General features: G+C 39.3%; 5 pseudogenes; all 5 read left to right on the top strand.

Moving 5' to 3' along the window:
* Nucleotides 1–28,634: 28,634 nt before the first annotated feature.
* LOC149261967 (U-box domain-containing protein 7-like) lies at nt 28,635–30,564 on the top strand (annotated as a pseudogene).
* A 429-nt stretch (nt 30,565–30,993) lies between these two features.
* Nucleotides 30,994–32,496, top strand: LOC149261966 (L-aspartate oxidase 2-a, chloroplastic pseudogene; annotated as a pseudogene).
* Nucleotides 32,497–44,381: 11,885 nt separating this feature from the next.
* Nucleotides 44,382–45,299, top strand: LOC149261965 (U-box domain-containing protein 6 pseudogene; annotated as a pseudogene).
* A 36-nt stretch (nt 45,300–45,335) lies between these two features.
* Nucleotides 45,336–46,208, top strand: LOC149261964 (cytoplasmic 60S subunit biogenesis factor REI1 homolog 1 pseudogene; annotated as a pseudogene).
* A 334-nt stretch (nt 46,209–46,542) lies between these two features.
* LOC149261963 (L-aspartate oxidase 2-a, chloroplastic-like) lies at nt 46,543–48,225 on the top strand (annotated as a pseudogene).
* The last annotated feature ends 23,864 nt before the right edge of the window (nt 48,226–72,089 follow it).

The raw sequence follows: 72,089 nt of genomic DNA, 5'->3' as shown, positions 1-72,089 counted from the left end.
GTACTCTATTGAGTTGACAGGTCGAAACACCATTCCATACAAGGTTGAGACAGAATGAACATTCTAATAAAGATATGGGCTTCGTATTTTGGCCAAAGTCTTTCTTTCTAGAACAAATTGTATTTTCCATTCAAAAATCATTGAATTTAAATATATGTAAACCCAAAATAGAGAAGAGGTAACATATTAGCTTAGCATTTTTCATCATTGCAACTGCCCTTTTCAAGTTTTCCACATTTCCTTTTGAGCGAAAAGGAGATTATTTCATGGAAAGTATTATTAAACAAACACAAAAGAAAAGACCTAAAAAAACCAGAAAACAAGATCAAAAGAACAAAGAAAATATGGAACTAAAATGAAATAAACATATAGAACATAAAACAAAAAAACAGAAAAAATGGAGATACTAGATGGAGAGAAAGTGCAGGATGAATGTGCAAGGGAAACTAGCATGCAACTAGACCTACTCCTAACCTAACCAGCTAGAAAGTGAGAGCTAAGTATAATAATATTTCCAATATAGCTGTTGGGAATGGGTTCCCCCAAGAGATGTTTTGGGGCTAAAAACCCATATTTTGGGACAATTTTGTAGTAAAATTTTAAAGTCTTCGCATATTGTGGTCACGGAGTGAAAAGGTGTCAAGAGTCATAAAGGGTTGTCTGCCCTTATTTTATAAAGTGTCAAGTCAACTGTGAATATCTACCCATGGTCCGCAGACCATGTGATTGTATAAAAAAGAGCTAAGTAAGCTCGCTCTAGGCAAGTTAGTGAAGAAGAAAGAAGGCATTAGAGTTTTGGTAGAGAAGACTAAGTGTTTTCGAGTCTTAGCATAGGTAGAGGCTCTACAGTTGAGTGTGCTGAGGCCTAGGGTGGTAGTCCACAGCTGAGTGCGCGAACTCCTGCAACTATGTGCATGGGGTGGGTAGAGTATATATTGAACTAGAAGATATTAATAAATAGAAGTATTCTGCAATTACTTTGTATTTAGTCTCTGTTAATGCATCTAATTATATTGTGTTTTGGGTTTAATTTACAATATTTATTTGATGCGTGAATATATGTGATTATATCTGTTAATTGAATGTAAGTAAAGATATCAGTTTATGCGATGCTAACTGTGATTGATTAGTATGATAAGTAAAAAACTTGAGATAACTTGGGAACCTATACAATACATTGCCATAGCTGCACGAAAGTACTTGAACCCTGGGTTAGGGCTGCAAGAAGGTCAATCATACACCTTCGTAGAGGTACTGAAGGGTGGAATAAAGGATAGATTGATAGAGCCCTAAGGCTTAGCGACTCGCACGAAAGTAGGGGTAGAGGGTATAAACCAAAATCACGACCATCTCATAGTGTGGAAACTTGGTTCCAGCATCCCCCCATACTGCTTTGGGTTAGACTTCGATCCACGCTTCATGGGCTAATGCCGAAAGGGCCAATAGTGTAGGGATTTGTTTGGCTAACTAATGTTGAACTTGGGTTAGGGCCCACAAAGCCAACAAATGGTTCCGTTGTTGGGACCAGAATCTGCATGAGAGATGTGTGATGTCGTATCACTAGAATCCAACTAAAAAAGAGGTCAAATACTGTTTGGATAGGAAGATCCATGAATTCACGCCATGGGAGAATAGAAATCCACAACTGACAAAGGAACAGTGGCTAGACAGGTACCTGTATACAAAAATCCATCAGATCTTTTTCTGTTCCTTTCCATATGAGTTATACGAGTGGATTGCGAAGCTAGTGGATAGCCAAGGAAGGTGGAGGGTTGACGGTCCTATTGTCTAGACCTCGGAGTTAGTATAGAGACTGAAAGCCTTTGAGGATAAGATCACCCACGCTATCGATCATTGGCTTGATCGTATCTTAGGGGGGTTTGTCACATAATTCACGGTAGATACCTCAGTCAGTTACAACAAGGCAGAGCAACACTTTTCAAAGGTTTGCAAGGTAAGTACTTGAAGTCTTTAAACACTTGGATTAAGATGTTATTGTGTGAAAAATGGGTTGTGCAGCTACCTTGATGTTCATAGCCACGTGAAGTGGAAATACTTATAGGAACGAAGAGAGAAAGTGTCATGAATATAGCCCACTGATTTCACCTCGTTTAAGTGACGAAGAGGGAGTAGCACAGGCTTCTCTGCGGAGTGCAGTTCAATTGATAAAACAAGGGTTCCCACGACTACCACCTCCACCTTCACCACCATTGCCACCTGTGGTTTCGCCCACACCACCACCACCTCCACCGTAGTTCAACATGGCGAATTCAGTGAAGTTTCCTTTGATTAAAGGCTTCGAAAATGAAGACCCGAACTAGTTCTGGTTCGTTGTAAAGGTTGTATGGGAAGCTCAGGGAATTACAGAGGATCACATGAAGAAAGCAACATTGGTTAGTGCTTTATAGGATCGCACACTAATTTGGAACATCAAGTACTCTAATGATAACCCAAACATTGGGTTGGCAGAGATCCAGACCACGATGAATAAAGAGTTTAGTAGGCCTAAATCCGAGGCATAGTCGATTTTGGGGTTCAAGGAAATCGCGATGAAACTAGGTGAGACACGTTGAGAATTGGATCAGAGATTGAAGTGTAAAATCTATGAAGCTAATATGAACTTAATAGATGGATAGCACTACGAGTGGTTCATGGCTTCATTCATGCCTCACCAAAGGGTTACACTGTCACAATAGAATATTACGACTCAAGAAGAAGTTAGAAATTATATATTATGGAGAAATGGAACACATAAAATATTGTAGAAATATAAACACAGAAGATGCATAAAACAAGAGAGACACAGATATACGTGGTTCACCCAGTTTGGGCTACGTCCACCGCGAACAGCTAGTCCTTCCTTTCTATTATCCAGCAAAATGAAGAGACACAACCTACAACAGATCCACTGTAATATCCTTTGTTTTCTCTCACAGTCTCACCTCTCTATTTCCCGCTCACAGAATACACATCTATCACACAGCCTCAAATACAATACCCTCATACAAAGAGAGGGGTTACCTTCTAGGGGAAAAAAAACCCTAAACTATACATAAGTTCTACCGTCAAATCATCCGCCTAATGAACGGCCTAGATTGACTAGAAATTACTGTACTTTTACAAGGCAATTTTACAGCTGTTTTTAGCTTCGGGGGCGCAGCCGCCCCCCCCCCCCTGGACCCCCCCCCCCGTAGCTAATATTTTATGGGCGGCGTTGCCGCCCCCATTTTGAATTGTGGTCCAATGTGGCGATACCTTTGAATATAGAAGATAATCAAGCCCCACACCCAACAATCTCCCACTTGGAGACTGATTGTAGCAACTCCATCGCTTCTCCATTTGCTAGACAATGACTCCTCTTTGGACCTGGCTGTTTCTCATCTTCATCGTCATCCTTGAAGACCAACTGAAACTGAGCATATTCTCAGTTTCTCCCTGGTTACAACTTTTTTTAGCATATCTGCAGGATTCTGGCTAGTGTGTATCTTTTCCAGCTTCAACTCTCCATCTTCCAACACTGATCGTATGAAATGGTACTTGAGTTGTATGTGTTTAGTCCTGGAATGAAATGCTGAGTTCTTTGCAAGATGAATGGCACTTTGGCTATCACTATATAACGTGCCCATATCATGCTCCTTACCCAATTCACCCATAAACCTTTGTAACCAAATTATTTCTTTACTAGCCTCTATAGCAACAACATACTCTGCTTCTGTTGTTGAAAGTGCAACAACACTTTGGATTTTTGAAACCCAACTGACAGCTGTTCCTCCAACAGTAAATACATATCCTGTAGTTCTCCTCCTGTTATCTCTGTCACCTGCCATATCTGCATCAACATATCCTTGTAGGGAGATGTTTGAACCACCAAAGCATAATGCTTGATTTGTGGTACCTTTCAAATATCTGAGAATCCATTTCACTGCCATCCAATGTTCCTTTCCTAGATTGTTCATGTACCTTCTTACAACTCCCACTGCATGTGCAATATCAGGCCTTGTGCAGACCATTGCATACATTAAGCTTCCAACTGCTGATGGATATGGAACTTTAGACATATAATCCATGTCTTCTTGGGTCTTTGGGCACATTTCCTTGCTAAGTTTGAAATGGCTAGCAAAAGGTGTACTAACTGGTTTTGCATTGTGCATGTTAAATCTTTTCAACACCTTTTGTATGTACTCATTCTGAGACAATGTTAATTTACGATTTTTCCGGTCTCTAGTTATTCTCATACCAAGGATTTGTTTTGCAGCTCCCAAATCCTTCATTGCAAATGAATTTTCCAATTTTCTTTTGAGCAAATTTATTTCCTGCATGTTAGATCCTGCAACAAGCATGTCATCTACGTACAATAACACTATAATATAGCTGCCATCATTTTGCTTTTTCAAATAAACACAATGATCAGAGTGACATCTAGTATAACCTTGTTCAGGCATAAACTTGTCAAATTTTAGATACCACTGCCTTGGAGCCTGTTTTAAGCCATACAATCTTTTCTTCAACTTGCACACTAGTTTCTCCTTCCCTTTCACCTCATATCCTTGTGGCTGCTGCATATATATCTCTTCCTCCAAATCCCCATGGAGAAAGGTTGTCTTTACATCTAACTGCTCAAGATGCAAATATTCAGCTGCTACAAGACTTAAAATAGTTTTGATTGAAGTCATTTTAACAACAGGAGAAAATATTTCATCAAAATCAATACCTTTCTTCTGTGCAAACCGCTTCACCACAAGTCTATCTTTATACCTCTGTTTTCCTCCATCTTCTTCCTTCAGCCTGTAAACCCATTTATTCTTCAATGTAGTTTTTCCTACAGGCAACCTGACTAAATCCCATGTCTGGTTATGCACTAAGGAGTCCATCTCTTCTTCCATGGCTACCTCCCACTTCTTCCTGCTTTCAACCTGCATTGCTTCTTCATAACATTCAGGTTCACCGGAATCAGTCAACAATAAATAATATAATGAAGGAGAGTATCGTTCAGGGGGTCTACTTATCCTGGTAGATCTTCTAACACCACTTTCAGGTGTTTGGGGTGCCTGTTGTTGTTGTGGTGGTTGCTGTTGTTGTGGTTGTTGATTATTATTATTTTCAGTCACCTTTACTTTTTCAGTGATTTCATCAAGAACTGCGTATTCCTTGTTTTCCTTTTCCTGTTTCTTTTCCTACAACTGATTCTTATACAAGACCTTTCCATTGAATATTACATCTCTGCTCCTAATGATTTTGTGATTTTCGTAATCATATAAGCGATAACCAAAATCATTAACACCATATCCAATAAAGGTACATTTCTTTGACTTTGCCTCAAGCTTTGTTCTATTTTCTTTATCAATATGGACAAAGGTCTCACAACCAAAAGACTTTAAAATAGAGTAGTTTACCTTTTTACCTGTCCATGCTTCCTCTGGAACACCACCATCCAAGGAACTTGAAGGCCCTCTGTTTCTTAGATAAACAGCAGTATCTACAGCATCTGCCCAAAACTGTAAAGGCAATCCTGCATGCAATCTCATGCATCTTGCACGCTCCATGATTGTTTTATTCATCCTTTATGACACACCATTTTCTTGTGGTGTTCTTGGAACTGTCTTCTCTCTGTGAATTCCATGCTCTGAACAGTACCTATCAAACTCTTTGCTGCAATATTCACCTCCATTGTCTGATCTAAGACACTTCAATTTCTTTCCTGTCTCAATCTCAACCAAAGCTTTCCATTTCTTGAAAGTATCAAATACATTAGATTTATTCTTAATACAATAAATACAAGTTTTTCTAGTTGCATCATCAATAAAAGTAACATAATAATGAGAGCCACCGAGAGATGATACCTGAGCAGGTCCCCATACATCTGTATGCACAAGCTCTAACTTTTCATTCTTCTTTTCTTTCCCAACTCTAAGAAATCTAACTCTCTTTTGTTTTCCATAAATGCAATTCTCACAGAAGTCCAAATCAACATTCTTCAAACCCAGCAACAAATTCCTTGAGTGAAGAATCTTCATCCCCTTTTCACTCATGTGTCCAAACCTATGATGCCATAATGCTGCATATGCTCCTTTGGAAGTTAAAGCATTAACAGAGTTAGAAATACCATTGCATAAATACAATGTACCAACCTTTTCGCCTTTTGCTATTACCAGGGCTCCTTTGGTGACCTTCCAAGCTTTATCTGTGAAAGTTTTCACACAACCTTCACCGCCTAACTGCCTTGTTGAAATCAGATTTTTCTTTAGATCTGGAACATGCCTTACCTCCTTTAATAGCCATTGGTTTCCATTCTGTTGTTTTACAAGAACCTTACCCATTCCAACGATTTTACAGGGTTTATCATCACCCAGACGAACTTGTCCAAAATCTCCTTGAACATAGTCATGAAAGTATTTCTTATCAGGTGTGGCATGGAATGAAGCCCCTGAATCTACCACCCAGGAATTAGTAATATTTTTGAAAGAAAGAATCAAAGCATCTTGTAACACCTCACCTGTCACATTTGCTTCATGATTGTTTTCTTGCTATGCATATCCTTCTTTTCCCTTCCGAGATCTACAGTCTTTCTTTAGGTGTCCTTTCTTTCTGCATTTCCAGCACACTATCCCCGATCTGGACTTGGATCTGCCTTTCCTTGATTTATTGCAATATCCTGAGCTCTTTCCTCTTTCCATTTTTCTTCCTCTAGACTCTGCACTCAAAGCATTTCCCGATGTCTCACCGGAGCTTTTCCATCGCATTTCCTCGCTAAGGATAGCACTGACAACATCATCAAACTTTAAAGTACTAGATCCAGAAATAGAGTTACTAATGGCCATTACCAAACCATTCCAACTTTTTGGTAATGAGCACAAGAATAACAGAGCTCTAACTTCATCATCAAAGTTCACCCCTACAGAACTTAGCTGACTTGTAACTGTATTAAAATCATTTAAATGGTCTGCAACAGATCCACCTTCCGACATCTTCACATTAAATAACCGTTTCATAAGAAATACCTTATTTGAGGCTGAGGGTTTTTCATATAGTTTCGACAACGCCTGAATCAAACCCTCTGTCATGGTTTCCTTCGAAATGTTGAAGGCGACTGATGCAGCAAGACACAACCATATTGTTCTGAGTGCCTTCCTATCGAGAAGGTTCCATTCTTCGTCTGTCATACCCGTCGGCATCTGTGATTTTCCGCCCAATGGTAGGTATAGATCTTTCTGATACAGATAATCTTCCATCTGCATCTTCCACAGTGAGAAGTTTTGGCCGTTAAATTTCTCGACCCTAAACTTACCATCTTCCGCCATTGCTCCCACTCGAACCAGGAACCCTTCTTTCCTGCGAGTTTATCAACCAAATAGACCTTCGGCTCTGATACCAGTTGTTAGAAATTATATATTATGGAGCAATTGAACACATAAAATATTGCAGAAATATAAACACAGAAAACGCATAAAAAAAGAGAGACAAAAATATACGTGTTTCACCCAGTTTGGGCTACGTCCACCCCAAACAGCCAGTCCTTCCTTTCTATTATCCAGCAAAATGAAGAGACACAACCTACAACAGATCCGCTGTAATATCCTTTGTTTTCTCTCACAGTCTCACCTCTCTATTTCCCGCTCACAGAATACACATCTATCGCATAGCCTCAAATACAATACCCTCTTACAAAGAGAGGGGTTGCCTTCTAGGGCAAAAAAAGAAAAAAAAAAACCAAAACTAAACATAAGTTCTACCATCAGATCATCTGCCTAATGAACGGCCCAGATTGACTAGAAATTACTATACTTTTACAAGGCAATTTTAGAGTTGTTTTTAGCTTCGGGGGCGCTGCCCCCGAAACCCCTCGCCAGGGGGGGGCTCCCAAAGGTTGCAGCCGCCCCCCCTGGACCCCCCTGCAGTGAATATTTTACGGGCGGCATTGCCGCCCCCATTTCGAACTGGGGTCCAATGTGGCGATACCTTTGAATATAGAAGATAATCAGGCTCTACACCCAACAGAAGAGGCTTTGGAGATTGCAATAAGACTTCATGAACCACTAATGCAAGATCTGAATCTGGGGGTTCAACAAATCCATTCGTAGTTGCAAAATATTTTCCTTGAAATGCAAAGTTTGAAGTAGGACAGAACAGTTCAATCGGAGGTGCGCGAAGAGATATGGTGCCTGAAATGTAAAGGTCAAGGTCATGACAAAGACCACTGTCTAGTCTTTGCGAACTATATTGTAGGAGGAGGATCGATACCTTTGAGGCCGAAAGCCCAAGCAGAACCGAGTGCGGGGCCTGTGTTGTGGTGCGTTATATGTTAGGTAGCAGGGAAACATATGCTGGATAACTGTCATTTGCTACAGAAGTTTGCGCAAACACCGCAACAACTGTTCTGCAACTTCTGCATGTTAGTAGAGCATGATGAGTGCAACTGCCAAAGTTATGAATTGATGATGGACAGAACACCTGCCTATAGAGTTTAGGCAGAAACGTGGCCTCCTGACTAGAGTGTTGGGATGGCATGAACAAGCTTTCAGGGGTGCGGATGAAGCCGAGGTGGACGAGGACTTGGCAAAGGTCGAGGACAACGGATTTGTTATAATTGTGGAGGACCAAGACACTATGCCCGTGAATGCACTAACCCAACACGTCTGTCATGCAAATATTTTACTCAGTTTGATCATGAGATGAAGGACTGTCTTACACTGATAGTGAGGATATGCGACAAAGGGGTGAACCATCACAGTCAACTCAGAACCTATAGATGATGAGGGCTGAGCCTCGAGAAGAGGATTTGAGTGTGAATATAGTGCTCCGAAGTGGAATTGCAATGAGTGATGATAAGGGGAAACAACCCAAAGACAACACATGGGTTCACAAAGCTATGGTGAAAGAGGCTGAATTTGATTTGGAGCGCGCACGTGAAACATTCATGGAAACAAAGAAGAGCTTCACTGAGGCCTCTACCTTAGGGAGCTGGGATAATTCTGCTTAGGAAATGGACCCTTTTATGGTTACGACCTTTCTAGAGACCTACATTAAGCTGCTACGCAATAGAAAGGTTGTGAAGGGGTTACAGAAACTTATAAATAGATGCGCTGGAAACACTCTAGGTGAACCCCGTGTGGTACGGAAGATTGGTAAGCATAAGGTAAGGATAGGATGTGAGATGAGACTGACCGTGTAGATACGAGAATATGAAATGCATCAAGTTATTCTAGATCTGGGGTTAGAAACGAGTGTTTTTCCAAAGCAGACTTGGGAGCAGATGGGGAGACCCACGCTATAGTGGTCTCTGATTCAGTTAAGGATGGAAAATCAGCAGAAGATCATCCTGATGAGACGGCTACAAGGAGTAACTATAGATATTGAAGGCACGAGTGCATTGGCTGACTTTGAATTAAGAGAAATTGTGGATGACAACAACCCCTACCCTGTGCTCCTTAGCATTGATTGGGCTACTGACATGAATGGGGTAATCAACCTAAAGAAGCAAAAGATGATATTTGAAAAGAAATTGCTTTCCGTAATAACACCCCTAGATCTTGCTAAAGAATCACGCTATATTGAACCAATCTGTCACTATGAAACCGATGATGATTTGGACTGCATATATAAAATAAAAGCACGAGAACAAGATTGTGTGAATCCGACAGTGGATGGAAAAATTACATGGGATCATGAGAGTTCCTGCAACCCAGACTCAGACGAAGAATTAGAGCACTGGCAGAATCGACTACATGAATGTTGGGCATGGAATCCCCCCAAGACATGTTTTGGGGCTCAAAGCCTAAGTTTTGATCTAATATTGTTGTAAAGCTCCATGAATTGCAGGCACAAAAGTATGTTAGAGCCATAGGGTTGTCTTCCCTAGTTTTGAATGTAATGTCGGCCTACCCATGGTCTGAGGACCATGGGATTGTATAAATAGAGTGAGGCTCTAAATTGTAAAGAGACATTGGATCGGATGGGAGATAAAGGTAGAAGAAAAGAGCAAGATTCTAAGTGTGTCATAGAATAGGAAAAGACTCTATAGTTGAGTGTGCAGAGGCCCAATAGAGTCCGTAGCTGAGTGCGCAGACCCCTGCAACTGAGTGCACAGGGCAAAGTCGAGTCTATAACTGAAGGAAGATAGTAATAAAGAGAAGTTTTATCTTAATTATGTGTATCTGTTCTTGGGTTATTGTCTATTTGTATGAATTGCAATTATACTATTTATTTACTGTGCGCACTTGTATGAATGAATTATATTGCTAAGAATGCTTTACACCTAAAAATAAGCTAAGTTAATCAACTAATAATAGAATACTAATACGATATTGGGTAATAATAACGTTCGGCCCCCAAGTAGGGTGGCGCAAAGGAAACATCTCAGGCTGTGAGGTACGGGTAAGTTCACGTTGTGACGTGCGCACAAGTTCAAACAATAGACCACCTGAATTCATCAGACATCCCCAGGGTGTGGAAACCTGGTTCTAGCACTGTCCCATACTACTTCGGGTGAGACCTCATTTCGCACTTCGCGGAATATCGTTGAAGGGGCCAATAGTATCGGGATTTGTTTTGCTAAATCATCTCCGAACCTGGGTCAGGCCCATACAAGCCAAGAAATGGTTCTGTTGCTGGAACCGTGATCTGCATAAGGGATGTCTGATGTCGTGTCATTGGAATCCGACAAAGAAAGAAATTGAAGAGTGGCAGGACAGAAATATTCACGAGTTTGTGAAGGAGGAAAATAGGAATCCATGAGTATCGAATGAACAATGGTTAGAGCGCTACTTATATAAGGAAATCCATGAGTTTGTTTTTTTGCATCCTTCCCCTTTGAGTTGTATGAGTGGATCACGAAGCTAGCAGATAGTCAGGATAGGTGTAGGCTCGGCAAACCTATTGTGTGGACTCTAGAGTTGGTGTGCAGACTAGGAGTATCAAAGGATAAGATCGCATGTGTTGTCGACCACTGGCTCGACCGAATTATAGGAGGGTTTATCACTGAGTTTATGGTAGACACGTCACTCAGCTACAGTGAGGCGGAGCGACGCTTCCTCAAAGGACCGCGAGGTAAGTACATTAAATCTTTGAGCACTTAGATTAAAATGCTATTGTGTGAAAATCAAGTTATGCGAATAAATTGATGTTTGGATCTATGCGAAGTGGGAGGATCTACAGAAATGGAAGTAATGAAGAATTAGAAACTAGTCCCTTGATTTCACCTCTATGAGAAAGCGAGGAAGAACTCGCAAAATTTTCACCGAGAAAAGTGATCAGTCTGATAAGACAGCGAATTCCGTGCATACCACCCCCACCTACACCACCACCAGTTTCACCATCTTCACCCCCATATCCACCCACACCACCTCCGCCACCACCACAGTTCAATATGGCGAGCGCAATAAAATTGCCGGTGTTCAAAGAAGTAGGGAACAAAGATCCAGACCAATTTTGGTTCATAGTAAAAGTTGTAAGGGAATCACAAGGAGCCGTGGATGACAATATAAAGAAGGCAATGCTAGTAAGTGCATTGTAGGATCGTGCATTGACATGGTACATTAAGCATTCTAATAACCATCCAAACGTGGGGATCAAAAATATCGAGGCTGCACTAAATAGGGAATTTAGCAGGCCAAAATCGGAGACACAGTCAATTATAGGGTTTAAGGAAATCGTGACGCTTCCAGGTGAGAACCCCTAGGAGCTAGATCAGAGACTGAAGAGTATGACTCATGAAGCTAACATGAACTTGACAGATGGACAACACCACGCATGGTTTGTAGTGTCGCCAATGTGGCATCTAAGGACCACGTTGTCATAGTAGAAGTTATCCACCCAGGCCAAAGCCTTGGAGATTGCAATGAGACTACATGAGACCCTGATATAAGATCCTGGCTTGGGAGTCCAAAAAATCCACGTGCAACTGAAAATTCTATGTATGGAAATGCAGATTTTGAAACAGGACAGGACAACTTGCCTAGAGGCGTGCAAGGAGGTATGGTGCATAAAGTGCAAGGGGCAGGGACATGACAAGAATCATTGTCCAGTCTTCGCGAACTACTTCACGGGAGAATGGTCGATGCCATTAAGACCAGAGGCACAAGCAGTACCGAGTGAAGTGCCTTCATTATGGTGCACAATTTCTCAAATAGGAGGAAAACATGCTACGAATAATTGTCATCTCTACTACAGAAATATACGCAAACGTCCCAACAATTGTTCTATAATTTTTGTAGATTAGTAGGTCATGATGAACGCACCTGTAGAAGTTTTGAACTGATGATGGATAGAACTCATGCCTACAGAGTTCAGACTGAAACACAAGCCCTCGATCAAAATATAGGGATGGCGCGTGCTGGATTTCAGGCGTGCGAACAAGGTCGAGGTGGAATGGGACCAGGAAGGGGTCGCAAACAGCTAATTTGCTACAATTGCGGAGGGCAATGGCATTATGCCCACGATTGTACAAATCCAACACAAGCATCATGTTTATATTGTACCCAGTTTGATCATGAGATGGAGGACTACCCTACACTAATGAGGTTGCGCGATAAAGGAATACTTTAGCCTCCCCTCACTCAAAACCTACAAATGATGAGGTTTGAGCTGCAGGAAGAGGACCCAAATGTAAACATCATGCTCCGAAGTAGTATCAAAATAGGGGATGACAAAGGTAAGTAGCCAGAAGAGAGCACGTGGGTTTGCAAGGCTCCAACAAAGGAACCTGAGTTCGATTTGGAGCACGTGAAGGAGACATTCATGGAAGCTAAGAAGAGCTTCACGGAGGCCTCCACTTCAGGTAGTAAGGATCAACTAGAACCGAAGATGGATCCTTCAATGCTTACTACCTTTCTAGAGACACGCATGAATCTATTGCATGATAGCAAGGCTGTGAAGGAACTCCAGGAACTCATCACTAGGTGCGTTGGGTCAGGAGAACCGCACGTAGTCCGGAAGCTCGAGAAGCACACAACATGAACATGAAGGGAGATGAGATTGACTACACAAATCGGGGAATATGAAATGGATCAAGTGATTCTAGATTCAGGATCGGATGCAAATGTATTGCCAAAGTAGACATGGGAGCACATGGGCAGGCCCGCGTTGCAATGGTCTCCTATTCAATTGCGAATGGCGAACCAGCAGAAGATCCTACTGATAGGAAGATTGTAGGGAATAACAGTAGATATCAAAGGTGCGAGTGCACTTGCAAATTTCGAAGTGATAGAGATTGTCGATGACAACAATCCTTGTCCTTCTCTACTGGGAATAGATTGGGCCACTAACATGAACAAAGTGATAAATCTAAAGAAGCGCAAGATGATCTTCGAGAAAAAGTCACTGCGCATAGTGGTACCTTTAGACCCTGTAGAAGGATTGCACTACATAGAGCCAGTGTACGATGATGAGAGAAATGACGATCTAGACTATATCTACAAGATAACTGCACAAGAGAAGGATTGGGTGAATCCAATAGCAGATGGTAGGATTTCGTGGGAGCATGAAATCTCCTGCACTTCGGATTCAGATGAAGAAATAGAATGATGGTAGAATCGGTTACACGAGGTAACCATGCTCAATTGCAATATGATGATAGGACCACTGTGCTACGTAGCAACAAAGGCAAGGGATCTACCTATGTATGATGGACTGACCACGATAGATGATTTCCTAAATAGGTTTGAAAAAGAAGTACTAGAATAGCAGCGTTTCAACGCTATGAAATGGGAACTACGCGCTACGCTCGCAAGATGGTGGGATACGCATCAAAGGAGTTTTGAGAATTGGCGCGACTGTAAAAGAATGATGCTTACATGGTTTGGAAAGCCTCAGTTGTCTATGGAAGCCGGGTATGATGAACAAAACATCTTGTGCATCCACCTCTCCAGATGGGTACAAGCGTATGGTGCGCAATCTGCACGAATGGACACCATCCTCACGATAGGAAATAGGAACAACCAGCAGGAGTAGGCTAGACGAGGGCATGAACAATGAAGTATGCGAAGACCAATTGCGTTGAAGGTTATACACGGAGAATCCTTTGACAAGGTGTGTGAAGTACTGAACACGGTCCACCATGTGAGACACACTGACTAGGACCTGTACGTACCAGTAGTTCATTGTGCTTATAGGACCATGTACAAAACCCTGACCGCACAAGCACATCTGAAGCTAAAGTATGAAGCTGGGGCTGTAATCCCTATGGAGCATATGAAGCCTAGTCCATGAATAAAATCACCCATTGATATGACAGTTTGTGAAGCCTGGAACGAAGGGATCACATAGCTACAAGAAACATAACACATAAGAATTGAGGAAGAAATTTGATAGGGAAACCTTAGACTTCACGAACTTGAAAAGGACTGGGTATGGCTAAGGGAGAAAGCACTTTGATGGATGTAGAGGTCAAGAAGCTGGAAGATGAAATAAAGGAAGCATTTCTCGTCAAAAAACTGAGGATGGTAATGCCAAGTGTGTACAATCACACTGACAAATGGGAGAACTATCGCCGTGAATTGGTTACTCTATTCCCTTGGCTTGGATTTCATATCTCCAAACGTAGTGACTAGGGTAGCATGTTGCAGGTAGTAAAGTACACAATGCCAATCACAACAATAGAAGGTGTGGATTATCCGTGAACCATGATGAAGGATGGGAGGGAGCCCCACATGGGTGGTGCGACCACTTCACTAGCCGCAAGAAGAAAAATCTTAGTGCTCCAGGTAGTTGAAAGGAAGCACGGGACTATAAACTACTCTGCCCGGAAGCTGTGCCGTATTGAGAATGCGTGCAGAAGCAGAGTGTCACAGGGTCCGTGACCATGCACAAAGGGCTGCACTGCCATGTGGATTGGCCAGAAAGTGACCATTGGTGTCACTATTCATGATGGGATGTTCGATTTGAGGCCAAATGGAGTGGGCGACGGGCATTTAAGACGCGATTTATGGGCAATATTTGGGAAAATCTACCGCAAAGATTGCATTAATGGCCTGAAATTGGCGGGAACGGTCAATTTCAAATTCTTAAGATGCTATAAAACACAAAGGGCTTGCCAGCGAACAACATTTGGTCATTTGAGAATTGTGCACTTGAGAAAAGTATTGAGTAGTAAAAGCCAAGCAATAGTTGAGCCCCTGAATTCACGAGTGATAGACTGCAACCTAGATATGATGATAGCCACTAAGGATGGTTTGGGAATTGTAGAGGTAACTGCCGGTGAGGCCGCATAGACCCTAATGGTGGAGGATGTTCCAGAAGGTGCTGGGCTTGTGACTCCGTGCCAAAATCAAAATTGGAGGAACTCTGTGCCAAGATCGCCGTGCTAATAGAGTGACTCGAGGGCAACTCATGATGTTTGTGTTGGGGGCCTGTTGGGCATGGAATCCCCCCATGGCATGTTTTGGGGCTCAAAGCCCAAGTTTTGATCTAATATTATTGTAAATCTCCAAGAATTGGGGGCACGGAAGTATGTTAGAGTCATAGGGTTGTCCGACCTAGTTTTAAATGTAATGTCAGCTATATAAATAGAGTGAGGCTCTAAGTTGTAAAGAGACATCGGATTGGACAGGATAGAGAAAAAATTATAAGAATAAAGCAAGAGTCTAAGTGTGTCGTAGAGTAGGAAAAGGCTCTGCAGCTGAGTGCGCAGAGGCCTAGTAGAGTTCGCAACTGAGTGCGCGGACCCCTGCAGTTGAGTGCACAGGGAAAAGTCAAGTCTGTAACTGAAGGAGGATAATAATAAAGAGAAGTTTTATCTTAATTTCATATATCTATTCTTGGGTTATTGTCTGTTGATATGAATTGAAATTATATTATTATTTACTGTGCGCACTTGTATGAATGAATTATATTTCTAAGAATGCTTTACACCTACAAATAAGCTAAGTTAATCAACTAATTTCGGAATACTAGTATGACATTGGGTAGCGTTCGGCCCCCAAGTAGGGTGGTGAAAAGACAGCATCTCAGGCTACGGGGTACGAGTAAGTGTGCGTAGCGAGGTACGTGCAAGGTCAAACCGCGGACCACCTGAACTCATCAAACATTCCCAGGGTGCAGAAACCTGGTTCTAACACCCTCCCATACTACTTCGTGTGAGACCCCATTTCGCGCCCCACGAATTGTTACCGAAAGGGCCAATAGTACCGGGATTTGTTTGGCTAAATCACCTCTAAACCTAGGTCAAGACCATACAAGCCAACAATGAATTAACCACACTGAGCTATAACATTATGACCTAGTCGTTGCATTGTGTGTCGTTAGAGGTAAGAAATTTTCCCACTTATGATGGCTTCAATGATGTGGATGTGTTTTTGGATGAATTTGAGAGGGAAGTACCAGAGAAGCAACACTTCCAAGCTTTGGACTAGGCACTGCGTGCTACGCCCGTGAGATGGTGGGGTACGCACGAGGGTGGTTTGACGATTGGTGCGAGTGTAGGAGGATGATGAGAACATGCTTTAGGAAGCCGAGGGTACAAGTGATAGACAAGTATGACAGGAAGCACAATGCACGTGCACACTTGGCCAAATGGGCTAAGGCCTATGGAGTGAAGCCCCGACCTGAATGGGTGCACTTGTTTTGTCACACCTTGGATGTCATCCCGATGAACTGGTACTTGGAAATAGAGCTTCACCATGGCATGGGCGAATGGGATATTCTGTGTGAAGGGTTCATAATGACATTCAACTTCAAAAACAGGTTTGACTATATTGACGAAGTGCTACAAGAAGTTAAAGAAAAAATCTTTAGGATACCACAAGATCCTTTGGATTTGATTCAACTCGATTGGACTATTGAGCTAAGCCATGCCTGAAATGCTATAACATCATTGCTAAAGAAGAAGACGGGACCCATGAAAGATTAATATCCCTGAAACCGAGGGTCACTGCGAGGTCGAGGGACCACAGATTAAGAATCGTGATATAACCACGCCACTAAAAACGAAACAGGTAAATATTGGTACAAAGGCAGAGCCCAAATTCACGAAGATTGGAGACTAATCAGATGGCACGATAGTAGATAAGGTCATTGAATTGCTCCATGAATACCAAGATTTGTTCCCTACCAAGTTTTCAGAGTTAAAGGGGATAATAGGGGACCTAGGCATTATGAAGATCATGTTAAAACCCGACGCAAAGCCGGTTAAGCAAAGACCTTACCATCTCAACCCGAAGTATAAGGAGAAGGTCTACTTAGAGTTAGATAAGATGTTCGTGATAGGCATCATTGAGCTCGTAGAAGAATCTGATTGGGTGAGCCTAATGGTGGTACAGGAAAAGAAGTAGAAGGATGAAATAAGGATATGCATAGATCTCAGGAAGTTGAATGATGCTTGCGTGCATGATCCTTTCCCGACTCCATTCACTGATGAGGTATTGGATAATGTAGGTGGCTAGGAAGCATACTCCTTCACTGATGGGTTTTCTAGGTACCATCAGATCAAAATCACGCCTGAAGATAGAAGCAAGACGACCTTTGCGACTGAATGGGGATGTTTTCAATACACTGTAATGCCTTTCATATTAAAGAATGTGCTTGCAATTTTTTCGCGCGTAGTCATTGCTGCATTCAAAGACTTCATTCATAAGTTTTTGGAGGTGTACTTTGATGACTGGACTGTGTTTGGGTTGGTAAAACACCATGTGGCCAGTTTGCGCTTAATGCTAGATACTTGTTGAAGGTACTAGATTGCGCTCAATCTGAAGAAATGTCTATTTTGTGTTCCTTTTGGGACTCTACTGGGTCATGTGGTTTGTAGACAGGGACTGATGGTAGATCACTGAAGATCGCAGTGATACTTAACTTGGAGGTGCCAAGGAGTGTGAAACAGCTGCGTGCAACCTTGGGACATATTGGGTACTACAGGAAGTTTATCAAGGGCTATGCCCAGATCATCGCGCCTATGGAGAAGCTGTTGAAAAAGGATGTCACATTCTGTTGGAACAATGACTTTCATAAAAGCTTGGATGTGATGAAGGGAAAAATGGTCACCACGTTGATTTTAGTCTTCTCAGATTGGAATAAGGAGTTTCATGTACATGTAGATGTGTCATGTATATCATTGGGAGTAGTACTGACATAGGCCGACAGAGGAGAATTGGACCATCCTATAGCATTCGCGAGTGGGAGGTTATCCAAGGCTGAGAAGAACTATTCCACCACTGAGCGCGAAGGATTAGCCATGGTATAAATGCTTCAGAAGTTTAAACACTATTTTCTAGGTGGACATTTTAAGACGTATACAGATCATTCTGCGTTGAAATACCTGGTCAATAATCTTGTGTTGGGGGGCAGAATTTGTAGGTGGTTTTTATTATTCTAGGAGTGTGATTTTGAAGTTATTGTGAAGCCTGGACAATTGAACGCAGGACCAGACGATCTATTGCACATCAAAATGGGCAAAGAGCCCACTAATTTGGAGGAGGAATTGCCTGACGCACAACTCTTTGTAGTTTGTGTCACAGATGGTCACTTTGAAGACATCATACACTTCCTAACGATAGGAACTGCCCCAGAAGGCTACATCATCCAACAAAAAAAGGAGTTAGTGATGCACATGGCAGACTTTTCTGTCATTGTCGTACATCTATACGAAATGGGGTCTGATGAAGTATTATGATGATATGTATCAGATTTTGAAAGGAGCAGTATCCTCACAGTTGCTCATGGGGGTGCCGTGGGAGGGCATTACGCAGGAAGGGTGACTACACAGAAGATTGTACATGTAGGATTGTGGTGGCCAACCCTTCATTAGGATTCAAAAGCTTACTGCAAGGCGTGCGATGTGTGTCAAAGGACTGGAAGGCCATCGCAAAGAGATGAGCTTCCCTTGAACCCATAGATGACCTTACAACCTTTCAAGAAATGGGCGATAGGTTTTGTGGGACCCATTCAGCCCCAAGGAAAGAAGACAAGAGTGCAGTACATTATCATCGCGACTGAGTATTTGACTCGATGAGTGGAAGCAAAACCTATGAAGGACTGCATAGGCGCGACCACTGCGAAGTTTCTCTTTGAGTATGTACTGACGCAAATTGGGTGTCCAAAGGTTTTGATGAGTGATCATGGTACGCACTTTCTGAATGAAATGATCAACACGCTGACGGAGGAATTTCAGGTATATCACCAGAAAAACATGCCTTATCACCCATAGGCTAATGGGATGGTGGAAGCATTCAATAAGGTACTGGAGAATGCATTGACCAAGGTTTGCAATGCTCAACAAAGTGATTGGGACCTACACATACCCATAGTACTATGGGCCTATCGAACGACATGCAAACAATTGACTGGACAAATACCCTTTAGGCTTGTATATGGTGTTGAAGCAATGATGCCCATGGAATACAATGTGCCTAGTCTGTGTATAGCGGCACTCACGGGTATGCCGGATCGCAGAGCCCTGAAAGAGAGGCTTGCGTAGCTTGCTGAGCTTGAGGAAGAAAGATTTCTGGCTAGATTTCACCAACAGGTCCAGAAGCAGCGCAAAAAAGCATGGCATGATTGGCACATTAAACTACGCACCTTTAAGGTAAATGATTTGGTTTTGTTATATGACAACAGCTTCAATAAATTTCCAGGGAAATTTAGAATGCACTGGCCAAGGTCATACGTCATTAAGGAGATTACCAATGGTGGAGTAGTTCAGTTGGTTAAATTAAATGAAGATTGCTTCCCAGGAAAGGTGAATGGGAGCCGATTGAAGCCATACATCGGTGATCCAGCCAGGTGACTATATGAAGGTATCATAGCCTTAGTGCTCCAGGTAGTTGAAAGGAGGCCTGGTTTTATAAAATACATTGCCCGGGTTGGGGAACTGCATGATTGGAGGATAGTGTGGAATGAGGAGATGTCACAGGGTTTGCGACACCATGGAGAGAGTTGCGCTACCCGAGGAGAAATCGCACAGGCCAGCTAGAAAGTGGCAGTTAAAGTCATTGTTCATGATTTGACGGTAAGAGGCAGTGTTGAAGGCACAATTGAAGCCCTGGTTGGACGAAGCTTATTCGGTCATGGCATCCATTGAAGGAAAGCTTGCTAGTCTGCAAGCAACTCAGCAGAAGCTTCAGGCTGATAGTTTAGAACTAGCAACAGAGTAGTTGGTTGTAGAAGTTAAGTAGGTGGCTGCACAGTGCACCACCGAGTTTGCCGTCATACAGGTCGAGCTAGGAGGTCTTCGTGCCAAGATCTCTGTGCCCGCAAAGTGACTCGAGGGTGAGTCACCATGTTTGTGTTGGGGGCCTATTGGGAACGGGTTCCCCCAAGAGCAGTTTTGGGGCTAAAAGCCCATATTTTGGGACAATTTTGTAATAAAATTGTAAAGTCTCCGCATTTTGTGGTCACGGAGTGCGAAGGTGTCAAGAGTCATAAAGGGTTGTCTGCCCTTATTTTGTAAAGTGTCAAGTCAGCCTTAAAGATCTACCCATGGTCCGCGAACCATGGGATTGTATAAAAAAGAGCTAAGTAAGTAAGCTCTAGGAAATTTAGTGGAGAAGAAAGAAGGCATTGGATTTTTGGTAGAGAAGTCTAAGTGTTTTTTGGTCTTAGCATAGGTAGAGGCTCTGCAGCTGAGTGCACAGAAGCCTAGGATGGAAGTCCACAGCTGAGTGCGTGGACCCCTTCAGCTGTGTGCACAAGGCGGGTAGAGTCTGTATTAAATTGGAAGATATTAATAAAGAGAAGTATTTTGTAATTACTGTGTATTTAGTCTCTGTTAATTCATCTAATTATATTATGTTTTGGGTTTAATTTACAATGTTTATTTGATGCACGAATATAGGTGATTATATCTGTTAATTGAATGTAAGTAAAGATATCAATTTATGCGACACCAATTGTGATTGATTAGTAAGATAAGTAAAATGCTTGAGATAACTTGGGAACCTATACAATACATTGTCATTGCTGCATGAAAGTACCTGAACCATGGGTTAGGGCTGTGCAAAGGTCAATCATACACCTTCGCGGAGGTAATGAAGGGCAGAACAAAGGGTAGATTGACAGAGCCCTAAGGCTTAGCGACCTACATGAAAGTAGGAGTGGAGGGTATAAATCGACATCACGACCATCTCAGGGTGTGGAAACTTGGTTCCAACATCCCCCCATACTGCATCGGGTGAGACTTCGGTCCGCACTCTGCAGGTTGATGCCAAAAGGATTTGTTTGGTTGACTAACATTGAACCTGGATCAGGGCCCACAAAGCCAACAATAGCCATCATTGTTCCCATCCTGTAATAAAAATGATGTGAACAATTAAAAGCAATATAAAGCATTGTGCAAAAGAAATTATAATAACTTGAAAAAGTTGTGCAACAAACTAAAGGTATTTCTTATTAACAAAAGGATGTGTCATATCGACTAGTTTGAGCGACCCTTAAACATTACCTTGTTTATTCAAATTTCGATCATACAAACCTTATAGGATGCTTATGAATACCCATTCATCCATGCTTTCAGTTTTTGCAAACATTAGGAAAGATCAAAACTTATTATTTGCAATAGAGCTTGTTGGGTAAGATTTCTCTAACCAGTTGGCAATTGGATCTCGATATTTAAAACAACTAATTTAAAAACCCTGAGACTCATGAGAAGATAAATTATTAGTTAAAACATTTAAATAACAAGGATAATCTCCTATATAATGATCATATTGGTCGATTAACATATAATGTTCTTGAGTTTGTATCGGTTCCATTTGTATCCAATTACATGCAAAATCAACAACATGAAAGCTTAGGGCATTTAAAATAATTTTTGACATTGTGAAATGAGGAAACCAAATAGAATACTAATTTGAAAAAAGATTAGAAAAATGTGCCAAATCAAGCCCAGTATTTGTATTAACATAAGGGTTTTAGTCCACTAAATGATTGAAGCATTGATTAGCACTCCAAAAGAGGAATTATGTGAGGAAGATGATTAACTTCATGACATGCACAAAAACGATAAAAATAAGACCAAATTTAGAAGAGTCTAATAGAGAGAATTCCTTCAACCAAAAATAACCTTTATCTTGATAATTAGAATGACAGGCTTTAAAACTGTGGGGATCCATAAAATATGTGCTCTCCAACCTTTGGTCTAACACAAGGGATCCACATGAAAAGGGACTAGCTAAAAAACAATCCTTCATTTGATCAGAAATTGTATCTTGAACATCAAGAAGATCAACTTCAAAATACCTAAACTCCTTTAAGAATGAACTCACAACCAATGGATAAATGCTAAAGAAGGAACTATGCATGAAAATATAGATCCGACTTAGTTTATAGATCTCAACAGGATTATGAGAACATGACATCACCATATACAAGGGCTAAAGTGCCTCGATTTCCTGACATGTCTTTGAAATCTTTGATGATGGATCATCAAATTTTGGTATCTTAGAAAAATCAATAGGTAGATATGCACCACTATATCCAGATGTATTGATAAAAACATTGTCAATGCCACCAGTTTGATTAGATTTTAGATTAGCCATATTGGACTCTTGATCGATAGAGCATTTTATGCATCAATTGGAAAACTCCGTTGATAATTAAAAGTTGGAAAATCTTCCTCCTGACTTACGAAATATTTACAATTGAACAAATCATGAATCATATATTCAAACTTTTCATCCTCTGATTGTAGTATCGCAATATCATGTACATGATTACAACCACGGTCAGCTTAATAAATATCTAAACTATTTAGAGTGGTTGTTGGTGTGACAAAATTATCAAACATATCTAGGTAAAATGAATAGTGTGGTAAAGATGAGGAATGATTGAAATATTTAGGAATAGAGATGCTAGTTGTAATTGAATCGCATTACACATGTAAGGATAACATATCAATATCATTTTCATCAGTATAATGGTCAAAGACAAGCATACCAATGTGAGACTTAGATTGACCAAGATATTCCAAAGATTCAAAATCCTGAAAAATTACCCCTTCATATTTGGCATCTAAAGATGTATGAATTAGAGGAGATTCAGGATCATTCTGAATTGAAAGATCATACCAATTCACAAATTGAGATATTAAGCTATGAGAAACAGATTCTAAATTGATACCTTGCAAATCCTAGTCTTCAGAAGAAGGAAATATATAATCCGATGTACTTGGTACTCATCACCATATATATTAATGGGAACCTAGATTTCAAGGTAATGGTTTTCCAAAGTCTCAACTTGAATGAATGGCTCAAAATCATTTGACATGTTATCAAGATTGTTTGATTCATAATGGTTTGAGAGTATAGGATCAACATTCTAAAAGAGGGAAGAAATATGGAACATATCTCTAACACTTTTCTCCTATGCATGTGAAATACCACTACCTTGTTCTTGATTACCACTTGAAACAACATGTTGAACATCATTAAAAGTTGAAGTAAGTTGATCAAGTGGATTATAAAACAATGTATTATTAGACATAGATGGTAGAGGTTTTAGAGTATCCATAGAGGCAACCAAGTTTTAATTTGTTTCAGATTCAAGTTTGGACTTATGTGCATTAATATGATATTAAAAAACCAAGGGATCAACTTTCACTTTAGGCTCCATGCAATTATTGAACCATTCCAGTTTCTCCTCAATAAGATCTAGATCATGGGAAATTGGTGGAGGTTGAATGGACAGATCAACAATTCGATTTTTCAAAATTCCCAAATTCAACATAATCACCAGGAGGAATCAAAATTTGTATTGGAAAAGGGGGAGGAAAAGGAAGAAAAGGAATAGTAGGTTTCTCCTCGGAAGATTCAAGTGTCTCATGGTTTGCAAAAGTTGGGGAGGGAGAATCATCAGGGGGTTTAGATCCAAAAGATCCCAAAGTGAGTAGAAACAAACTCTAAATTTTTTCCATCATAAAATCTAAGTCAATCACTCCTTCAAGAAATTCATAACAAGGGTGAAGAAATTGATTGTAATGCCACCTCCCATATCTACCCACTTTCACCAACTTTCTCATGGTAAACATGAGTGGAGGGCTACTATGACATGACTCAAACTCCTAGATAACCTTAAGGAAATTGTGTTGATAAAACAAGACCTTATTGACTTCCATTCCTGGTGCCCAAACCTTGAGTTAACTTATTGTTTCACTAATCTAGAGCCATAGATGCTAGCATAACACTGCCTAAATTCAACTATCACAATCCAGTCACATTCATGAGATTGCAAAGGAGAGACTGCAATATTTTTTACCCAGTTTTGTGCCAACGGCTGTGAGATCCAAGCCAACATTTTCGAGGCTAGTCGCCAGACCACTTCCCAAAATGTAATGAGACTTTTCATAATTTTGAATGACACACAGACAACTATTTTAACACAAAACTGAGACAAGGACTTGAGCTAACCTAATCTAACCATGACATACATTCTATCAAACACATGTTGAATATGAAATATATAGGTCAATAATGCATATCTAAACATAGATATATGAAACTTATCTTAGGCTTACCAAGAAGGACTAATTCCCTCTCACGATATCTGCAATAACATCTATTAGGTCATGGATTCAATAACCTTTCATTTACAAGTGAAAATATGTTAAAATCCATAACTTAAATCTGTCATAAAACCATGCTTATAAGGGGCATATAACCAGATAAATAATAAGGATAGAACAACCATTAGAGCCACATAATAAAAAGTATAATTAATCATGAATTATAAGAGAAACTTAGCTCTTATTGACCATATGAAAAATCCAACCAAGTCAGGGACTTCCATGTACCACTTGACCATAAATTGGGTTGAACCAAATATTTTTTTCAGTTAATCACCCCTGTGCCATATTCCAAGCATAAGTGCAAGATCCCATGGGATAAACCAACCCATAAACAACCAAGGGAATATAGAGGTTAAACCACCTCCACCCTCACACTACCGTGATCTCACCAAAACCAGTCCCGAGATCACAAAACCAAACCAATTTTGGATGCCTCATAATTCCTTCACCATCCCTTGAGGAATTTTCCTGTCTCCACCCATTTATTGAGGACTTCTCGGAAAAGACCATCTCCACCCCCAACCCTTGGTATTTTCCTGAGACCACCTCACTCGGATCCAAAACCTTCCAGTAATACAAAGCTCAATCAAGAATGAATCACTCACACCATGACTATCCAGAAATGGAAAGGGAAGGTTGAAACCATTGTCTAACCAGGAAAATTCCATGCCAATAATAGCAAATAAACTAGATACACACATGCATATACCATTCATGATAAATCCATCTAAGAAATCATACATGCAACCTATTACCTATGAGTATTCTTGCTACATTCACTTGATCCAACGTTTCTTTGCCTTATCCTTGCTTCCTTTTCTTTCCTTGTCCTTCCTTTTTCTTTCTTGTCTTTCTTTCTCCTCTTGTTGCTCTTCTCCTCTCTCAGGCTAATTCCAAAACAAAACCGAAAAAAGGCCCCAAATTGATGCTATGATGTCTTTTTATTATTGATACCTCTAATTTATTCATTTTCCCTCTATTTTCCTTCAATTTCCTCCTCACATGCAACATGTTACCTTTCACGTCACTTTTCTCCTAATTTTCTTTATTTTTATAAATAAAATGTCAATAATGCATTTTTTTCCTTTCCAAGTCTTTGTCATTGCATTTGCCAATTTTCCCTTAGAGATAATAGACAATAAGTGATGACCTATAGGACACTTTTCCCAATATTCATCTTGGAATACGTGTCCCATGACCTTGGTATTATTTTACATTTATTAACTTTATTAAATGAACTTATAACCCAATATTGTAAGAGACCCCTCCCCTTAGGGGCACATCGTCCTCGGTGTTCTATGATACCTACAACCAACAAGACAGTTGAAAACCATAACATACTTCCCATGGATATTTATAACTTAGCTCGATGTAGTATTTATAATTAACAACCTTGTCAAAAGAAAAACCATAATGACAAACATGACAACATGACAACCATATTGCTTATTGGAGATTTATAACATAGATCAATGCGGTATTTACAACAAAAACCATACATAAATATGTACAAATACCAAAACCTCATTTGCCTCAACTGGAAAATAATGAAGGATACATAGCCCGCATTTGATCATCCATCTCCCATGTAGCTTATTCAGACCCAAAGTGCTTCCAGTGCACTTTAACCTACTTGATTGCTCTATTCTAAAGCATGAGTTTTTTCTGCTTCAATATGCACTGAGGTTCTAGCTAGAATTCTTCTTATGGATCCACTTGCAATACAAACCAATCAATCACATGATCAACATTCTTTACATATATTTTAAGCAATGAAACATGGAAAACATCATAGACTTCATTATCAGAGGTAGTGCAAGTCTATAGGACACTGGTCCAATCCTCTCAAGGATCTTGAAAGGTTCGCAATACCGAGGTGCCAACTTGGAACATGATCCAATCCTCAAGGAGATCTTCTCAGGCTTGATGCATAAGTACACATGCTCCCTGACATGAAACTCCCTAAATGCCTTGCGCTGATCTGCATAACTCTTTTGTCTATCATGTGCTTCCTTTAGATTCTTCTTTATAACATACATTTCCTATTCTATTTCTTCCAACATATCCTATCCAATAAGTACCATGTTAACTGGATCACTCCAGCTGATGGGAGTGTTACAACTCCACCCATAAAGTGCCTCAAATGGACTCATCCTTAATGACTCTTGATAAGCATTGATGTAAGGAAACTCTACCAATGGAAGATACTCCTCCCACCTCCTCTGCTAATGCATGACATACATCCTCAAAAATTAATATCCTTTAAAATATTTTTGACCCTCTATGTATGTCTATATGTCTGTGGATGGTAAGTTGTACTAAAGGATAAATCTATACCCAAACCTGCAAATAACTATAGGTTTTAACCCTGTATAGAAATTATCTGCAAACGAATCCTTAAAAACAAAAAATAAACAATGGAAAGAGAATAAAACATAAAATAGATATACACATATATTTTCCCCTGGATCCAAAAATTGGGACTACTAGATTGATTTTTCATTATATTCCTTTCAATGTTACAATACATATATATACATGCCAAAGCATCCATAAACCCCAACCCATTAACCCTAGATTAGAACACAACCATAGTTCCCTTGACCAGATCTGCAAAATTTCATGGGTACAAAACCATCATGCCCAAAACCATGTGCGAAATCCATGCACAAAACCATAGGTAGGTCCAACCACCTCATATAGGGTTTAAAAAGAATTCCCAAGGCACTACACCGAACCCCGTGTAGGGGGCTACCACCCCCTTATAAACCCCCCAACAAGGGCAAATGTCACCCCCGCTATGACCCCCCCCACCCCCCTCTATGCCCAACGTAATGAAGGGGGGATAGTCACCCCCCTCTAACCCCTCAGCCTCGGGCCTTGGGCTAGTCATGGAAAGAATATATCATACACCCAGCAATAACTCATTCTAGAACCTGGAAGTGAACTGAGCATCTCTATCTTACACAATCTTCTTCAAAACACTATGCAATCAAAGTACATCTCTAATGAAGACTTGTGCTACCTCACTAGCTAAATAAGTAGTCTTCACTGGAATGAAGTGAGATACCTTTATCAATCTTTCAACCACAACCATAATGGAATCATGTTTCTTCAATGTCCTCGGCAAACCTATGATGAAATCCATGGAAATGAGCTCCCATTTCCACTTTGGAATTGGAATAGGCTATAAAAAACTAGTTGGGTGCTTACACTCAACTTTCACTTATTGACAGTCCAAGCATCTAGCCACAAAAATTTCTAATTCCTTCTTTAGATTCGGCCAATAGTTTAACTTCTACACAACTATTAACATCTTTTGATATCTTGGGTGACCTAAATATGGCTTGAAATTGTTAGACTCAGTCTTGTCAGTCCTCTGTCAGAGTCAAATTCACCAAGGTTCATTTCTCGTCATTTGCAGTTATCAAATGCCATTTTGGTAAAAAAAAGAGTCATTTTAATTCTTGAGTCTAGAGTTTTGTCGATTGAGTCTACATGAGAGGTTCCAAATCAGTTTCCATTACAAAATTTCATCATCAAATAATGCTCAAGAGGGATTCTTCTTCAAAACTCTGTTTTGAAGAAGAAATCCTTAAATTCGCTTTCAAATATGAAATTATTCAAAGTTTTTCAGTTGAAGATGTTCACATGCAGCCTCACCATGATCCTTTGCCGAATTCAACATCAGTCATCCCTGCAAAAAACAAGAACAATTTCATCATTCAAGCTCAGAAAATCAGTGATGAAACAAATGTCCGAGTTGTGTTAAATGTAAAAGCACCAAAGCCAAAAAAATTACAAAATGAGAAACAAAAGTTGAAATCCATGTCTATATAAGTTATTAATCCATTTGCATCAAAGGATATCAAAAAATCCAAAGGAGAAAGTCGTGTTGAAATTTGAGGAACGGAGCTGTGATTTTAGAGGGCCGATGGTGTGTTGACATTCAGCGCGGCGCACAGGCAGAGGGGCGCGACGCACAGAGGGTGCGTGGCACACTGGGCGCTATCACGCTATGTTAAATAACACATGTGTGGCGCACAGGCAGAAGGGTGCGGCACACAGAGCCCCAAGGCCGAAATTCATCATCGATTCATCAAAAACTCAATTTGTTTCAGCTCAATTCTTCTCCAATTTAGCATTTCCTTTTAATTGGATGGGGACTATGGACACTGCTGTAGAGCAATCCTTGTCAGCTGCTAATGATGCTAAGCTACATGGAGAAATGTGCAGACAACTTGCTAGGCTTGTGATTAAAATGATGAAAATATTTCCTGCAATGGAAGCAGCACGTCCAAGGCGTAAGTCAGGTATTCAGGCGTTATGTGCCTTTCATTTAGCACTTGAAAAGGCCAAATCGCTTCTTCGACACTGTGCAGACTGCAGCAAAATGTACTTGGCAATTACAGGGGATGCACTATTGATAAAATTTGAAAGGGTCAAGGATGACTTGTTTCAAATTTTACAGTGTCTTGAAGTTCTTGTGCCAGATTCCTTAGCCTGGCAGATTGCTGAAATTTTCAAGGAGCTCAAGAAAACAACATTTGAACTTGAGCCATCAGAAAAGGAAATTGGTGATAGAGTTATTACATTGCTGAGGCAAAACAAGGATCCCAGTGGTTTAAATGACATATCAGAACTAGAAACTTTTCATCATGCAACTATGAGGTTGGGCATAGTATCTTCAAGAGTTGTGTCGATTGAAAAAAGAGGTCTAAAGAAGCAGCTTGATAAATCCCGCTGTGAGGAAGACAAAAGGAAGGAGTCTATCATTTTTTATCTCCTGCATCTGCTCAGAAAATATAGCAAGCTATTTAGAAATGCATATTGGGATAATCTTGATCCTCTGAGCTTAAATACATGTTCTCCATCAGTGAGAAATTTTGTAGAGGAAGCTAACATGAATGGAAGAGAGAGTGATTAGCATGAATCCAAACCTCATTCATTGGACTTAGAAACCAAGAAAACTTCTGTAAATTCAATAGGCATTCTGCCAAGACTTCCTGAAGAATTTAGATGTCCAATTTCCTTGAAATTAATGTCTGACCCTGTGATTATGTCCTCTGGACAAACGTATGAACGAGTCTACATAAAGAAGTGGTTCAGTGAAGGTCATGATATGTGCCCGAAAACTTAGCAAAAGTTATCATATATAGGTGTAACTCCCAACTATTGTGTCAAAGGCCTGATTGCCAGTTGCTGCTTCATATGTGATTTCAGGCCAGATGGGACCATTGAGAGTTGTATAGAGCATATGCACAAGATGCATGGATTTTTGTTCCTGATGCTGAATATTTGAAAGATCTCCGTGGATTACTAAACTATCTTGGCCTCAAGGTGACCAACGATTTTATGTATTGGTATTGCAATGAGAAATGAAAACCATTTCCAAGTCTAGAAGCTATTAGGAAGCATATGATTTCTGAAAACCACTGCAAATTACACTACGGAGATGGAGATGAAAAAGAAGATAGTGCTTTAGATGAATTTTATGACTACAACCGCAGTTACGTGGACGAAAGTGGGATGAAAATAGTCCCCACAGAAGAAAATCTAAATGTCAATATTGAACTTGGCTTTGGAGGGGCTGAACTAGTAATCCAAAGAAAGTCTGAAAATGGAACAACATGCAAGATGCTTGGTTCTTGTGAATTTCTTCGTTATTACTGTCAGAGGCCACACCCAACAGTTGAGAGAGATGTTGCTCTTTCTCATGCATTAGTCTCAAGGTATCGAAAGCATGGGTTTGGCAACTATGCAATCAAAAGAGAAGATATTGAGGCGTAATGCATTAAAGAAAATACAACGTTCTGGAGTGAAGGAAATTGCCATAGATGTACTCTGTGATTCGTTTGAGACAGCTCAAACCAATGCATGGTTGGAAAACACCTATGTCTTTTCAGCTGGAGCTGAATTTAAATGTATGTATGCCTGTTCCTCAGAAACTAAGTGGCTATCTCCATTCTGGGCATGCAAAGGCTGCTCAAAGTGACAAAGGGCGCATAAAGGAACTACGTGGCTTTGCTCAAAGTGACAAATGGCGCATAATCATATGCCTTGATCCTGCTAAGATAGAGTAATTAATTTGTTGCGATTTGGATGCATGTGGTATTAAAGGAGAAATTGCATCCCGGACCATGGATTATTACAGAACCGTAGATGTACAGGTGGAATGTCGGCATTCTTATGGCCATCAAATTCATGTCGCCGATGGATTTTCTGGCAAAGTCTTCGTTCAAAGGCGTGTTTATTGAAAATTGGTTTTTATTCAAATGACAGATGGACAAGAGACTACCAACTAATTATACCAAGGAACTATATGATGCAATGAATGTGCAACGGATGATCAATGTTGAGGACGAAGGAAGGTGAAAAGTAAAAAAATTAAATGCCTAAATATAAAACAAAGATATCCACAACAGAGGATTCGAACGAGGAAAATCCACAGGACTCCGGCGGAAAATAGAGGAGGCGACCTTGAATGACACAAGTCTTCAATACAAGGAACTCTTCCACAAGATTATCTATGATGAATGCAAAGCATGTACTGGAAAACAATGGCCAGTTATCCATTGCAATGCACTCAGGGAGGAATAAAATGCAAAAACAACTTTCACTACTGTCCCAGACATCGCTGAAGAACTTCACCTATAAGAAAAGGATTGAAAGATATACATTGGGGATATTTGAAAATATGCAATTTCAGAGCCCTCAGCTTTGCATGGCCTCCATAGACAATGAAGAGAGAAAATCTCCAAAAGCAGTTCATGTATCCAAATTGAGTGCCAATTCAATTAAATATTTTGATTTTTCTATCATTGGTAGTGGAGTGGCTGGTCTTAGATATGCCCTTGAAGTTGCAAAACATGGGTCTGTGGCGGTCATCACAAAAGCTGAACCACATGAGAGTAATACAAATTATGCACAAGGTGGTGTTAGTGCAGTTTTTTGCTCCTTCAGATTCTGTTGAGAACCACATTCGGGATACTATTGTTGCTGGTGCATACTTATGTGATAAAGAGACTGTAAAGGTGGTATGCACAGAAGGCCCAGATAGAGTTAAAGAGTTGATCACCATGGGTGCATCCTTTGATCATGGTGAAGATGGTAGCTTACATCTTGCTAGAGAGGGGGGGCATTCTCATCACCGTATTGTTCATGCAGCAGATATGACAGGAAGAGAGATTGAGCGAGCTCTGTTGAAGGCTGTTGTTAATAACCCCAACATCACCATGTTTGAGCATCACTTTGCCATAGACTTGCTTACATTTGAAGATGGATCAAATATTTACTGTCATGGTGTGGACACATTGAACACCGACACTAATGAGGTGGTCCGCTTCATTTCAAGGGTAACTTTACTTGCATCTGGTGGGGCTGGACATATTTATCCTACTGACACAAATCCTCGTGTTGCAGCTAGTGATGGTATTGCGATGGCACATAGAGCATCTGCAGTTATTTCAAATATGGAGTTTGTACAATTTCATCCAACTGCATTAGCTGATGAAGGTCTACCAATTAAACCTCATACACGAGAAAATGAATTTTTAATAAGTGAAGTTGTTTGTGGGGCTGGTGGTATTCTTTACAATCAAGCTATGGAAAGGTTCATGCCACAGTATGATTCCAGAGGAGAACTTGCACCTAGAGATGTGGTGGCACGCAGTATTGATGATCAATTAAAGAAACGGAATGAGAGATATGTTCTATTGGATATAAGTCACAGAGCCAAGGAGGAAACATTGTATCATTTCCCAAATATTGTTGTTGAGTGTTTGAAGTATGACCTTGACATAACAGAAAGTCCTATACCTGTAGTGCCAACTGCACATTATATGTGTGGTGGGGTTCAAGCTAAACTTCATGGAGAGACACCTATAATGGGTCTATATGTAGCTGGTGGAGTTGCCTGTACAGGACTTCATGGTGCCAATAGGCTTGCAAGCAACTCATTACTTGAAGCACTTGTGTTTGCACAGAAAGTATTGAACACATCAGTATTGTTGTAAGCAGTGCATAAAGAAGAAGGCCTTGAATGACACAAAAGTTGAAAAATTCGAAAACCAAGTGGTGAAAAAGGCACAGGGAAGGCAAAAAGTCAAAAACCAAAAAGAAAAAATCTAAATCAGAGGCATCCACCAAGGCAGAGAAACAAGATTCGATTTCCTATTCTTCACTTCAGTTATGATCTGTAGCTACAATTGTCACTCTTTTTATTGGCCATCAAAAGAGTTTCAAGTGAAGTAATGAAACGATGTTCTGTCTATAGAACAGATGGACGATTCATTTCATATCCTCAGGATTTTAGTTGTAACAGCTCCCCATTTGGATCGGTTTGTTTTCTCATAGTAGAGCTTATTTATTGCATAAAAAATCATTTGTAAAGGGTTCTGATTTCTGAGAAAAATTGTGGGAAGAATAAACCCAGCACAATCACTGTACAGTTTTGACAGAGAAATAATTAAATGGTGCAGCTCTGATTTATAAGATCCTTGCGGTATGAGTTTTGGCAATGTGTTTTTCTCTCTATTTCATATGTATCATGTGTTGTTTTGCAGTCCATTCATGATTGTTTCTAGCTGAATGCTTTCAAGTGAGAAAGGTAGAATTCAGTCATTGCTCTGCCTCGAGGAAGTGTTCAGTCTTTAGGTGTTTTCTTCTGGCTAGAAAGGATTCATACATTAATGCCCTTTTCAGCTTTCTTAAACAGTATTTTCACCCCATTTAATTTCAATTCGATTGCAAAAAATCTCATGCTTATCTCACCTTATGAAATATCATGTGCCTTTGGTTAAATCTCTGTTCATGCTGTCCTCGTCCCATACAGCCCAGCAACTTAGTCATTAAATCAAATATCCCTCATTCAAATTCATTTACTAGCCTAAAATCAGTTATCATTTAAGTCATCTCGAACTCTATTGATCATTTTATCGAGATAGACCCGGAGAGAGCCCTCTCCTGTCCTCGTAGGGCTAGCTACGAGGCTGAGCTTGGTTTGATGTTGCCTTGAGTTTTTCCTTTTTTAGCCTGAGGCAGATTCGAGCACTAACATATTGGCGACCACACTGGGGAACGAAAATGGTTTGCTTGAAGATTGTGTTGCCCCAGTACATATCTCAAGTTCAGAGGGGATTGTTGATGGTGAACAATGATCAGACATAAGAAGACGGCTGAAATCATTCACCTAGCGACTCCATTCATTGAAGAATCCAGCAATTAATCCTTCATGGTGACTCCACTGTAGAGAGATCAGTAGCGGAAATATTTTCAAGATGGATCGGATTGCAAGAAGATTCGCTCCCATGAGCTGAGATCACATCCCAGGTTTTCCAAATAAAATTCCCAAGGTAGATTGGTCAAAGAATTTGCCTGTGTTCAAAAATGTGAAAGGTAATGACGCGGCTCTTCATCTGGTGAAATTTCACATTCATGTGCATAGATTAAAGATCAATTTTCCTGAGGACTATTTGATGAAAATTTTTATGGCTACTGTGGAAGACGAAGCCCGGTCTTGGTATGAATGCTTGCCACCTGCTTCCATTTATTGTCTAAAGGATTTTCATTCAATATTCTTTGAGAAGTATGAAGAATCTTATCCATCATTAAATTTAGTTCAGGATTGTTACAAGCATGCTTATGGTTTTATTGAGAACCTTGAAAAATACTATGAGGATGATAATTTTACGGGCGAAGAAATCATGGAAGCATCGTATGAAAATTTGTTTTAGCAGCCTACAGAACTCTTAGAGGAAACTTTGCAGCAAGATCAAAATCAGCAGGTTAAAGATTTCCATATGACTGAAAATGATGAAAAAAGAAGTACTATTTCAGATCTGGTTGAAATAAATGAGGATATGCAGGAAAATGATGTCCCAATCTCCGAAAAAGATGATGATAAACCAGATCGAGAGACGGATTGTGATGAGGAAAAACATGTTGTTCCGGATCTCATAGAAGAGAATTGCATTGTTGAGGCTGCCTCAAATGAAGAAGACAGAGTTACAGGCTTAACTGCCCTCATCTCATCAGAACACAGCCTTCCTACCAAGGTAATCCAGTCAATTCATGAACAGCAAGAGGATATCTTTGTTCAAGTAGGTGAAAAAGTTTCTCTGGATGAATTTATGATAGATGATGTCATGCTTGAGTTTCAAGAATCATCCGAAGTTGCTTTTCTTATGATTAATGAATGTAATAAGGAACATGAAAACCTGGCTATCATATCATATGAAGATAACCTACAGTACATTTACACCGCAGAAGATCAAAACATTCAGGATTTCCATTCAGATTCTTCTTCATATGTTTCATGTGCTGAAATGTTTTTCCAAGAAGAGATCTGCTCATCTATTTGTTCAGAATTTTTTGGGGACCAGGAGCATATTTTTACTGAAGTACATTTTGAAGAGAGCTTAGAAGCAGGTGAAAAGTGTTGGCATTATGTTTCTGGTATGGCTATATGTTACAGATGTTGTACTTCATGGCAACTCCCGTGGCAAGGCTCTCAATATGTTGAAAATTAAGAAGTACGCAGGAGATCAGTTCAGACAGTGCGTACCCGCAGGTACACCGTGGAGGGACCGCGGCCTGATACGTAGATAAGCCGTCCAGGAGGTGCATACCTCAGTGCACACATTTCAAGGCAAAGAAAAGCACACATGGGGTTTCTTATGTTTAACTAGCCGACGGTATTTGTGTTTCTATGGTTTTGGCTCGTGGTATTGATCCATGATTTTAGGAGGAGCTTGCCTATATAAAGCAAAGGAGATCACTTGGCTAAGTATCTTTTGCAATTGAATATCTTAAGATCTGAAATATATTGGGTTATGGTCTTAAAAGCTTGATCTTTATGAAGTTGAAAGTGAATCTGTGAAGGGTGATCTCTCGAGCGCACGATCAGATCTGGGCATCTGAGCATCAGTGCCACTCTGGTGGACTGCCTATTTGGCCCTAATCAGGAGTACGCAGGTGTTTAACAGGAGAGCGGCGTGGGTACGCAGAGCAGAAACAGAAGATCTGCGTGGGTACGCAGAGCAGAAACAGAAGATCTGCGTGGGTACGCAGAGCAGAAACAGGAGACCTGCGTGGGTACGCAGAGCGACGAAGGTTCAGGTGCGTACGCACAGTAACTGTACGCGGCGCGATAGTATCTCTGGGCGCATACTTGCACCAATAGTACGCGACGTAATAGTGTCTTTGGGTGCGTACCAGTAGTAATAGTAAGCAGCGCGGTTGAAGAAACAGCGCGTGGACATGCAGTGCGGCAGAAGGGTCTCTGCAGGTATACGCAGGGGAGCAGAAGGTGAAGTGCATACACACGCAGACCAGAGAAAGAAGAACTGCGCATCTGTCTTAAGACATTTTGTTTGGCTGTATTTTTCTGTTGATAAGGTGTTCTAGGTCTGGTTCTATTATTGTTGATCTGGTTACTACAGTTGACTGGGTGTTTTTCTTATACTTGATGATCATTTGATGCTTATGGATCCAGTTTGAAAATTTATGAAAAGTGGTCCTTGTAAGAAAAGAAGTAGGGGGTTGCAGCTCCCTTCCAGGAGAGACTGGAAAACGAGAGAGAGAGTTGTAGCTCTTTGCAGGTTGCAGCATGCATACTGGTAAAGGACTGCACCAGTACAAAACCATTGTAAAAGGAGTTTCTAATTTGAAAGAAGATAGAGACATATTGCAGCAGGTGGTTTTCACCCACATTGGGTTTCCACCTTACATCTTGTGTTCTTTGGTGTGGCTATCTGTTTTCTTTGTTCATGCTCATTATTTTATGGTACTGACATGCAAAAATAATTCAAAGAACAAATAAGGAAGATTTATTAAAAGAATTAGATAATACTGATTCACCCCCCCTCTCAGTATTATTTCCAACAATTGGTATCAGAGCAGGTCCTTCAGAGAAGCTTGATCGCTTGAAGGTAGATCGTTCATCATGAGCAACTATGAGAGAGAAGCATCAATCAGGCCACCGGTTTTTGATGGGACAAACTTCAATTATTGGAAGGTAAGAGTTACTGCCTATCTTCAATCTCTTGGTACAGAAGTTTGGGACATCGTAGAGACAGGCTACGCTTTTCCTTCAGCCACTCCTACAGATGCAGCCGAGAAAAAGAAGTATGAAACAAATGCGAAAGCAGTCAGTACTCTATTAGGATGTATATCCCAATCGGAATTCATGAAGGTAATGCACTATAAATCTGCAAAAGAGATATGGGACAAAATTGTCACGAGCTATGAAGGAGATGAACAGGTAAAGCGTGCTAAACTTCAAACTCTCAGAATTCAGTATGAGACTCTCAAGATGTATAATGATGAAAGTGTGGCTAACTATTTTCTTCGGGTAGATGAGGTTGTTAATTGTATGAAAATTTTGGGTGAAGAAATAAAAGAGGCTATTGTGGTTGAAAAGGTTCTAAGATCATTGTCCCCCAAGTTTGAATCTAAAGTATCTGCAATAGAAGAAAAGGAAAATCTACGAATTCTTACTATGTCTCAGCTACATGGAATTCTAACTGCTTATGAAATGAGAAAGGGAGGTCCATCAGACAGAAGAGAAGCTGCTTTCAAGGCATCAGGCAAAGGAGATTATTATGAAGCAAGCCACGTCCCAGAAGAAGAGGAAGAAGAATCAAATTTTGTCAGAAATCTTCAAAGGGGTTCTGGAAGGTTCAGAGGTAAGTTACCTTTTAAATGCTTTGCTTGTGGAAGAGTAGGTCATTATGCTGCAAAATGTCCTTATAAGGATAAAGGAAAGGAACCTGCTAGATGGAACAAGAAACAGAATGCAAATAAGAAAAGCTACTACACTCATGAAGATAGTGATGGTCTATCAAACAGTGATGAAGATGAACGAGGTAATGAATATAAGTTGTTAATGGCATTTGAAGATGATGATTATATGGATGCTATAGATGTGGATAACCTTTATGATGAAATTACTAGACTCAAGAGATGTATAGAAGAAAAGAATATGATCATTGATACTCTACAATTTCAAATTGATGAAAAGGAAAAACATCTTGAAAAATTAGAAGGTGAAATTGTTGGTCTTAGAAAAGAGATTGAGAAAACAAAAGCTATTAATCTTAAGTTTGTCAAAGGATCTGAAACTTTGGATGAGATTATCAATGTGCAGCGTTCTCCACTAAACAAGACAGGTCTGGGCTATAATGGAGAAACTTCTCAAGCATCCACCTCAAAAAGTTATCTTGATGCAGCAAGAAGAAATGAGCAAAAGCACAATGAAGATCATCAGGTAAAGCAGGGACGAATTACAAACAGAAACTATCAGGGGCAATCCATCTTAAGGGTGAACAAAAGCTACAACCAGCCACAGGTAAAATCTTCTCAATTTGGTTCAAGAATAGATGACAATAGAAATTACAATCAATTGGCTGGTAGATTCGATAACCGCAGAAGTTTCTTCAATGGACAATGCTTTTCTTGCCATAACTTTGGTCACAAAGCAGCTCAATGTGTTGCATATAAAACGATCATGACTAGGGAAGCTCAAAAACAAAGAAGTATGACCGGGATTACAAAAAGGACCTATAACAACTTTTCGGTTCTTGAAAATGAAGTTGAATGTTCTATTTGCAATAACTTTGGTCATGAAGACTCTGAATGCAGGAGCAGGTTTCAGCAGAAAAAGGAACAAGCCTCAAGCACCAAAACATGGAGAATAAAGGAACCTCAAACAGAAAGATGTGGGATAGCATTTTATGCAGAGGGACAGGAAAATCTATGGTACATTGACAGTGGATGTTTGAAGCATATGACAGGTGATAAAGAAAAACTTGAGTCTTATTCTGCTCTAGAAAAGGGAAAGAAAGTCTCTTTTGGAAATGATACTCCTGCAACTATAAAAGGAAAAGGTATTGCTCAGTTAAAAGAAAAGGTCAAGGCTGGAAATGTTTTGTATGTTGATGGATTGAAGCATAATCTTCTAAGTGTCAGCCAGATGTGTGATCAAAGAACCGAGGTTATATTCAGATCAAATGGATGTCTTGTTCGTGATCTTGATACAGGTAAAACAGTGATCAAAGGCAAAAGAACTCCAAATAATCTGTACATATTTGAAGAAGGACAACAACAATGCTATCTGAGCAAGGATGATGAGCACTGGTTATGGCATCGGAGGTTGGGACATCTAAGCTTTTCACAAATAAGGAAAGCATGCAAATATCAGGCAGTTCGCGATCTTCCAGATATCAAAATTCCTGACAACACCATATGCAAATCATGTCAGTTTGGAAAACAAACCAGAACTAACTTTCCAGAGAAAGAAGGATCAGCTAGCATGCCTCTTGAGCTAGTACATACAGATACATGCGGTCCTTTCAGGAAAAGAACACCTCGAGGAGAAGAATACTTGATATTATTCATTGACGATTTCTCCAGGTTTGTCTGGTTAGGACTTATGAAGCACAAAGATGAAGCATTCGAAAAATTCAAATCCTTCAAAGCCTTGGTTGAAAATGAATCAGGTCACAAAATTAAGTGCCTCAGATCCGACAGAGGTGGGGAATTTACTTCAAATGAATTTTTCGATTTCTGTGAAGAACATGGGATAAGAAGAGAATTCTCTACAGCAAGAACTCCTCAGCAAAATGGAGTTGTGGAAAGAATGAACAGAACAGTCCAACAAATGGCTCGTGCTATGCTTGATGAGTCAGGAACTCCTGCAACTTTTTGGGGTGAAGCTGCACATGCTGCGGTTGTTATTCTCAACAAAACAAATGTCCGGGTGAACAGCACTCAAACTCCTCATGAGCTCTGGAGTGGTAGGACTCCTTCGGTAAAGCACTTCAAAATCTTTGGGAGCAAATGCTATATCAAGAATACTGATGAGCAGCTTGGCAAACTTGAACCTAGAGCAGATGAAGGCATTCTTCTTGGTTACTCTCCACATAGCAAAGCATACAAATGCTACAATAAAAGACTTGGCAGAATTGTTGACAGCATTGATGTAGTGGTTGATGAGAAGGGATACATTCCTAGGCAAGTACATCATGAAGACATCGAAGAAGATGAAGGCTACCCCCAACGACAGAATGATGAAGAAGAAGAACCTCAAGAAGAACCAGAGGAGCAAACAAGAATAGAAGAAAAGACTCCATCCAGATATGTTCAGAAGAATCATCCAAAATCTCAGATTATGGGGCAGAAAGAAGCAGGTGTACAAACAAGAAGAACAGTTGCAGAAGCTTCAAGCTATTTGGCATTACTCTCCTCTACTGAACCACAAAATGTGAAAGAGGCATGCAAAAATGAATGTTGGGTGAAAGCAATGGATGAAGAACTTGAGCAGATCGAAAAGAACAACACTTGGGAGCTGGTTCCTAGACCAAAGGATAAGAATGTTATCGGAACAAAATGGGTCTTCAAAAATAAATTGAATGAAAATGGAGAAGTAATTAGAAACAAAGCCAGACTTGTTTGTAAAGGGTATGCGCAGCAAGAAGGAATAGACTTTGAAGAAACCTTTGCTCCTGTTGCAAGACTTGAGGCCATCCGAATGTTCCTTGCTCTCTCAAGTTTTCAAAACTTCAAAGTATTTCAAATGGACGTGAAATCAGCCTTTCTGAACGAAGACTTGGAAGAAGAAGTATACATTGAACAGCCAGATGGGTTCATTCTTGGAAATGATCCAAATCTTGTATGCAGATTGAAAAAGGCTCTCTATGGTCTCAAACAAGCTCCAAGGGCTTGGTACTACCGTTTGGACAAATATCTTCATCAACAAGGCTTTTCAAAAGGATCAGCAGATAGCAATCTTTATATAAAAGTTGAAAATGACAAATTGCTAATACTTGTTGTGTATGTAGATGACATTATTTTTGGCAGCAATGAAGAAGCTATGAGTCAAAGCTTTGCCTTGATCATGCAGAAAGAATTTGATATGTCCTTGCTAGGAGAACTGACATATTTCCTTGGTTTGCAAATCCAACAAAAAGAAGGAGGAATATTTTTATCTCAAACCAAGTATCTCAAACAGATTTTGAAGAAATATGGTATGAAAGATGCAAAACTAGTATGTACACCCATGGTCACAGGATGTAGCCTCAGTGCAAATGATGAATCTGCAGCAGTACATCAACCAACCTATAGATCTATGATTGGCAGTTTACTTTATTTGACAAGTACCCGACCGGACATCATGCATGCAGTTGGAATAGTTGGAAGATTTCAGGCAAATCCAAAGGAGACTCATCTTCAGGCAGTGAAGAGAATTTTCAAATATCTTCAAGGGACTCAAAATTATGGCTTATGGTATCCTAGAGATACAGATCTTACACTTCATGCTTATACAGATGCAGATTGGGCCGGAAGCGTGGATGACAGGAAAAGCACAAGTGGTGGTGCATTCTTTATGGGTTCCAGACTGGTATCTTGGTTCAGCAAGAAACAGAGTTCGATTGCCTTGTCTACAGCTGAAGCGGAATATGTTGCTGCTGCATCTTGTTGCACCCAACTCCTTTGGATGATGCGGACTTTGCAGGATTTTCAAATCACTTATACACCACCAATCCCCATCTTATGTGATAACACATGTGCAATCAGCATCTCAAAGAATCCTGTTATGCATTCAAAAACCAAGCACATACCAATCAAGTATCATTTTCTCCGGGAACAAGTGCTTGAACAGAAGGTCAAGTTGGAGTATGTTCCTTCTAAGGAACAAGTTGCTGATATTCTCACCAAACCATTGCCCAGGGACACTTTTGAATACCTCAGGCAAAAGCTGGGGGTTGTTGATGCATCATCTTATTGCTGAACCTCTTCTGATTGATGGTACAGGTTCAGGGGGAGCATATAATGCATTGTTGGCATTATGGAGGATGTGCGGAAGGAGATCTTGGAAGTAGCTGCAATATGTCTCTATCTCTTTCATGGTGGATTATGTTTTTTTTTCGCTGTAGTTCTGGTTCATATTCAGGGGGAACATGTTCTTAGGGGGAGCATAACCCTTTGCCCTTGATGTCAAAGGGGGAGAATGGAGCTGAAGTTTGTGAGGTTGCCATCAAGTCCAAAGGGGGAGATTGTTGGCATTATGTTTCTGGTATGGCTATATGTTGCAGATGTTGTACTTGATGGCAACTCCCGTGGCAAGGCTCTCAATATGTTGAAAATTAAGAAGTACGCAGGAGATCAGTTTAGACAGTGCGTACCCACAGGTACATCGTGGAGGGACCGCGGCCTGATACGCAGATAAGCCGCCCAGGAGGTGCGTACCCCAGTGCACACATTTCAAGGAAAAGAAAAGCACACGTGGGGTTTCTTATGTTTAACTAGCCGACGGTATTTGTGTTTCTATGGTTTTGGCTCGTGGTATTGATCCATGATTTTAGGAGGAGCTTGCCTATATAAAGCAAAGGAGATCACTTGGCTAAGTATCTTTTGCAATTGAATATCTTAAGATCTGAAATATATTGGGTTATGGTCTTAAAAGCTTGATCTTTATGAAGTTGAAAGTGAATCTGTGAAGGGTGATCTCTCGAGCGCACGATCAGATCTGGGCATCTGAGCATCAGTGCCACTCTGGTGGACTGCCTATTTGGCCCTAATCAGGAGTACGCAAGTGTTTAACAGGAGAGCGGCGTGGGTACGCAGAGAAGAAACAGAAGATCTGTGTGGGTATGTAGAGCAGAAACAGAAGATCTGCGTGGGTACGCAGAGCAGAAACAGGAGACCTGCGTGGGTATGCAGAGCAACGAAGGTTCAGGTGCATACGCACAGTAACTGTACGTGGCGCGATAGTATCTCTGGGCGCGTACTTGCAGCAATAGTACGCGGTGTAATAGTGTCTCTGGGTGCGTACCTGCAGTAACAGTAAGCAGCGCGGTTGAAGAAACAGTGCGTGGACATGCAGTGCGGCAGAAGGGTCTCTGCGGGTATACGCAGGGGTGCAGAAGGTGAAGTGCGTACGCACGCAGACCAGAGAAAGAAGAACTGCGCATCTGTCTTAAGACATTTTGTTTGGCTGTATTTTTCTGTTGATAAGGTGTTTTGGGTCTGGTTCTATTATTGTTGATCTGGTTACTACAGTTGACTGGGTGTTTTTCTTATACTTGATGATCATTTGATGCTTATGGATCCAGTTTGAAAATTTATGAAAAGTGGTCCTTGTAAGAAAAGAAGTAGGGGGTTTCAGCTCCCTTCCAGGAGAGACTGGAAAACGAGAGAGAGAGTTGTAGCTCTTTGCAGGTTGCAGCCTGCGTACTGGTAAAGGACTGCACCAGTACAAAACCATTGTAAAAGGAGTTTCTAATTTGAAAGAAGATAGAGACATATTGCAGCAGGTGGTTTTCACCCACATTGGGTTTCCACCTTACATCTTGTGTTCTTTGGTGTGGCTATCTGTTTTCTTTGTTGATGCTCATTATTTTATGGTACTGACATGCAAAAATAATTCAAAGAACAAATAAGGAAGATTTATTAAAAGAATTAGATAATACTAATTCACCCCCCTCTCAGTATTATTTCCAACAAAAAGGACACCTTGTTCTTTCAGCAGGAGGTGGCAATGGAAAATCTTCATGTTATTCAAGATCCTCTGGCAAGTTTGTTGTAGCCAGCAGTGACGGTGATTATTGGACTGTTCAGTAATGAAGGAGATCATGGTAAATTAGCTTTTTGGAGACCCAGTTACAAGTATCTACCGTTGACCAGAAGATCTAATAGGAAGAATCAGTCAAGAAGCCATCTTCTTGATTGGTTGCAATGGCATTTTGAGATAGTTTGAGGATATATTGTCTTGTAAGAAACACGGGTGGCCATGTACTGCCACCCAGCTTTAAGTTTTAAGTCCAGGTCTTTGCCATTTTGAGTTAGTTTGTTAGAGTCAAGTTTTTCAGTCATTTCAGTTTGCATTGAGTCAGTTTTAGTCAAGTTTTAGTCAATAAATTGAGACACGTTGGTTTGTTGGAATAATGGACTCCATAGCCCAATGGACGAAGGCACTGTCTGCTCTCCCAAAGATCTGCTGTTCTTGGCACCTCCACGGAGCGGCAGCTGCCATCCCAATTGGAGCCAATGTTAGACTCAGTCTTGTCAGTCCTCTGTCAGAGTCAAATTCACCAAGGTTCATTTCTCATCATTTGCAGTCATCAAATGCCATTTTGGTCAAAAAGAGTCATTTTAATTCTTGAGTCCAGGGTTTTGTCGACTGAGTCTGCATGAGAGGTTCCAAATCAGTTTCCAGTACAAAATTTCATCATCAAATAATGCTCAAGAGAGATTCTTCTTCAAAACTCTGTTTTGAAGAAGAAATCATTAAATTCGCTTTCAAATATGAAATTATTCAAAGTTTTTCAGTTGAAGATGTTCACATGCAGCCTCGCCATGATCCTTTGCCGAATTCAACATCAGTCATCCCTGCAAAGAACAAGAATAATTTCATCATTCAAGCTCAGAAAATCAGTGAGGAAACAAATGTCAGAGTTGTGTTAAATGTAAAAGCGCCAAAGCCAAAAACATTACAAAATGAGAAACAAAAGTTGAATCCATGTCTATATATGATATTTCTCCATGTCTATATAAGTTATTAATCCATTTGCATCAAAGGATATCAAAAAATCCAAAGGAGAAAGTCGTGTTGAAATTTGAGGAACGAAGCTGTGATTTTAGAGGGCCGATGGTGTGTTGACATTCCGTGTGGCGCACAGGCAGAGGGGCGCAGCGCACAGAGGGCGCGCGGCGCACTGGGCGCTATCATGCCATGTTAAATAACATGTGCGCAGTGCACACAAATAGCGCGACGCACAGGCAGAAGGGCGCGGTGCACAGAGCCCCAAGGCCGAAATTCATCATTGATTCATAAAAAACTCAATTTGTTTTAGCTCAATTCTTCTCTAATTTAGCGTTTCCTTTTAATTGGATGGGGACTATGGATGCTGCTGTAGAGCAATTCTTGTCAGCTGCTAATGATGCTAAGCTACATGGAGAAATGTGCAGACAACTTGCTAGGCTTGTGATTAAAATGATGAAAATATTTCTTGCAATGGAAGCAGCACGTCCAAGGTGTAAGTCAGGTATTCATGCATTATGTGCCTTTCATTTAGCACTTGAAAAGGCCAAATCGTGTCTTCGACACTGTGTAGACTGCAGCAAACTGTACTTGGCAATTACAGGGGATGCACTATTGATAAAATTTGAAAGGGTCAAGGACGACTTGTTTCAAAGTTTACAACGTCTTGAAGTTCTTGTGCCAGATTCCTTAGCCTGGCAGATTGATGAAATTTTCAAGGAGCTCGAGAAAACAACATTTGAACTTGAGCCATTAGAAAAGGAAATTGGTGATAGAGTTATTACATTGCCGAGGCAAAACAAGGATCCTGGTGGTTTAAATGACATATCAGAACTAGAAACTTTTCATCATGCAGCTATGAGGTTGGGCATAATATCTTCAAGAGATGTGTCGATTGAAAAAAGAGGTCTAAAGAAGCAGCTTGATAAATCCCGCTGTGAGGAAGACAAAAGGAAGGAGTCTATCATTTTTTATCTCCTGCATCTGCTCAGAAAATATAGCAAGCTATTTAGAAATGCATCTTGGGATAATCTTGATCCTCTGAGCTTAGATACATGTTCTCCATCAGTGAGAAATTCTGTAGAGGAAGCTAACATGAATGGAAGAGAGAGTGATCAGCATGAATCCAAACCTCATTCATTGGACTTAGAAACCAAGAAAACTTCTGGAAATTCAATAGGCATGCTGCCAGGACTTCCTGAAGAATTCAGATGTCCAATTTCCTTGAAATTAATGTCTGACCCTGTGATTATTTCCTCTGGACAAACGTATGAATGAGTCTGCATAGAGAAGTGGTTCAGTGAAGGTCATGATATGTGCCTGAAAACTCAGCAAAAGTTATCATATTTAGGTGTAACTCCCAACTATTGTGTCAAAGGCCTGATTGCTAGTTGCTGCTTCATATGTGATTTCAGGCCAGATGGGACCATTGAGAGTTGTGTAGAGCATATGCACAAGATGCATGGATTTTTGTTCCTGATGCTGAATATTTGAAAGATCTCCATGGATTACTAAGCTATCTTGGCCTCAAGGTGACTGACGATTTTATGTGTTGGTATTGCAATGAGAAACGAAAACCATTTCCAAGTCTAGAAGCTGTTAGGAAGCATATGATTTCTAAAAACCACTGCAAATTACACTACGGAGATGGAGATGAAAAAGAAGATAGTGATTTAGACGACTTTTATGACTACAGCAGCAGTTACGCGGACGAAAGTGGGATGCAAATAGTCCCCACAGAAGAAAATCTCAATGTCAATATTGAACTTGGCTTTGGAGGGGCTGAACTGGTAATCCAAAGAAAGTCTGAAAATGGAACAACATGCAAGATGCTTGGTTCTCGTGAATTTCTTCGTTATTACTGTCAGAGGCCATGCCCAATAGTTGAGAGAGATGTTGCTCTTTCTCGTGCATTAGTCTCAAGGTATCGAAAGCATGGGTTTGGCAACTGTGCAATCAAAAGAGAAGATATTGAGGCGCAATGCATTAAAGAAAATACAACGTTCTGGAGTGAAGGCAATTGCCATAGATGTATTCTGTGATTCGTTTGAGACAGCTCAGACCGATGCATGGTTGGAAAATGCCTATGTCTTTTCGGCTGGAGCTGAATTTAAACGTATGTACGCCTGTTCCTCAGAAACTACGTGGCTATCTCCATTCTGGGCACGCAAAGGCTGCTCAAAGTGACAAAGGGCGCATAAAGGAACTACGTGGCTTTGCTCAAAGTGACAAAGGGCGCATAATCATACGCCTTGATCCTGCTAAGAAAGAGTAATGAATTTGTTGCGATTTGGATGCACGTGGTATTAAAGGAGAAATTGCAGCCCAGACCATGGATTATTACAGAACCATAGATGTACAGGTGGAATGTCGGCATTCTTATGGCCATCAAATTCATTTCATCGATGGATTTTCTGGCAAAGTCTTCGTTCAAAGGCATTTTTATTGAAAATTGGTTTTTATTCAAATGACAGATGGACAAGAGACTACCAACTAATTATACCAGGGAACTTATGATGCAATGAATGTGCAACGGATGATCAATGTTGAGGACGAAGGAAGGTGAAAAGTCAACAATTAAATGCCTAAATATAAAACAAAGATATCCACAACAGAGGATTCGAATGAGGAAAATCCACAGGACTCCGGCGGAAAACAAAGGAAGTGACCTTGAATGACACAAGTCTTCAATACAAGTAACTCTTCCACAAGATTATCTATGATGAATGCAAAGCATGTACTGGAAAGCAATGCCCAGTTATCCATTGCAATGCACTCAGGGAGGAATAAAATGCAAAAACAACTTTCACTACTGTCCCAGACATCGATGAAGAACTTCACCTGTAAGAAAAGGATTGAAAGATATACATTGGGGATGTTTGAAAATATGCGATTTCAGAGCCCTCAGCTTTGCATGGCCCCCATAGACAATGAAGAGAGAAAATCTCCAAAAGCAGTTCATCTATCCAAATGAAGTGCCAATTCAATTAAATATTTTGTTTTTTCTATCATTGGTAGTGGAGTGGCTGGTCTTAGATATGCCCTTGAAGTTGCAGAACATGAGTCTGTGGCGGTCATCAGAAAATCTGAACCACATGAGAGTAATACAAATTATGCACAAGGTGGTGTTAGTGCAGTTTTTTGCTCCTTCAGATTCTGTTGAGAACCACATTCGGGATACTATTGTTGCTAGTGCATACTTATGTGATAAAGAGACTGTAAAGGTGGTATGCACAGAAGGCCCAGATAGAGTTAAAGAGTTGATTACCATGGGTGCATCCTTTGATCATGGTGAAGATGGTAGCTTACATCTTGCTAGAGAGGGGGGAATTCTCATCAACGTATTGTTCATGCATCAGATATGACAGGAAGAGAGATTAAGCAAGCTTTGTTGAAGGCTGTTGTTAATAACCCCAACATCACCATGTTTGAGCATCACTTTTCCATAGACTTGCTTATGTTTGAAGATGGATCAAATATTTACTATCATGGTGTGGACACATTGAACACCGACACTAATGAGGTGGTCCGCTTCATTTCAAGGGTAACTTTACTTGCATCTGGTGGGGTTGGACATATTTATCCTACTACCACAAATCCTCGTGTTGCAGCTGGTGATGGTATTGCGATGGCACATAGAGCATCTGCAGTTATTTCAAATATGGAGTTTGTACAATTTCATCCAACTACATTAGTTGATGAAGGTCTACCAATTAAACCTCATACACGAGAAAATGCATTTTTAATAAGTGAAGCTATTTGTGGGGCTGGTGGTATTCTTTACAATCAAGCTATGGAAAGGTTCATGCCACAGTATGATTCCAGAGGAGAACTTGCACCTAGAGATGTGGTGGCACGCAGTATTGATGATCAATTAAAGAAACGGAATGAGAGATATGTTCTATTGGATATAAGTCACAGAGCCAAGGAGGAAACATTGTATCATTTCCCAAATATTGCTGCTGAGTGTTTGAAGTATGGCCTTGACATAACAGAAAGTCCTATACCTGTAGTGCCAGCTGCACATTATATGTGTGGTGGGGTTCAAGCTAAACTTCATGGAGAGACACCTATAATGGGTCTATATGTAGCTGGTGAAGTTGCCTGTACAGGACTTCATGGTGCCAATAGGCTTGCAAGCAACTCATTACTTGAAGCACTTGTGTTTGCACAGAAAGCGTTGAACACATCAGTATTGTTGTAAGCAGTGCATAAAGGAGAAGGCCTTGAATGACACAAAAGGTGAAAAAGTCGAAAACCAAGCGGTGAAAAAGGCACAGGGAAGGAAAAAAGTCAGAAACCGAAAAGCCAAAATCTAAATCAGAGGCATCCACCAGGGCAGAGAAACAAGATTCGATTTCCTATTCTTCACTTCAGTTATGATCTGCAGCTACAGTTGTCGCCTTTTTTATTGGCCATCAAAAGAGTTTCAAGTGAAATAATGAAACGTTGTTCTGTCTATAGAACAGATGGACGGTTCATTTCATATCCTCAGGATTTTAGTTGTAACAACTCCCCATTTGGATCGATTTGTTTTCTCATAGTGGAGCTTATTTATTGCATAAAAAATCATTTGTAAAGGGTTCTGAGTTCTGAGAAAAAGTGTGGGAAGAAAAAACCCAGCACTATCACTGTACAGTTTTGACAGAGAAATAATTAAAAGGTGCAGCTCTGATTTATAAGATCCTTGCGGTATGAGTTTTGGCAATGTGTTTTTCTCTCTGTTTCATAGGTATCATGTGTTGTTTTGCAGTCCATTCATGATTTTTTCCAACTGAATACTTTCAAGTGAGAAAGGTAGAATTCAGTCATTACTCTGCCTTGAGGAAGTGTTCAGTCTTTAGGTGTTTTCTTCTGCCTGGAAAGGATTCATACATTAATGCCCTTTTCAGCTTTATTAAACAGTCTTTTCACCCCATTTAATTTCAATTCGATTGCTAAAATCTCATGCTTATCTCGCCTTATGAAATATCCTGTGCCTTTGGTTAAATCTCTGTTTATGCTATCCTCATCCCATACAGCCCAGCAACTTAGTCATTAAATCAAATATCCCTCATTCAAATTCATTTACTAGCCTAAAATCAGTTATCATTTAAGTCATCTCGAACTCTATTGATCATTTTATCGAGATAGACCTAGAGAGAGTCCTCTCCTGTCCTCGTAGGGCTAGCTATGAGGCTGAGCTTGGTTTTATGTTACCTCGAGTTTTTCCTTTTCAGCCTGAGGCAGATTCGAGCGCTAATAGAAATGAAACTCCCTCAATATGAGCTTCTTGAGCTCACTATCATCCAATACATAGATCTTGTCCCTAAAGCTCAACAAGCCATATGTTGTGAGATAATAATCGACATCCTATTCAACTATACCCTGTTGTTGTTACCTATGCATAAGCTCCCTATACCTATCATCATATTGGCCTTCCTATAAGAACTGATCCTGTAAATCTATCCCATATGAGATCATAGTTTCTATATGATTCACATGTACTCTTCTGCTAAGAGCATCTACAACCATATTCTCCTTTCCTTTAATATATTTGATCTAAAAGTCAAACTCGGTAAGGGTAGAAAACCACCTGGATTACTTGGCATTTAGATTCGGTTGGCCAAACAAGTATCTCAACCCACTATGGTTTCTCATCAACATAAACCTCCTACTAAGAAGATAGTGTATCCACATATTCAATGCATGAGTGATTACCTCCAACACAAGATCATGTGTCACATATTTTTACACAAGTTCATTCAATTTCCTTGACACACAGCACACCACTTGTCCCTCTTACACCAGGACTCCATCAAGTCTCTCTTGCAAGCATATATACACACAACGAACTCTTTATCTGGATCCGCAATCTTTAGCACCGAAGTGTTATAGGCCATATTATCACATCTAGTTAATAGGTCTTCAAATGGATCAATAAACATACTTTTACCTCCTTCTCATCATCATAGCACAAATACCTAATAATTAATCATTATTATCCTTGAGTTTCTACCTCAAAACACCTTGTTTTAGTCATTTTAAGGACCAACACTCCCTGGCCTCCTACTAGACAGCGTTGACAACTAGGTGATCGGCCTCTAAATTAGACATAAATTAAGGCCTATGCCTCCAAATTAGACATCAATTAAGGTCCATATGACCATCCTTTAGCACATTAAACCTCTCTTTTTGCATTAGATAATGTATTTTTAACCTTAATATGTTCATTGGGAAGGTTTATGGATAATTACATATTTGTACATAATATTATTTATTTTTATGGAATATTGTGAGAATATCGGGCAGATTATGGAGATTTGGAGGAGAAGATAATCTAGGGACCTGCTCCCTACTACAAGAGGATCAATATTAAATAATAAATCAACAAGATATTATGGAATTATGGCACAGACTATGGAGCTCCAATGATTGAGAAATTCTAGGAATGTGTTCCCTACCATTTAATGCAGATTCCTAGAATTCAGAACCAGATCCACTAATAAATGGATTTTGGTGGGGAAAGCTTCCTCCTTTCATGGGGAATGATTCCTAATCATTTTTTATAATTATCAAGTCGAATTTTCTTCTAGGGGTGGATTTTTATTAGTCTTCTTGTGGAGAGAAGTCGTATTTTTGCAGCTCCATTGTCATCTTTTGCAGGGATGTAATTATATTGACAGAAATAATGAATATTGGTACCATGTTCAGCTTCTAAATATTGGTCTCCTCCATAGGAATCTGAGTTTCCTTGGGCTTGGCCATCCCAGGAGCCTCATAGCACTTTTGTATCATTTTCTTTTCTTCTTTTCACTGTTTATTCACATGCATATCTTCTTCTTGTCCTTTTTCTATTTCTGCATTTAGTGTTAATGATTTCTTATTGTAGATTGGGTTAAATGGTTGAATTAAGTTATCTTGCAGGATCACAGGCATCATTTCATCCTTGGAAAATATTTGGAAGGTCATAGTAATAAATGATATACTTGGATTAGTTTGTTTATTCCAAAATCTAGATTTTTGGAACACCTTTGTGGCAAATAGCAGTAACTTTCTACTATTTTTCAGAGCATGATAAAGAGTTTCAATCAAGTTGGTTCCACTTGAATTATATCAAAAGAACATTATAGTTAATAAAAAAAATTACCCCATTTCATTTTCACTTTATTAGGTTAGGCATTTGATATATGTACTAGCTCACTAGTTCTCGAATTTCTAGATTTCAGACTAGTAATTTTCTGCAATTTTTTAGCATGGGTTAACAGAGGTATTTTTGAGTGAATCCACTTGGAATGGAGACCTATGACATCCTAGTCAATAACGAAATTTGTCCTATCCAATTTGGATTTGATTTTCTTGGTCATTCAATGAATTATAACTTCATGTAGTAAATATGGAACATTCTATAGGTTCCTATAGTAGCCTTCCAACATGCATATACTTACCCAAATTTGCTCAAGAATAATTGTTATTGTTCCTTAGGGTTGAATAAAGACCCCTAGGCTATAAATCAATGATTAGGGAAGACTAAGGACCACTTAGGACTTGCCTCTTTACCTATGCAAAACATTTCAGCCATTTGGGTTAATGGACAAATTGATGAATTGGATAATACAATTATGATTTCCTTGATTTTCACATCCAATGAACTTTGTTAATGGATTTAAACTCTTTGAAATGTAATGGATGAAATTTATCTCATGATATTTACTTTATGCAATTAGAATATGTGTATTTCCTTGTATTTTATTTCTTACCATCGGTTAAGGTTTCCATTTCGAGCATTTCATTTTCTGTAATTAGTTTAGGATTTGATTTCATTACAAGCACTCCATTACATCATGACAACAAATGAAGGATACATTTTATGCTGCACATATAGTGATAATACCTCTTAAGTTTGTAAAAACCTCAGGTTGATAATTAAAGTTGGTAGCCTTGGGAGTTGCAACATTCTTGTTGCAATACTGAGGCTCATCACTTTTTGGTGTCGTTGTTGGGGAGGTGTGAAAGTATGCATTGTTTTCTTCCCTAGTTGATTCATTTCTTCTTACTTTTGGTATAAAAAAAAATGCATTAGGCATATTTCATTTCAAAAATAGAAATTCCATTGCGTTAGTGTTTTCATTCAATCATAAAAACAAAAAATTCTCCAACATCCCCCCACCCCTCATTTGATCACATGGTGCAGTAAGAGCCACATCACCATCCACTTTTGTAGGTAGAAGAAGAAGATATGGAAAATAATGAAGAAGGAATGGATGGAGATGATGAAAATGAGGAATATTTTCTTGGATTCCCCATTCAAGATACTAATGTCAATGTGCATATGAAGACCATCCCTCTATCTTTTCTTCCAAACTTTCAAGGTCTAAGGTTAGACGATATAGAAACCTTTCTCTTTGAATTTGAAATCCGTTTTAGATATTATGGTTACTCATTAAAAACTCAAAAATTTATATTGTTTCCACCAACATTGAAGGATAGAGCTCTTAAATGGTTCATGAGTTTATGGACTAATTCAGTAAGATCATGGAATGATATGCAAAAGATATTTCTAGAAAAATATAAAGATAATGATCTTAAGGAAGAAATATTTAGAATGAATCAAAGAGAAGATGAGAACTTTTAGGATCTAATAGAGAGGTTCATGTATAATGTTAAGAGGGAAAAGCTACATCATTTAGGTTTCAACACGCTAAAAACCCTCTTAGAACAATTAGGGATGAATGGATTAATCTCCTTGATCTCATGAGTAGAGGTGATGTATACCAATTATCATTTGAAGAAATTTGTGAAACATGCAAACACATATCAAGAGGAATAGCAAGAGTAAGTAAGTCAACATCAAGATTGGTAAGTCAAGCTAAACTTGGAAATTTGTTTGATGACTTTAAAATAGAAATTCTTAGCAATCTAACCAAACAATTAAAAATGTTAAGAATGCAAGATGAATTAAAAGAAGATGTTGATGTTTGTGTTGTCGATGTAGATTCACATGATGTTAAATATTGCCCCTCATTACCAAGGTTTAAAGAAGTTTACAAAGAGCACAATGGAGCAAGTCAATTGCCAACACAACTATGTTATGTAGCTCCAAGATGAAAATGGAAGCCTAGTCAACCTAGTATGATGCAAGAGCATAATTCACAATTTCATGGTTATGCATATCCACCTCAAAGTAATTGGAACACACCATTTCCTTGGAAACATTGGCCATATCAACCCCAAAACCAATATTAGCAACAAGGTTGTCAAGGAAATTATGGGAGCCATCCACAATATCCTCAATATTTTCCTCAATATCCTCCATACCAAACTCCACATTATCCCTACCATCCAACTACACCACAACGACATCCATCTCAAATATCCACTCCCCTCAACTACCTGTACCACTGTTTTCAAACCCACACATTGAAGTAGCTCAACCCACTTACAATGCTGAAGTACAACAATTCCAAACATCTCCTCTTGAGCTAGATGATATTCACCATAGCTTAGGAAGAGTATTGAAAAAGAGAGATTCTCTTGATATAATTGAAGGACCACATCCAGAAGAATAAGATTCAAATGAGAATACCAAAGGATCATGAGCGACATTTGATGAAGAGTAGACATCAAAATCAGAGATTGAGAAAGATCACTCATGGTTACGATCAAATCCTCCATCTTTTCAAGAGAAAATCAACAAAAAGAGGAAGATTTGAATTTCATGGAAGAAGAAGACATTCAAAATGATCCAAATCAACAAGTGGATTAGGGGCATCACAACTATATTGAAATATGGTTCCAGACAATCACTAAGTTACAGCAATACTCTCTTCCTCAAATGTGCTTGATATCATCAAAATCAAAGCATTCAGTCTCTTAAATCCAGGTACATGTAAAAGAATACATTTCAAGCCTACACATCAGTTTATTTTTCATCTTGATGTGCACTTGTCTTCATTAGAAGTATTCTTACACTTGAAAATGAAATTGTTTTTTCAAGTAGAGTATGATAGGAAAAGAAATAAGAATTGAAAAATAAGAGAAGAAAAGGAAAATCTCAAGCAAAAACCTCCTTTGAGACACCTGATATTGGCTCATCGATTGAAAACCTCCATGAGGCAGTCAATGGGTTGTAGAAAATAAAAAAGAGAAAAATAAAAGATCTTAGGTGAAAACCTCCTTTGAGGCACCTAGGTAGACCTACGAGTTGAAAACCTCATTGAGGCGGCTAGTAGGTATAGAGGAAAAGAAAAAGGAAACAAAAAAATAATATTTGCTCCATGTATCTCTCTGATGAATGTAGGTGCTCTGCAACATTTGCAACCAACAAAGACAAGGTGGCACCAAAGAAAAGAAAAATTGGTCACAATTCTAGTCAAAGGAAGTCAAACTTGGACTTTATCCTCCTTTTCTTAGATGCTACAGAAGGACGAAGGCCATGCAAATCCATCACCCTCATCTATTTCCACCATCCACTCATCATTCCCAAGATCTTACCACTCATTTTCCTTGCTGTCCTAAAATACTACACAAATGCTCTTTTTACTATAGGAAACAAAAATACATAAAGAAGAAAACTATGTTTGTCATATCTTGAAAACCATGCATCCATTTTCCAAGTTGTTTTAAGGGGAGATGTATATGGATGATGGTGACATGCTCAAGTGATTTCAGAAAATTCCAGTGCACATTTTTCATGAAATAGTCCTCCCTCACCTACAACCATTTTAAATGTTGCTCGATATTCGTGCATCTATTGGCCAAGATATTTTATGGGGAGGTGCATAAGGATGATGGAAACATTCTTAGAAAATTTCAGGTCAATCTATTCTACCATTTGAGATATATGGACGAAACAATTTTGCTACAAGAGGTTGTCTTGGATTACTACACGAAGATCCTCTAGTACTATAGGATCACCGAGAAGAAGCTACAAGAGGCGATATGATTGGAGAAATGGGTCAAAAGGTCATGTATTGTTTAGGAAAGGTTGATATAGGTCCCCCAATGTCACTTTCATCAATCATCCACTCCATCTAGCCAAAATCCATATTCAAATTCCACTCCGCCTTACATGAAAAAAAAAAAAAAAAATTGTCATCAACTTTTCCACCACCTACACCACCTCTTGATGATTTTAACCCTGACCTTATACCTCTTATGACTTTACATAAATCCTAGATGCATCAATTAGGTCTCACAAATGAATTAAATGACTGATACAGGAAGAGGATCCCTCCTATAAGTAGCTTGCACAGTTACAATAGATTTCAGCATCAATTATTTTTTTTCACTTACACAACAGAAGATCTAGCCACCTTGAGCAACATGAAGCCATTTCTAAAGATTTAAAAGGGGGAACACCCTCCTTAAGAAGTAGTCCATCCACTCCACTAGAAAAAGATTGAACACATGAAAGAAAATTGCACACAACAACATTATCAGTGAAAGAATCAGCAAGCTATGAAGACCTATGCAAAAGCAACCAAAGAAAATTAGCACCTCCATGGAAGCAGGGATTGATCATCAACTCAGCAACAGCATGCATGCCTCTCCAAAAACCACCAGGTAGGTACAGGTATGAAATATTCTTCACCTCTTCTCTTGATCATATTATATTTAGAAATTTGTTTTGAATGCATGAGAGATGAGGTTTTATAAGCTAAGGATGGTTCAGTAGTCTCAGCCACATTCAACTAGTTAACTGCAGCTCACTCCTTCACTCATGCAATGTGGAAAAGCTAAATTATGAAGGGTGATGATTTCAAGGAATGGGGACAATAGTTAAAAGAAAAAAATTATGCAAAGGAAAATTCACCACAGCTCTCCAGGCCCTCCATCCACTTCATATCCACTATTTATACGTCATTCATCCATCACATTTCATAAGAAAAAAATTAATATTTTTCAAGAACAAACCCTACACTCTATCTCACCTTGAAAATTTCTTGAAAAAAACGAGCAGAGATTCCTCTCCATTTTCACAAGCCTACACTACTCCCTCTGATCCATAGCATCATCCTCCAAGCCCTCTACATCATTTCTCATCACTCACATACAATTAGAAGACTCTGAAAGAGAAGGAGTGGTTTCTACAGGAAGACAGAATGTTGCTACAAGAAGCAAAAAATGAACAAATTGTGATAAAACAAAAAATGGCAGTGCCTAAGAGAGACCTAATCAAAATAGAGAACTCCAAGGCCATTAGGTAATACTCTAGGCAAAAAAAGAAGAAGAAGGCAACAAAAGGTAAGAAGGAATTCACCATCAAAGCAGAACTCAAACTGCAGTGATGAAAAGAGGCTTTCCAAGAGGTCTCTAATATCTTTCTAGCTTTTGTCCAAGGCCTAAAAGATGTTATAGAAATGGGAGAAAGACATGGAATTCCATTTGAGGGTCTATCCTACGCTCATACTATCATTTCTTCTCAAAACGATTTTAAACATGGTTTCCTATAGTTTTAACAGGGTTTCCTATATTTTTTACAAGAATTACTACAGAATGTACTAGTTATCATCTAAAGGAATTTTGAAGGTTTCAGAGCTGTCCAAATGGTGGAACAAGGTAGAAAAAGGTTGGAAAAGGATGTGGAAGACCTTGTCAAACTGAAAAATATTCAATAACCCATCTTGAATAAGGGGAAGAAGGTAGATTAATGGTCTCAAGAAACACTGTGATTTTTTCTATGCACAAACAATTTTGGAAAAATGAGTGAAATTGGAATGAAGGTTTCAAGGGAGAGGATATGAAAGAAATGGATATAAAAGCCAAGAGAGTTCACTTGTAGAGAGGAAAGTTATGTTTCTCTTGCTTGAAATACTGTTAAACAATCATGAAAAGAACAACTACATTTTTGTGCTTGTCCTTGTAGAACTTACAACCAATATTCTTAAGAGAAAGGACTAAGGAATCCATAACAGAGAGTACACCAAGGCCATGAATGAGGCGCAATGAGATCACTAAGTTGCTCAGAGTATGACCAACACTTTCAGCAGGGGGTATGATGGGCCTCTAAATTAGACATAAATTAAGGCTCGTGCCTCTATATTAGACATCAATTAAGGCCCATATGACCATCATTTAGCACATTAAACCTCTATTTTTTCATTGGATAGTTTATTTTTAACCTTAATATGTTCAGTAGGAAGGTTTATGGATAATTTCATATTTGTGCCTAATATTATTTATTTTTGTGGAATATTGTGAGAATATTGGCAGATTATGGAGATTTGGAGGAGGAGATAATCTAGGGACCTACTCCCTACTACAGGAGGATCAGTATTAAATAATAAATCAACAACATATTATCAACTTATGGAACATATTTTGGAGCTCTAATGATTGAGAAAATATAGGAATGTGTTCCCTGCCATTTAATGCAGATTCCTAGAATTCGGAACCAGATCCACTAATCAAGGGATTTTGGTACAGAAAGCTTCCTCATTTCATGGGGAATGATTCCTAATCATTTTTTATAAGTACCAGGTCAAATTTTTCTCTAGGGGTGGAGATTTATTAGTCTTCTTGTGGAGAGAAGTTTTATTTTTGTAGCTCCATTATCATTTCTTGCATGGATGTAATTGTATTAACGGAAATAATGAAGATTGGTGCCATGTTCAGATTCAAAATCTTGGTCTCCTCTATAGGAATTTGAGTTTCCTTGGGCTTGGAAATCCTAGGAGCCTCAACTCCCTTTTGTATCATTTTATTTTCTTCTTTTCACTGCGTATTCACATGCATCTCTTGTTCTTGGTTTTTATTTTTTATTTTTATTTTTTATTTCTGCATTTAGTGTTGATGATTTCTCGTTGTAGGATTGAGTTAAATGGTTGAATTAATTTCTTTTGTAGGATCACAAGCATAATTTCATCCTTGGAACATATTTGGAAGGTCATAGTATTCATTGAACTACTTGGATTAGTTTGCTTATTCCCAAATCTAGATTTTTGGAACTCCTTTGTGGCAAATAGCAGTAAATATATGCTATTTTTTAGAGCAAGCTAACGAGCTTCAATCTAGTTGGTTCCACTTGCATTAGATCTAAAAACCATTCTATTTAATAAAAAATTACCCCATTTTATTTTAATTTGAATAGGTTAGGCATTTGATAGATTTACTATCTCATTAGTTCTTAAATTTCTAGATTTAAACTAGTCATTTTTTGCCATTTTTTAGCATGGGTTGACAAAGGTATTTCTGAGTGATTCCACTTGGAATGGAGACCTAAGATATCATAGTAAATATAAAAAAATTCCCATCCAATTTGTATTTGATTTTCTTGGTCATTCGATGACTTATAACTTTCTATAGTAAATCTGGAACATTCTGTAGGTTCATGTAGTAGCCTTCCAACATGCATATACTTGCCTAGTTTCGCTCAAGAAGCTTAGTTATTTTCCCTTAGGGTTGAAAAAAAACCTCTAGGCTCTAAATAAATGATTAGGGAAGACTAAATACCACTTATGACTTGCCTCTTTATCCATGCAAAACATTTAAGCGATTTGGGTTTATGGACAAATTTATGAATTGGACAATACAATTATGATTTTCTTGATTGCCACATCCAGTGAACTCTGTTAATGGATATAAACTCTTTGAAATATAATGGATGACATTTATATCATCATATTTACTTTATACAATTAGAATAGGTTTTTGATAATGGAGGAATGACCTGTTATAGGGGTTCATAAAACTTTATAACAGGTCATTCCTCGATTATCAAAAATTCTTCTCACCTGTATGGATTCATTATTTAGAATAGGTTTCTTTCCTTCTATTTTCTTTCTTGTAATAGGTTAAGGTTTCCATTTCGAGCATTTCATTTTCTGTAATTAGTTTAGGATTTGATTTCATTACATGCACTCCATTACATAATGACAACAAAGGATGGACACATTGTATGATGCACATATAGTGTTCATACCTCTTAGGTTTGTACGAACCACGGGTTGATAATTAAAGTTGGTAGCCTTGGGAGTTGTAGCATTCTTGTTGCAATACCGAGGCTCATAACTAGGTTGATCCACTATGGATTATGTTGATCACCTACAGGTTGCTCCAGTATGGATTATTTTGACCACCTACAGGTTGCTCCACTATGCACCTGCATTGGTTCTAGAAATTCGAGAAAAAGAGAGAGAATATCAAAGCTTCTTCCTCTAGAAGCTTCTAGGATCTGTTCTAACCATTTACCTCAGATAAAAGTATGGAATCCTATCCTATCCTACATTGTAATTTTAATCCCTTAACCTTTGATCATATCCTCCCATCAAGAGTGTATATAAAGCCCTAGATTGGTAATTGGATAAGAACTCCGAACTTAACCTCCTTTTTCATATATTTGTGGCCATCCACAAGCTAGGGGTTGGCTTTTGGAAAGTGATTCTACCCTTATGTTGTTGATGTGAGAGATATATTCCCATGCATTAGGGTGATTAGTGATGAGGCTCATCAATAGGTATATAATAAGGGTCATAATGCCATCATGTAGCTTTAGAACTATCTCTTTCTCACATTTATTTACAAATTTTGTAATATTATGCTTAGTGAGAGGGGTAAAAGATGTTTTTCTATGTCATGTGTCCTAATATGGTTTAAATGTAGAAAATGGAGCAATTTTGAGATGATTTCAATGTAGAAGCTCAGAGTATACAATAGGGAGAGATTCTAAGAGGTTTTCCACCTCCTTAACTCCCCCAATGAACCAAAATCACTACTTTCTCTTTCATTAGCTCGAGTTCATTGGCAGCCAAGCAGGACGAGGTCATTGGTAGCCAAGAAATCACAGTTCAAGGAGATATAGATCCACCTTTCTTGAGTTTTGGGAGACAAACATCCCTATTTTATAGGGAGTTGTTGTTAGATACCCTCTTGTATAAATAAACATGCCAAATAGCTCATTAGGATTCGAACTTTGTTTTCAGCTAAGAGGCTATTGAGCTCAAGCACTTGATACTATTATTTTTTACTTGTTATGTGATGTATTTGACATTGATGCAATGATAATTGAGAAGCTTATTATTGATCCATCACTGAGTTAGTTTCAGAGGGCTAAGGATCTTGGGTTTGGGCCCAACCCCAGTGGCTTAGGTCGTCCCTCTTATGTATTGGTATTTATTTTTAGCTTGGAATGTTTTTTAGTTTTCAGCATTTTGTTAGAATATAATTCCTCCAAAGTCATGTGAATGCTACTTCTATATAATCTCGTTCATGGGAGAATTAATAGAGGAATCTACAATCATAGGAAAAAACTGTTATGTTTATGATTTATTGGAAGAAGGTCTATAGTGTTTATCTTGTTTTTCATATGTTTTTTGTATCTTAGAAGTTTATTCAATGCCTAGATCAGGGTTTTTGGAATAAACTAAATAGTGTTTAAATTCAACTCAGCTTTTCCACCATTTCTTATGTTATTTTGTAAATGATAAGAGAGCATGTACATGTGATGTTGTAGGGTTGTTGGATCTGTAGCCAAGGGACCTTTCACCATCTCCATCAAGAACTTCTTCACCTTCTTTGATGAATCCAAAATGTTGTTCTTGAGATCCTTCTCTTAGGTCACTGTGAGCAGCCTTCTTAGTCCAAAACAGACCTCCCTGAGGTGTTGAAATTTTCTAGGGGTGTTGGCCACCTTTCATCCATCTACCACAACCTCCATCCACCTTGCCATCCCTTGATCTCATCATTCCTACCTTCCAAACCCTCTCGGAAATCTTCCTATACCATTATAGACCTTTCTATAGCAATACAAGGCTTCTGTAGCAGATTTTTGTAGCATGCCTGTAGCAACCTATTTTACCCCCTGTTTTGACCCATGATGCAAGATTGACTTAGTTTAGGAGAAGGTTGACCCCCATCTTGGACTCCATGATCAAGGGCAGCACCTAGGCCATTCCAACCATGATTTTTCCTTCTTTTCAAGATAGAATAGTGTTAGCTTCTTTATCACAGATTAGCACAAGTAAAACATTAATTTATATGAAAGTGTGAATTAGATAGATGATGCATGAAATATTGAGTTATGATTTGGTAGAATAATTTCTTGTTTACAAGTGAATTTGATAGCCTGATGGTTGATTGCAAAATAGTGTAGTTTCCTTTCTGCAAGTATTATAGCTCTTTTGTTCTTTCATTAATTGCTTCAGTATCATTTAAAAGTTCATAGAATATATAAGTTAGGGTTTGAAAAGAATTTACCATTGACATTAGAGCTAGATTTTGAATTTCACTTTTAGTAGTTAATTTCCGCCTAGTTCAGTAGAAGAATGGCCTTAGAGCACTATTGATCAAATGTCCTAGTTAAGGGTGGCATCAGTAGAATTCCATCTACTATGTATATAGCACTATCACCTCAAAGTTTGTATGAACCTCGGGTTGATAAATAGAGTTGACGATCCCTTGGGAGTTGTAATACTCTTGGTGCAATACCAAGGCTCACCACTTTTTGGCTCCATTGTCGGGGAGGTATCTAGGAAGATGTTATTTATGCTTAAGCATTACTTAATGTTTTGCATTCAATTTTGAAAAAATCACATAAAAGAAGAAAAAATTTCTTTCATGCCTCATAGGAATAGAGGTACTGAAGGAAAATTATTACCAAACACACCCACAACCTCAAATAGTCAACCTTCACTCTTCTTCGGTGATTGTCAACTTCCCTCTCTGACTACAGGGGAGTTAAAAGACCCTTTAGCTGAACAACCTGATATCTTTGAAGAACGTATTGGGGAAGAAGAGGAACCCATTTCACCTACCCAAACCATGGCAAAAAATAGGAATGATGAGTTTTTCCCTATTAGAGAGACTAATTGAGAGGCTAGAATGAAGAATGTAAACCATACTGCCCTTCCTCACTTCCATGGCTTAACCTGTGAGGATCTTGATACTTTTATGTTTGAATTTGTTGTTTTCTGTAGGACCTATGACTATGCCTCTAATGACCAGAAGTTGAATTTATTCCCATCTACCCTTAAGGATGCAGCCTTGGGCTGGTTTATGGGTCTGCCTGGGGATAACGCCACTACCTAGGCTCAAATTCAACAAGCTTTTAATAACAAGTACAGGGACTACTGTAGGTCCAAATAAACCAAAGAAGAAATCTTTAGAATGACTCTTGGACTTGATAAATCCGACTATGAGGAGAGATTTCAACTCAGTTATAGGAGGGTTAGATGCACCTTCAATCTTGAATCACTCAAGTTATTTCTTCTCTGAGGGATCAACGAGGACATGCTGGAAACCCTCAACATGTTATTCGAGGGAGACATCTGTTAGTTATCCTATGAAGACATCAAAACAATGTTCAAAAACCACTCTAGGGTTGCTAGGAAGAAGGGTAGGGCTAGTCAAGCCTTGGTCAGTTCCTCTCCTTCCACAAGACCCATCAAGAATGAAATTGGAAACATGTTGGATGACTTTAAAAGTGAAATGTTTGATACATTTTCTTTGCAAATGGATACCAAGAAGATCAAGAGGAGATAAGAGGAAGTAGAGAGGGCCTTCGCTATTTTCTGCCCTAAATTCACTAGAAGACACCCTAGAAATGAAACCCCATTAAATGTCATAGAGGTTTTCTTAGTCTGTGAGGAAAACCATGCCACAGATCAATGTCCTTCTTTGGTTGGGTTAAAATTTGTATACCAAGTGGCAAAAGGTGGGGTTGAGTAAATTTTCTTTATAAATAAAAGGAGGCCTCAAGGACCTAAACCATACCAGTAGGGCATGCAAGTTGCATCTTACTCTTATTACCATCCCAACCACAATGCACCCTTGCGACCTTGGTACTCTTCCACTCATCCATCATGGTCCACACCTCATTCGTGGCCTATTGACGGTGCTAGACCTACCAAGATGTAAGGGGATCTCCCCGATAAGAAGTCCCAATTGACCTCGACTGTTTGGTGTAGGAGTCCCAAAAGTGGGTCGTAAAGAAATGCCTTGATCGTGATGTCACATAGAGGCAAGTAGGATAACTCTATTGGTAACAAGGGTGCGATCGCTACAGTGAGTCAAAAAAGGTGTATGAGAGGTTCTAACACAGGTGGGTTGAGATGAGGGTGAAGGTGAGTTCCAGGTTGAAAGGGATCAGTCCCAACTAGGCTAGGAAAACATAGCACATAGGGCATGCACAACTTCTGGTGGAGTAGTCCACATGGATGTGGCAGTCACAACATACAAGGTAAGATAACATGTATAGCACTCACGGATAAATCTGAATGAGTGCAATGGTTTTTACAACGAGTTTCATATGAAAGGTCTATCTAATGTCTAGTAGAGAGGTCGACATGGATGGGACAACATTAATCATATACAACATATTTCCATTAATAGATTATGCATTACAACAAATGAAATAGTTTAGATGTAGAACATAGGTTAAAACAACATGCATTACAAGTGTTAAAGATCAGTGTTATAATAGATACAATACATGTGTGAAAATGTGCTGACTCTTATTATATAAAGAAGTGTAAGTTCCAATCATACAATACATCCATGTAAACCTGCTATCCCCAACAGTGGAATGTTACAGCCACATTCGCCTACTCCTCTAAGGAGATGAACTAGCTCCATGCAGTGGAGAAGCCAAGGCATGTAACAATACTGTCCAATCTCTTTCCAAGATAGTCTTATCAGAAGCTTGGTTGGCCAAAAGCCTATACAATGAGTTATGAGGGACTATTTATAGCAAAGGGTGGGGTGACCCTTGACATTCCCCTCTATGACCGTTCAACTACCCTCATGGTTCTTCACTTACTCTATGACTGTTACATCCAACTATTGACACTTGAATTACACTTGACACGACTCAACATTACAACATGGCTTGAGCAAGCCTTGCAAGACATCAATGACACTTGGTCTGCTATGATGAGACCAACTCTTTGACATGCTTGTGATGGTGAAGGTGGTGAGCTGATGCTAAGCTTGGTCATCTGTGATGGTGTACATGCACATCATGGTGACATCTTGCTGAAGCGAACTCTTAGCTCTGTTGCAACCGGTGCATGGTTTGACTCCTTCATCCAACTCATCTACTAACATTCGCATGGATTTCTTGGGTGTGGATGAACTGACAACACACTGATGCTTAGTGTCCTTGTTGATCTTAAAGTGCATGCTGGTGGTCATGCGCATCAACTTGTTGAATTACATGTTCATTTCCAGTTGGAATTTCTTCTTGTCTTTGCCTTGGTGAGTGTGTTGAATGGGTTGTATTGCATTTGTGTGCATAATGACATGCATGTTGCTAAATCCCTATCATGCGATCAATGACACTGCTCACCATGTCTGCTCCGTGTCAGCTGCTGGGGTGGTTCTTTAACTTGTACGGGTGCAGTTTCATTCGTGAATGCACATTGCACCCACTGTTGTTCCTGTTCCTGCTGCGACTCATTCGTCTATCTGTGTAGCTTCATGTTCCTCTTGAGTTGCTACTTCAGCACATGCAACTCCTTCTTTGTTCCCTTCTATATCTTTTTGCGATCTTCATGTCGCACCATCACCTCATAGCCTGAGTCTCCAAAGTTACTTTCATTATCAGTGGATTTGCTTGATCTTGCAATTTCATTCTGGCTTTGTATTGTCAACAATCTTCCTCTTGCATTCATTGCAACCGAAGCGTTCGCTGCATTCACTGTATTCGCTGCGTTTGGTATGTTGCCTTCAGCTACTATTCATGATGTTGCTTGCTGTGATGTCTTGATGTTATTGTCTATGAACAAGTTGATATCTTCACGAGTAGGCAAGCTCATAGACATTTGATCAACTACATCTCCAGATGTGCTCTAAACAGTGTCTTCAACTCTTCTCTCTTGGAAACCATCGTACCTGCACTACTGAGAGGCAGATGAACACTTGCAATACTTGTGGACATGGCAACACTCATGGCAAGAAATATTTCAATCGAAAACCAAAATGAACTCAAGAACTGACTTGCAACATACCTATGTGACTCATCACGAAGGTTGCACAATTTCAGCCAAGAGGTCGGGAGACCGATTGCCAAGACTGCAGAAAGCACAATCTAGGCTGCTAGGAGACTAACTGATTGCTGGAGCTACATAATGCACAGTCAATTCTGGCTACTGACTGTTGGGATTGTGCAATGCACAATCTTAGCTGGAAATGGTTGTAGGTTGAGTGACAGCAATGTGCAATTTTCTTGGCCAACAGTTATTGTCCCTCAGGATTGCACAAAGAAATCCTAGGGAATAGCTTCTAGGTAGAAATGTGCATTTCTGGGAGAGGAAGGAAGAGCCTTCCCTCTTAGGATTGCACAATATTGTCTTGGTGAGGTTTTTGGAGAGGCAGAGTCCAGGCCGAGGTTGGCCAGGCTCTCTGACGGGAAACTGAAAGTGACTGTGAGTGTGAATGCATGCTAATACCAAGTGTAAGCATAAGTGAATTTTCATGCATGCAAATGGTGAATGACAGATTTAGAAAATTAAAAAACATGCATGTGGGTGAGGCAAGTCACCGAATCAGTGACCATTCGTGAAAAAACGTTTCCATGCATGTGACATTAGTGAGATGTTGACGAAAACTGAACTAGTGTTAGGATAGGATAATATACATTTAAATGACAACAAGCATTCAAAGAAAATAAGAAAACAATACTCCTACAAGCGAAAACACAAAAGCAACAAAAATGCAACACAAGGCATGGGAAGTGGGCTTACCCCAAAATAGTTGAGCTGAATGTTCTGATTGCCCCTAGATGTGATGTGGGATGTCAGAGTTGCAAGGTTGATGTGAGGAATGAGCTCTACAATGTCTGGTTGATGAGTTTTGATAACATTGAGGTTGTGATGTGCATGCCACAAATCTAGGGAAAGCGACACTTGGTGGGATGTTTCTCAACTGATCCTTGCATGTAACCTCCAACTGCTAAAAATAGGTCCCTAAAACAAGGGATGCCTTTGCAATTTGCCTTGGGAGAAGCATCCCATGCATGCAAGTCATTTTTTCTCAGTCCTAGAGGGAACTGGTTAACTCAGCTGCACATGCAAGAGACTGCTCAATTGTTGGAAGGAAATGCACATTTCTGGCTGGGAGTTGGGCTCGCTTCCCAGGAGTTTGCATAATTTCTAGGCAGAGAAGCTGACTGCTACCCACATTTGTGAAAATTCTGGGTTGAGCAGCCCTACTAGGAAAAATTTCATAATTCCTATTGGGAGTGTTGACTGGCAAGATTGCGCAATATTGGAGCCCAGCAGGATTCCACACAGGATTGTGCAATTTCTATAGGGAAGGCTAGTTTCCCTTCAGATATGCACGATTTTCTTTGGGAAGATGCTCAGCCTGCAGCTGGACCAAGTCCAGGTGAAAAACTTGTGAGGGGAATGCATCAAGTTGTGATCGACAGGCTGCCTTTGTGTAAGAAAAACACTAAAGCTTGTGAACTTGATGAAGCAAGGCAAGATGCTATGAAAATTTGAAGGGATGCTCCAAAATGAAGCTAAGGCAAAATTTTGGAGGGTGGTTGTAGCCGTTACAACACTCGGCGACATTGGTAGAACTCCAACTCTCTTAATGGACCTTGTTCATGAATAGCAAGTCTAACACCTCCGGAAGTATTGTTGAGTTCTCAGTTCATCTTGGCTTCACACTAGCTTGATTGTAAGATGTATTATCTACCAAGATCTTGGTCGATTGACACACATTCCAAGGAAAAGAAACAAAATTGTTTTGATTGGGGTTGAGGGGTATATTGCTGCACAAGTAGTATAGTCATCAGAGTCTTAGTTTTATGGATTTTAGAGATCTGTGGGTTGAATCTTTTGAATTCATGACCGGAGAATCCACAGTTTTAAGATTTTTGTATCAACGTTTCGAATCCCAAATGGGATCCATCATCAGGATATGAGAATGATGATGAGCAGAAGAGCAACAAAGAATTGATAAATAGTGATGAGAAAAAATAATTAAAATGACAAACTGTCGGCTGTCATAACTTTTATAATTTTAATTAATCATTAATTTGTTTAATTGGTTTTATTAATTTCATTAATTATTTTATAATTTTAATTAATTTTAATTTTATAATTACAATTAATTTTATAATTTTATAATTAATTATTTTATCATTTTATAATTTTAATTAATTTTATTAATTTGATTTATTTATTTTGTTTATTAATTTAACATTGATTTATTAAATTATACCTAAATGAAAATAGCACTAACCCTAATAAAAAACTAACCTAAACCTAAAAGAAATTAAAATTAACTCTAAAAATTTCATATAATATTATATGAAATTTTTTAGAGTTAATTTTAATTTCTTTTAGGTTTAGGTTAGTTTCTTATTAGGGTTAGTGCTATTTTCATTTAGGTATAATTTAATAAATCAATGTTAAATTAATAAACAAAATAAATAAATCAAATTAATAAAATTAATTAAAATTATAAAAATTAAAATTAATTAAAATTATAAAATGATAAAATAATTAATTATAAAATTATAAAATTAATTGTAATTATAAAATTAAAATTAATTAAAATTATAAAATAATTAATGAAATTAATAAAACCAATTAAACAAATTAATGATTAATTAAAATTATAAAAGTTATGACAGCCGACAGTTTGTCATTTTAATTATTTTTCCTCATCACTATTTATCAATTCTTTGTTGCTCTTCTGCTCATCATCATTCTCATATCCTGATGATGGATCCCATTTGGGATTCGAAACGTTGATACAAAAATCTTAGTTTTATATCTGGTGTTGCTCCACTGCCAGCAGGCTTGAACAGTACCTTAGCGAAGTCACATAGGAACACAAGCATGGCTTCGCTTCCAGCGATCCTGGTCAATGCCCCGGTGGAGTTACTTACATCACATCTCTATGTAGGAAGCATTTCTATTCTTTCACATTATTCATTTTTCATTTTTTCAAAATTTTCTTTTCATTATTTCCTTTTTTGTAACTGTCTATACCACTTATTCATTTCAGAGGTGGAAGAGGGATCCCGACTTATTGAGAGTAGAAGAGGTTGTTCCAGTATAGAAGTAGTTTACTACACCTCTAACATGCCTGTTAATGTTTTCCCCATCACCTTACTCTACTTGATTGAGCTAACAAGGTTTAACCCAAAAAACAAATGACTAGAGTAGGTGACACTAGTTAGTGTGCAAGCATTATGTTTTCACTAATGTTCACTTCGAACAGTATGTATTTTCCATCAACGTATCATGGAATGAAAGTAACAAGTTCTTCATACAGAGGCAGGATGACAGATAACCAAGTAGTGATAGTAGCACAAGGCCTCTTGTACTTTACCCAGCTTGCTTTAAGAAGCATACATGGTTTCATGCGAAACTATCCTATGAAACGAAACAAATGAAATAAAAAACAGCAAAGCAAAGCAAGAGAAGAAGCAAGAGCAAAAGCAAACAAGCAAGCAGAAAACCAAACAAACAAAGCAAGTAAGCAAACAAGCATGCAAGAATACTAACTGAAAGCAAACACTACTCCTACTCCTAAGCTAACGGTGCATGGGCTATCTCATGTGAAGTGATACTTCTAATGTAGCCACCGATGCATTGGTTGAACCATGTTGGTGAAGGCATGGTTCATGAACAAAGCAGTTGAAAACCAGCAAATAAAAAAGATGTAATAGTGAAGACAAACACACTCTGAGCTTGTAGGTGACCACCAAAAGAAGATGAGTGAGAGTGCATGACATGCATTATGTGGTGCTACTATGATGTTGTGCTACACTGCGTGCATATTTTGAGTGTATGGATTCTCTTGACTATGACATGCAAGCAAATGTGACAAAGGTAGACCACTTGTGTTCTGCATGTGTGCTTGTTGTGTAAGATTCCTCCAATGCATCAGCGATGGGATCGTGTAGTTCGAGTGCAGGAAGTGAAATCTAGGTGTTTGGTTGATCTTCAATGCAAAGCAGAGAGTGATGGGGAGCCTTGATGTTTCAACAATTTCCTGACTAGAAGTGAAACCAACCTCAAGACAGTGAGGGCTTGATATAACCATCAACTCGGGCTAAACTGCCTTGACATTCTGGGGGGTTTCGACTTCGTTGACAGATAGATCATTATAGACCAGTGTCTTAGATAGATGAAAAATGGTTGAATCAACATCGTGATCGAATGAGGAACTGAATAGATCATGACAACCAAGATCAGAAAATTCAAGATGCTTAGCGGCATCCTCATGATTCGATGAATCAGGCAGAGGGGTAGATGAGAAGCAAAGATGTTCACCCTCTTTGTTTTCAAGAAAGATAAATGATATATTGAATGGATTTTCCAAGGAATATTTGTCCTCTCCACAATGTAATGGCAGACTGACATCCGAGGTGTCCTGTGAATGATTGGAAGTAGAAGCATCCGGAAATGATTTTTCACAAGAGAAATAAGTAGTGGAAGAATCACAAGGGATGTCAGGATGAAGCGAATGAGGCATGGATGGAAGGGAGTCATCCTTCACCGTGGGCTCTTCTTTAGATTCCCACACACACTCATCATGAATGATGACCCACGTTGGCTACATAACACCAGCGCCATCAATAGCTTGATCCTCGTTCACAATAGGTGAAGAGTCTGGAGTGGAGGATCACAAGACAGTACAATCCGAAGGACAATAGAACACAAGGATGGAGGTCGAGGGAAAGAGTCCATGTGAAAACAAATAGGCTTGCACGCCAAATATGCACAAATCTCAAGAGAAGGTGGGGTGGGAGAATGTGACAATTCAACCGAGGTGTGTGCATGATCTCCCACATCACTTCGCGATGGTGGATCTGTTTGATGAGGTGAAAGAGGCCAGTCACTTGTGACAACAACTGTGTCTGCCTGTGATTGCACAGCTCCATAACCAAAGTGTGTTGATTGGGGTTTGGATATGTGAAGAAGTTACTCAAATATTCCATTAATAAATTCCCAATTATTATCATCATCTGGGAATCGGTATGCAAGATTACGAAAGCATGTGTGAAACTGTTCAATGGATTCACCGAGTGCTTTTCGTAATTTCATAATTTCTTTGTTGAGTGCTTTACAATCATGGTGATTGGAAGCATGGTCTATCTCTACGACGAAATGAGCAAGAGAATGAATAGATTTTTTAGGCAATGTGGCACACCAGTGCATTGGGTGCCCTCGAATCGTGTAGATGAACAATGCGCAGCTCATGTAGTCTTCAAAGAATCCATGTCTTTACAATCAGCCTACAATGCCAACCACATGCCTTACCAAGTCTACATAGACTCCACCATCAAATGTTTTATGAGACAAGTTATCTGAGATCCTTTTTGGGATGATGAAATTGTTTCCATAAGACATACATTCTGGAAGAGCAACTCGGTAGTTAGTCATGATAGATGTGTAGAGATTCAAAACATATGTGAGGACTCAAGTTTTCATCTAGCCCTCCTTCTAGCACCAAAATGTTGATGGTGTTGGACACAAAAACATGTAAGGGGATCTTCCCAGTAAGAAGTCCCAATTAGACCTTAGACCATTTGGTGTAGGAGGCCCACTAGTGGGTTGTAAAGCAATGCCTTGACTGCGATGTTGCACAGAGGAAAGTAGGATAACTTTGTTGGTAACAAGGGTGTGACCACTGTAGTGAGTCAAAGAAGGTGTATGAGAGGATCTAACATAGGTGGGTTGATATGAGGGTGAAGGTGAGTTCCAGCTTGAAAGGGATCAGTCCCAACTTGGCTAGGAACACACAACACATATGACATACACAGCTTCCGATGGAGCAGTCCAAATGGATGTGGCAATCACAACATACAAGGTAAGATAACACATACCGGACTCATGAATTAGTTTGAGTGAGTGCAACGGTTGTTACAACGAGCTTCGTATGAAAGGTCTATCTAATGTCCGACGGAGAAGTCGACATAGATGGGGCAACATTAATCATATACAATACATTTCCATTAATAGATTATGCATTAAAAAAAATGAAACATTCACATGTAGTACACAGGTTAAAGCAACATGCATTACGAGTCTTAAAGATCAGTCTTACAATAGATACAATATATGTGTGAAAACCTATTGGTTCTTGTTATATAAAGAAGTGTAAGTTCCAATCATACAATTCATCCATGTAAACCTACTAGCCCCAACAGTGGCATGTTACATCCACATTTGCCTACTCCTCCAAATAGATGAACTAGCTCCGTGTAGTGGAGAAGCCAAGGTGCGTTACAATACTATCCAAGCTCTTTCCAAGATAGTCTTATCAGAAGCTTGGCTGATCAAAAGCCTATACAATGAGTTATGAGGGACTATTTATAGCAAAGGGACCCTTGACATTCCCCTTTGTGACCATTCAACTACCCTCATGACTCTTCACCCACTCTATGACTGTTACATCCAACTATTGACACTTGACTTACACTTGACATGACTCAACATTAAAATGGACATATACTCATGTGAGACAACATGGATTGAGCAAGCCTTCCAAGACATCTCTGACACTCAGTCTGTTATGATGATACCAACTCTTTGACATGCTTGTGATGGTGAAGGTGGTGAGCTAATGCCAAACTTAGCTGTCTGTGATGGTGTACATGCACCTCATGGTGAAATCTTTTTGAAGTGAACTCTTGGCTTTGTTACAACTGGTGCATTGGTTCAGCTCCTTCATCCAACTTTTTTTCTAACATTCACATGGTCTTCTTGGGTGCAGCTGAACCAGAAATGCACTGATGCATAATGTATGTGTTGATCTTCAAGTGCATGCTCATGGTCATGCGCATCAACTTGCCGAAGTACATGTTTAGTTCCAGTTGGGCTTTCTTCTTGTCTTTGCCTTGGTGAGTGTGTTGAATGGGTTGTATTGCATGTGTGTGCATAATGACATGCATGTTGCTAAATCCATATCATGCGATCAATGACACTGCTCACCATGTCTACTCCGTGTCAGCTGCTAGGCTGGTTCTTTAACTTATACGGGTGCAGTTTCATCTGTGAGTGCACATTTCGCCCATTGTTGTTCATGTTCCTACTGCAACTCATTCATCTATCTATGCAGCTTCATGTTCCTCTTGAGTTTCTAATTTATCACATGCAACTCCTTCTCTATTCCATTCTCTGTCTT

Source organism: Pinus tabuliformis, chromosome 6 (genome assembly GCF_031772625.1).
Source record: "Pinus tabuliformis cultivar Carrire ecotype Pingquan chromosome 6, CPIR1, whole genome shotgun sequence".
NCBI classification, from domain to species: Eukaryota; Viridiplantae; Streptophyta; class Pinopsida; order Pinales; family Pinaceae; genus Pinus; species Pinus tabuliformis.
The sequence above is the reverse complement of the archived record's forward strand: the minus strand, read 5'-3'. Positions and strand labels throughout refer to the sequence as shown.